This window comes from Pelophylax lessonae (genome assembly GCF_965119305.1).
Source record: "Pelophylax lessonae genome assembly, chromosome: 4".
NCBI classification, from domain to species: domain Eukaryota; kingdom Metazoa; phylum Chordata; class Amphibia; order Anura; family Ranidae; genus Pelophylax; species Pelophylax lessonae.
In genome coordinates, this window is record NC_138771.1 from 350,773,023 (window position 1) to 350,845,111 (window position 72,089).

Here is a 72,089-nt window from a genome sequence, read left to right on the forward strand (position 1 = left end):
TACACCATGTTTTCACATTACCATCTGGTAAATGTCGTTCACATATACACTCATTGATTTTAATTGATAATACATATGTTTACGATAGTACACTTTATTTTTATTTTTCCAATAAAAAGATTGGCATACAGAAAACTTAAAGGACAAAACAAAACAAAAATCACACTGTAAAAATATATAGGACCAAAAAGCTACAGTGTATTTAGTAGGGTTGGACTTTAATGGGTATGGTCTGGCTAGTCAGGGAGCACACATAGAATGTAAAACATTCAAAATTTTATTGTTATAATAGATAAAAACATCTCAGAAATTGTCATAAAAGATACATTACAACTTGAAGAATCAATCAAGAGGAACAAACAAGGACATTCATTATCACTCATATGGTTTGACGCGTTTCCCAAAGTAGTTGAGAAGTAGCTTCTTCAGGAACCATTATGATTGGTTAGTGTCCTTTGTAATTTATAGAAAAACATACATAAAAAAAAAGAAGAAAAAAGATATAGAATATGAAATATGAGAACATATCACATATTAAGTTGAAAATGCATGTGTGTACACATTATATTAAGTGTAAATTATATAAGAACTTTCGTGCTCACCTATTGACAAAAATAATCTACCATGACAGTTGTAGCTCCAAACAGCCTATACAAACTGGACAACAGACCTCCAAGATTACCCTCAAGTGGGTCAAAAGAACTATGAGGGTGCTGTGGATCGGACCAGACCCAGAAAAGCCAAAAGGTCTTAGCAGGTAGGTTGATGTATCCAAAACAAGGTGGAAATAACAAGCATTGCACTTGGGAATGGTAGGGATCAACCACATGTATACCTAAAATGGAACAAGGTACAATAAAGGACATGAAGTCAGGCATGTTCCAAAAGGGAAAAGAGGGGGGGGGGGAGATTAAGTCCTGATCATAAAATTACCCACATCATGTGTAGCAAAAAATGCCTTCAAAACAAGATTTATGTTACTAACGAAAAAGGGGAAATATATATATATATAAATATATATGTGGATATAGCAAATTTTAAAGAGCAGTATTTATTTATTAAGCAAATGATAGTGCCTGGTAAGGGGCTATCAATATTAAAATTGCTCCAAAAGTAATAATATGGGGGGAAAAACTATAATATGATGGTTTAAACTTTGGCAAACAAATAAATAGCGGCTAACAAATACTTTTGAATCCCCAAAAATGAAGGAATTGTAGAGTTTGTACCCCAATATATAGAAACAGCAGTATAGTGATCCATAATGACAGTCAGTTACCTTTGCTGATTAAAGAGGCTTGGACGCCACCTGTAGCGGCAAGAAGATTGTCGTGGGGCTTCATATAGGGCTGGTCCCACCGGAAGTGAAACACCGGAACAACGACCAGCGTCACTTCCAGTGTGGGCGCGGCAATAGTGCACATGTCAAGACCGTGACGGGAGTAAACAAAAACCCGCCGCGTCTAGCCAACGCAGACATCCCTGAGAGGGATGGGAGGAGGATAGGGACAAAAAAGGTATCCCACTCCTGCTGGGCCCCCGGATCCACAATAGGTGAAGGGCTAGAAAGAACAGGTGCACGGGCAAGAATTGGAGAATACAAGTGTCATTCACATGAAGGTCCTAAAGTAAAATTTTCAACATAATTACAGTTGGAAAAAGGTTATACATTTTTATTATAAGTTTAACAAATAAATAAACAAACAGGCAGGAATACATTGAGAAAAAAAAGGGGGTGGGGAAACAAAAGGGAGGGGGGGAGAAAAAAGACTCATATTCATAATATAGTAAATAACATAACTATACAATGAAGTGATTATAAAAATGGTTTGTATGACACTGCAGTATTCAGTCCAGGCCACATAGTGGCTGGTTGATCAAAAATCCACTTTGCCTCTTTTTGTAAGATGTATTTATCTGTGTCCCCGCCACGTGGATTTTTTTAGATCACTTCTAATACAGAGAAGGATATCATGTTTGGATTGAAGCTATGGTTAAGTCCAATATGTTTGCATATCGGTGTATAAATCAATCCTACCTCTAAATAGTATAGGTGATCGTTTATTTTTTTACAAAATTTTCTTTTGGTCTTATCAATATAGAAGGCACCACACTTGCATGTTGCCAAGTAAACGACGCCGTCTGTTTGGCAATCTGCTGAGAATTTTGGTCTCAGCAATCCTCCTCTGGGTAAGGGAAGGGTGGAGCCCTCCCTGACCCAGGGACATTGGTCACAAGTCCCACACCTGTGGGTGCCCCATCTACCAGCGGCTCCCAAAGGGGGGGCCGGTGGTAGATAATGGCTGTGGACCGAAGAATCCCCAATAGATTTGGATTTTCTGAAAACCAATTCAGGTCTTGGTAATATGTATTTAGAAATGATTGGATCTTCCGTAAGGAAATGCCAATTTTTGGAGACAATAGATCGTAATTCCTGGTGATGGGCATTGAATTTAGTTACTATTTTTGTAGTTTGGAAGGGTTTACGTTTTTTAGGGATAAAGATCAAATCTTCCCTTTTCTGCGATTTAGCTTTCTGATAAGCTTTCTTCAAGACTTTGCTGCTGTAACCTCGGATTTTGAGTCTTTCTCTGAGAGCTGTAGCCTCCCTCTCAAAATCCTCATCCCTTGTGCAATTACGACGTATAATTAGATACTGACTATAAGGTATATTTTGTACTAGCGGTCGTGGGTGGCCACTTTGATAATGCAGAATCTTGTTCCCCGCCGTATCCTTACGATAGAGAGATGTATAAATGGTTCCGTCATTAGAGAGGTGGACCCTTGTATCGAGGAATGGGATGTTGCTTTCACTACATTGCATAGTGAATTTTAAATTGAACTCATTAACTGAAAGAAACTCCATAAATTTGACAAGTTCCTGGTGAGAGCCTGTCCATACAACCAGGACATCATCAATGTAGCGTTTCCAGATTAATATATGATGGAAAAGGGGTGACGCCTTTTCGTCCGAGAACAAGAAGCGCTCCCATCTCCCCAGGTACAGGTTGGCATACGATGGGGCATAAGCTGTCCCCATTGCTACCCCCTGTACCTGGAAGAATGTACTACCATTGAAGGTAAAGATGTTAGAATGGAGTATATGGTGAAGAAGTTGTAAAAACAAAATCTGCCACTATCCAGTTGGAGCACTCGTTCTCAGAGGAACAAGGACGCTACCCTTAGGCCCAAGGAATGTGGTATTGAGGAATAAAGAGCCTCAATATCGATGGCCACTAATATAGATCCAGGAGGCACTGTGAGTCCTTCTAGAGTTTTTAATAGATTCAAGGTGTCTTTCAGGTAGGAAGGTAATGTTGCCACGAGGGCAAAGTTGGTTATCGATGTAATGGCTGGCCATTTCAGTAATACTACCAATTCCTGAAATGATAGGGCGTCCAGCTGGTGGGTTCAATTTTTTATGTATTTTTGGTATCGAATAAAAAGTGGGTATGATGGGCCACTTAACATTCAAGTAATAATAGAGTTCCTTGTTAATGATGTTATTAGAGACTGCACTGGAAATAAGAGTCTTAAATGCCAGTAATTTTTCATCAATAAGAGTAGCAGGTACTTGTTGATACCATTCCTCATTGGAAAGAATAGCTAAGCACATTTCCTCATATTGACAGCGATCCATGATGACCACATTGCCGCCCTTGTCAGAGGGTTTTATGACAATGTGGTCATCATGGATCAAGCCGTCAAGGGCCAACTTATGTGCCCGCGTAAGGTTGGATTTGAAAGTAGGGGAAGAGGGCAATTTTTCGATGTCTTTTGTGGTCTGTTTAAGAAATGACCATATTGCTGGGCAGGTCTGCAGTCTCGGGAAGTTAGTGGATCTAGCCCTAAATTGTGACTCCAAGGAGGGCTCCGATCTATCATAATCGGAGGATGAAGGGTCGGAGTCCTCATGCAATGGATCATTTTTATCCAGGAGCTGGATAAGAGTTTTTAATACTTTAAAGTCTTGCACCTTGAACCCTTTATATGGATCTTCGGTTGCTCCTTCTCCAATATTTTTATTTTTATCAAAAAGAAATCTGTAGGTTAAGTTTCTAGCGAAAAGGTGGAGATCTTTAGTGATCTCAAACTTATTATATATTTCTAAAGGACAAAAACCAAGTTCCAAAATTTCAATCTCTTTATCCGTCAATTGACGCAAAGACAAATTTATGACATCTAATCCTGAGGAGGCAGGTTTGGTTTCACCATGAACGGGTCCAAGGTGCCCGTTCTTTTCTCCCCCAACACCTGCTGTATTATGTGTACAGCAGGTGTTGGGTTTGACCCCAAAGGGGGATCATTAGAGATGTTAATATTCTGTTCTTTTTTATTTTTGGGTTTTGCTCCGGAATTTAGATGTGTTTGGGGAAAGTCAGTGTTCATGTTAAAAATGGACAACTGATTGGATTCAGCTTTTTGTCTCTTTATGCTTCCATGTCCCTTATCTGTATAATTTTGATATTTGGGTTTTGGTGTGGTCTCATGAGGCGAGACCGATCTTTTTTGAGGTTTACCTGTGAATTAGGGGTCTGTTCTACTTAACCCTCCTCGTTTAGATGGTCTTCCTCGTGTCGGTTTTCCTCTTTGAGATTGATTAATACTTCTTTGAGATGAATCAGAGGGTGATATTGATATCTCAGATTCTGATCTAGTGATATCTGGAATAAATGTGTTTCTAAAAGGTTGTGATCTACTTTTCTTAGACCAGGTTCCCCTATGCCATTTATAGGCGGATCCCCCAGCAAATGCTAGTTTGTCCATCATAAATTTGAAGTCCTTTTTTATGATTATATCCTTATTAAACCTTTCTAGATACTGGATCAGTTCTTGCTCCTTCCTTACAAATTCTGGATTTGGGGGGGGGGGGGGGTTCTCTTGTAAGAGGTTGATATCTTTATCAACCTCCTCAAGATCCTTAATATATTTCTCCCTTAACAGTTGCATCATTTTTGCTGAACAGGAAGTGAAGTAATTCTCCCATTGTTCGCGAAATGAGGGATCTGATATCTCAAAAGAGGGAAAAATTTGGATACGCAACCCAATCGGGTTGACCTCATCTTTAAGATACTTGTCAAAGTATCTGATGTGCCAACCCAGATTGGATTTACACTCCAATAATTTCTTAAGCTTGTGAAAGTAGACCTCAATTCCTATATCAGTGGAAGCACGGGGGGTGCAATTAAGTTGGATAGAATCCAGGAATTTCTCCCAGCCTGGACCAACTATTTGTGCCATTCCAAAAAAAAAAAAGAGAGAGAGAAAGAGAAAGGGGGCGGGGAATGGGATCAATTTTATTCACACATATCATTTGCATATCATTTAAATTTTTGACAGAAAGGCTATTCTTGCTTTCATCAAGAGTATCTCTATAGGGTTGTGGTGTGAAGGCACCTCCGACACCCAAAGACATATTTTTCCACACCTGTTATTTCTATCCAAAGTCTGTGGAAGAGACACCAGAATTTATCCAAAAAATCTCAAATCTTGTTCCCAGTCCACTACAATGTGGCCACATCATACAGACTGACTCCCCAAGGCGTTGTTTACAAAATAAAGAAAGCTTGCAGGGAAATTTTCATTTTTTTTTGCTTTATAAATGCAATTATTGCTGCAGCAGCTTTTATACACAGTACTGATGTGCCACTTTACAGGAAGACTAAAGGGACCCCGCAGGCACTATATTGAAAGGAATTTTTCATTTTTATTGTTATTTCTCATTTTTGCTTTCACTCTCATCAGTAAAGTAAGCATCAGTAAATCACTGCTCATTTAAAATTACTTTTTTACAAACCACTTTTTTTATTGATACATGTCCCCCAGGGCAGTACTCGTACTGGTGCAAACTGAACAGAGGGTCGTTCGGCCCAACCCTAGTGGTAAGACACAAATGCAGAAATATAGATTTCTCTGTCGCTCATTGACAGACGCAGACTTCTTGATTAATATCAGTAGGGATATACTGCCCCCTACAGGAGTAGGACACTAGGCAGGAAAAAAGTTCTGGCCACACCTTATGGGCAGTCCCAGGGGGTATATCCTCTCTCTCCCTGCTACAGGATGTCAGTTTTTTTTTTGCCTAGTCAGGAGTAAGGACCTAAGTTCCTTGCTGGGATCTCTGGTCCTGGCAAGCTTTTTTTTTAGATAAATCTTTTTTAGTTAGCTTTTTTTCTCCAGTTTGTTCCTGTGAGATCTTCAAGCAATTATGCTGGATCTGGGCGACGGGCTGGATGTTGAGATCTGGTGGTCACCCCAGCCGGCCTACGAGCGCGTGCAGGCCCTAGCTCCGCACTGGGTCGGGCGCGACATAGTCCCACTGGACGGGGACTGGCCCCGCGAGTTAAACGTCTTGCCAGGTCGCCTACGACCAGTCGGAATCTGAGTCGCGGCGTCCGTATTGGCCGACAGCCCCCCCACCTCGGTGGAGAGGGGTTCTGTCAGGAGTTGGTGCCCGCCTGTTCCGGTATGGTGAGTAGAATGTTCCCCCTCTCCCCCTGACGGGTTTTGGGGTGGACGCGGGCCCCTCCCCTTGATGGTCGGACCTCGTGATTCCGGGTTCCCCTCTGTCCTATTACGCACCCCCACCTATCTGCCCCCCTCACTAGTGGGTACAGGCCACATATGGAGACGGTGGGGGGGGCACCACCGGTGTTACCCTAAAAACGATCAGGGGGGGGTTAATACCTGTGCTTTCAGGCCCATCTATGATCAAACCGTAAGGTAGGCTCACGGTGGTCCCCTGTTGACACTGCGGACCGCACGAGGCCGCCATTTTCCCGCGGGCCGCCATTTTGTTGTAGCCTGCATGTCCTCGGCATGGTGGCGGCCATCTTGGTACACCTAGCTCGTCCTGCTTGAGAGCCGACCAGCTGTAGTAATCACCAAGGGCGTGGCCCCTCCCTAGACCCGGGAAAATCACTCCACAAAAGACTTCCTGTCAGATAGACAGCGCTGAGAGCAGTCCTGGTTTGAACTCCGGTGCATCAAGCGGTGAGCCTTTTGGGGGTCTCTCTTCTCTCTCTCTGCGGGGGTCTCGAGCACGTGACCACTGGGGGCGCTTTATCGCTGGGGGATTCTTTTAAAAAAAAAAGTTTTTTTTTTTTCATTTTGTCATTTTTTGCTGACAGGTTTCCCTGGCATTGCCATGAACCCTGCTGCACATAAGTCCCCATCTGATCCCCTCGAGGTGGCCACAGGGCCCTCCGATTCTCCACTCACCATTGATTTGCTTTCAGCAGTCCTGGAGTCATTTGTGTCCCGGGTGGAGGTGGCCTGTCAGGGACGGGGGGCTAAAAAACTACCCCCGCCCACCCCTGTCTCGTCCGATACCTCAGACTCTGATCCTGAGCCAGTTGCTGCTGCCGCGGGTTCCTCCTTTAGGGTTGATGTCCCGCGTCCCTCTGACAGTGAGGATGTTCTTCCTGCCTCTGCCATAGCGCAGGACAAAGCACTGGTGGACGCACTGATTATGTCAGCCCGGGAGACCCTAAAACTCGAGGTTGCACCAGTGGAGGCAGTTCAGACGGAAGTTGCCTTTGGCACTCGCAAGCCCTCTAAGGTGGAAAAGGTGTTTCCCTTTCCCAAATGCTTTGATGATATTATTAAAGACGAGTGGGCTCATCCAAAACGACCCCCTGGGATGCCTAAATGGATTGCTAGGCGCTACCCGTTTGAAGAGTCCCTCCTTAAAAAATAGACGCTGCCACCTGTGGTGGATCCACCGGTTTCCAGACTAAATAAAGCCACAGTTATCCCGGTGGAGGATTCCCCGTCCTTTCGGGATCCAGTTGACCGTAGGCCGGAATCTGTGTCCCGTTCCATATTCTCCCTGGCAGGATCGGCCCTAAGGCCAGTGTTTACCATTGCTCTGGTTTCACAGACATTGACGGAATGGGTCAAGCTATTACGCCATGACCTGGGGGGAGAAGTCTCCCTCCTGCCGTGCCGGAGTTGCTGGAGCAAATAGTGCAGGGGCTACAGTTTGTTTGTGACGCCGCACTGGACGCTGCCCCATTGCTGGGGCGTGTGTCGATCTCGGCGGTGGTCCTCCGGCACATGCTATGGTTAAAGTGCTGGTCGGCGGATCAGGCTTCCAAAAAAGCATTGACTGATCTCCCCTTTCAGGGGGATCGCCTGTTTGGTGCTACCTTGGATGAGATTATTAAGGATCTCACTGGGGGCAAGAGCACCTTTCTACCACAGGCTAATAAAGGTAAGGAACCTCGTCGCAGACAGGGACCTTCCTTTACAGCTCACAAGAAATTTTTTCGCTCCTCCGGGGCGGGCGATAAGGCAAAGTCCTCCAAAGCCCTCCCGGGGGGTTTCAAGAGACCCTGGTCTGGTAAGCAAAAATCCGGTCCTTCCAGACCTGAGGATAAGACCGCTTCAGCCTGAAGGTGCGCCCCCACCCAGATCAAGGGTGGGGGGATGTCTTTGCCGGTTCCCGGACCAGTGGCTCTACAGTATTCAAGACAAATGGGTTCACGAGGTCATACGGTCGGAACACAAGATCGAGTTGCGATCGCTTCTACCGGTGCGGTTCTTCCCTTCCAATATGCGACTGTCCCTGAATCGCCTAATGGCTCTGTTGGGGGCAGTGCAGCACTGGATGCAAAGGGCGCCCATAGAGGGTGCCTATCTTCACGTTCCCATTTACGCAGGACACCAGCGGTATCTGCGCTTTGCGGTGGGAGCGGACCATTATCAGTTTGTGGCATTACCCTTTGGTCTCGCCTCTGCTTTCCGGGTCTTCACAAAAGTTTGGGCCCCAGTCCTGGCGTTGTTGTGGCAGCGGGGCATATCGTTCCTGGGCTACCTGGCCGACCTCCTCTTCTGTGCGGAGTATCCGCAGGCTCAGTGTCATACGCGGACTCTCAAAAAGGAGATTCTTCTCAAATGGAACTGGAATTCCGATTCCCTGGACAATCGGATCCGGCTGAGCGAGCGGACCAGGTAGTTTCTGGTTTGGGGGCCTCGGTCTCCGATACTCAGTCAGGGGAAGCCCTTTTTTCCGAAAGTATCCAGGTTATCGATAAATGTGTTGGAACTGAAAGCGATCAGGTTTTGCCTGGTTCACCGGACCGAGCATCTTCAGAGCTGCTTGGTTCGGATTCAGTCGGACAATGCCACGGCTGTGGCCTATGTCAATCATCAAGGGGACACCAAGAGTGTTCTGGCGGCCGTGGAAGTGGCAGGCAGGTTTTGGGCGGAACATTTTGTTCCGGCTCTTTCTGCAGTTTACGTTCTGGGTGTGGAAAATTGACAGGCGGACTTTCTCAGCCGTCAGACCCTGGATCAAGGGGAATGGCCTCTTCAGACAGAGGTGTTTCACCAGTTGTGCCTTCATTGGGGCACCCCGGACGTGGATTTGTTGGCATCTCAGCGCAACAGAAAGGTGCAGAGGGTTGTAGCCCGCGCCTGCGATCGTCTGGCGGACGCCGCAGACGCACTGAATACTCTGTGGGGGCAGTACCAGCTGCTGTATGCCTTTCCTCCTCTCAAGTTGTCACCGAAACTTCTTCACAGGATAGAGGCGGAGGGAATTCCAGTCATCCTTGTGACTCCGGATTGGCCTCATCGGGCCTGATATGCCGTCGTGGTCAGGCTGGTCGCAGACGCTCCTTGGCGACTTCCTCTCAGGGAGGATCTGCCGTCTCAGGGACCGATCGTCCATCCTGCTTTACAATCACTGGCTTTGACGGCTTGGCTGTTGAGAGCCAGGTGCTGAAGTACAGGGGTTTGTCTGTTTCAGTTATCCCTACTCTGATTAAAGCGAGGAAAGCGACTTCCAGAAAGGTCTATCATCGCACATGGAAGTCTTATATCGCATGGTGTGAATCCCTTGGGTTTCCTCCACGTTCTTACTCGGTGGCTCGGATATTGGCTTTTCTGCAACGGGGGGTTGAGCAGAAACTGGCCTTGAGCACTATCAAGGGTCAGGTCTCAGCATTGGCAATCTTCTTCCAGAGGCCACTGGCTACTCATTCCTTGGTGCGGAGTTTCATCCAGGGGTTGCGGCACCTGGCTCCTCCGGTGCGCGCGCCCTTGCCACCCTAGGATCTTAATTTGGTGTTGTCGGTTCTCCAGAAACCTCCCTTTGAAAATATTAGGGAGATTCCCTTGCTTACCTTATCCCAGAAGGTGGCCTTTTTGGTGGCTATCACTTCTGCACGCAGGGTGTCGGAATTGGCCGCATTGTCCTGTCGTTCCCCATATCTGGTGGTTCATAGGGATAAGGTGGTTCTTCGTCCGAATCCATCCTTCCTTCCTAAGGTGGTTTCAGAGTTTCATTTGAATGAGGATATTGTGCTACCTTCCCTGTGTCCTAAGCCCAGTCATCCTCGGGAGTTTGCGTTACACTCCTTGGATGTGGTTTGGGCGATCAGGGTGTACTTGGCTGCTACTGACTCTTTTCGTGAGGCCGATTCACTTTTTGTGATCACGGATGGCCCTAGAAAGGGGTTGCCTGCATCTGCCGCGACTATCTCCAGATGGATCAGACAGACGATGGTGCAGGCTTATTCTATTAAGGGTCGGGTTCCTCCGTTCCCTGTTAAGGCACACTCTACTCGGGCTCTTAGTGCTTCCTGGGCCTTCCGCCGTCAGGTGTCGGTGCTTCAGGTTTGCAAGGCGGCTGCTACCTGGTCTATACCTTTACAAAATTTTATAAAGTTGATGTGCTGGTATCGGCGGATGCCTCTTTTGGCCGCAAGGTTCTGCAGGCCGCTGTTTGAGGGGACCGTTGGTCTACCTCGGGGGTTTTTTGTTTTTTTCAGTTGTGTCTCATCCTTTTGTTCGATGAGTCCTTGATGCTTCTGGTTGGCTCCGGTTGGGCCTTCTGGATTGGATTTTTATTTCTGTTATCCCACCCCTCATTTTTGGCACTGCTTTAGGACGTCCCTACTGATATTAATCAAGAAGTCTGCGTCTGTCAATGAGCGACAGAGAAAATTGTATTTTTGACTTACCGTAAAATCCTTTTCTCTTAAGCTCATTGACAGACGCAGGACCCGCCCCTCTATTTTTGAGTTGGTTTGGGTTGAATTCTCTGACACTGCTTTGTTACATAACTGACATCCTGTAGCAGGGAGAGAGAGGATATACCCCCTGGGACTGCCCATAAGGTGTGGCCAGAACTTTTTTCCTGCCTAGTGTCCTACTCCTGTAGGGGGCAGTATATCCCTACTGATATTAATCAAGAAGTCTGCGTCTGTCAATGAGCTTAAGAGAAAAGGATTTTACGGTAAGTCAAAAATCCAATTTTGATCATTGTGTTTACTTTGTACCTTTGTATACTTTATTCTCACACTGAAATGCTAAACCAAATGTACTAAACTTTCTATATTTCTGCTTTATCCCATCAAGAGTCCACATGCCTCTGGAAGCCCACAGAAACAGCAAGATTTGGGTGTGGCTCACACAATGCTAAGAAGGAACAAGGCCCCCTCCTGGTAAGCTAAACATTACAATGTCTTTACAAAAGTTGATAGGGCAATAACAACCATCATCTCACATGTCAATGTCTAAATCACAGCACAATATCAGCAGGAGGAGGAAGCTAGCCATGGCCCCCTGCAGCAAAGCCTGGAGGAAGATATAGGTATGTTGAGCAATTTGTTATTTGTTGTCAAATCTGATTTATTCAAGATGAATCAATGATCCACATTTTTGAATGTAGTCATGACGCAGGAAAATATTACATTATAGTCTTGGTTTGTTCAAATCATGTTGCCAGACTAGAACATTAGGTTAGGATAATTATAATTGGCCCCCTGTTACGGCCCACATACCTTTTTACTTTGGGTGTATCCTTTACACCAAACCCCTTGCCAAACAACCTATTTGCATGTTTAGACCAAACACCTCCAGCAAACTTAACAAAAGCATATCAGGTCCTCCATATAGGCTGAATTATGTATTTAAACACATAATAACTCAAATAGTGCAGCACAAACAGATAATAAATGATTAAAGATAAAATCTATTCATCAAAAGATTCATGAAATTCATAAGTCCATATCATTTTCCAAAGCTTTTAAAGTCCACACATTAATGACCACCGTGAGAAAGTGCTTCTAATTCAGGCATGAGGGTGTCAATGTGAATCATTTCCCTCTAACACAGACAAACAGCCACTCCAAATACCAAAAACAAGTGTAGTGCCATAATATGAAAATAAATCTTCCAAATAAATCCATATAATATAAATAGAAAAAAATCCACTTTGAAGTCCAGTCAAGTGAATAAGATATAAATAGAAAAAAGTAGAAAAAAATCCACTGCGAAGTCCACTCTAGTGAATGAATAGATGCAAAAGTGCTCCGTGCTTCTCCTTCACCACTAATGTTAAGCCTCTCACATTCCAACCCCTGTTCCAGCACGTCAGAATTAGGGATGATCGAACGGTTCGGGTCCACCATCGGTTCGGCCCGAACATTGGGTGTTCGAGGTTCGGCCGAATTTAGAACTTTTTGCCCAAAAAGTTCGGAATTCGGCAACCAGAACCGCCCAAAATGCAATGCTTCAGGAAATGGGCTTTAAAGCCCGTGATTGGACCAGAACCATTTGCAAAAGCCAATTGAGGGGGCAGGAGAATGCTAGGAATGTGATTGGAGTGACTAGGGGGTCCCTAGACCAATCATTAGTGAATACGCCCCCCAGTATATAAGATCGCCCCCACCATATTCCCAGCATTGTTATACTGGACATGGAAGAGAGTGGAAGCAGTTCTGTTAATTTTACTTTAAAAGTGTCATTTAGCTATTTTTAGTGTGAGGAAAGGGATATCTAGTGTAGTTAGAGTGCTCCTTTACACTTAAGTTAGCTTCAAAAATTTAGTTTCTGTAGGGAAAGTGTTAAGTGTCAGGGGACCGTAGTGTAGTGTAGGGTTAACTGACAGTGACTGCTATGGCAGGGTGACAAAACCCTTCCATAGCAGGGTGACCGCTATAGAGAAATGATCATTTCTCTGAGTTGCTTCGGGACAGGTATGTGGCTTCTCACCAGCAAGCATTTTTTATGCTGCAGGGGCTGCCACTGCCAGTGCTTTTTTGAGGACATGTTTGATGTCAGACATGACATCTGAACATGTGTATAGGGGGTATATATAGACATATATGTCTGAATATATACCCCTAGACATATATAGGTGTGATAGTAGCAGAAATAAATGCTTGCGCTAATGAAATCATTTACAGTAATATATTTCTGCTACTATCACACCTATATATGTCTAGGGGTATATATTCAGACATATATGCCTATATATACCCCCTATACACATGTTCAGATGTTTTGCCTGCCTCAAAAGAACCCCAAAAAATGCCAAAAAAACGCTAGCGTCAAAAAAAAAATGCCCAGGTGTGTTTTTGCTGGCATTTTTTGGGGGGTTTTGGAGGCAGGCAAAACATCAGAACTTGTGCACAGTACCACTATACACAAGTTCAGATGTTTTGCCTGCCTCAAAAGAACCCCAAAAAATGCCAAAAAAACGCTAGCGTCAAAAAAAAAAAATGCCCAGGTGTGTTTTTGCTGGCATTTTTTGGGGGGTTTTGGAGGCAGGCAAAACATCAGAACTTGTGCACAGTACCACTATACACAAGTTCAGATGTTTTGCCTGCCTCAAAAGAACCCCAAAAAATGCCAAAAAAACGCTAGCGTCAAAAAAAAAAAATGCCCAGGTGTGTTTTTGCTGGCATTTTTTGGGGGGTTTTGGAGGCAGGCAAAACATCAGAACTTGTGCACAGTACCACTATACACAAGTTCAGATGTTTTGCCTGCCTCAAAAGAACCCCAAAAAATGCCAAAAAAAACGCTAGCGTCAAAAAAAAAAATGCCCAGGTGTGTTTTTGCTGGCATTTTTTGGGGGGTTTTGGAGGCAGGCAAAACATCAGAACTTGTGCACAGTACCACTATACACAAGTTCAGATGTTTTTCCTGACTGCAAAGAACCCAAAAAAAATGCCTGCTATTAAACCGGAAAGGTGTTACAGCAGAGAAGCCATATTCCTGTGCTTAAAGTTTTCTAATACAAACAATCTTTTTTTTATGGTTCTGGACATGCTACAGAGCTGAAACTTCACATGTACACTTTTTAGACCCCCCAGATCTGAAATCCAAAGTAAAAATAAAAAAATCTCTTTTTTTTTTTTTTTTTTTATAATTTTTCAATCATTGGCTTTTTTTATCAAAAATGACAATTTTTAAGAACTTTTTTTTGTGTGATTTTGTGTCTGGGGGGTCTAAAAGGTGTACCTGTGAAGTTTCAGCTCTGTAGCATGTCCAGAACCCCAAAAAAAGATCATATAAGTGTAAAAGAGGGGTCCCACCATCCCTGCTCTACTGAAAAATGATCTTTTTTCTGGTTCTGGGCATGCTACAGAGCTGAAACTTCACAGGTACACTTTTTAGACCCCCCAGACACTAAATCCAAAAAAAGTCATGCCTGCCTCCAAAAATTGCCCGATAAATGCAAGAAAAAGCGCCGTAGAGAAGCCGTATACCTGTTCTAATAAAAATTATAAGAAAATGCTAATTTTGGGGGGGTTCTGGACATGCTACAGAGCTGAAACTTCACATGTACACTTTTTAGACCCCCCAGATACTAAATCCAAAGTCAAAATAAAAAAATCTCTTTTTTTTTTTTTTTTATAATTTTTCAATCATTGGCTTTTTTATCAAAAATGACAATTTTTAAGAACTTTTTTTTGTGTGATTTTGTGTCTGGGGGGTCTAAAAGGTGTACCTGTGAAGTTTCAGCTCTGTAGCATGTCCAGAACCAGAAAAAAAGATCATATAGGTGTTAAAGTTAAAGGAGGGTCCCGACCCACATCCCTGTTCTACTGAAAAATTATCTTTTTTTTTTCATGGTTCTGGACATGCTACAGAGCTGAAACTTCACATGCACACCTTTTAGACCCCCCAGATACTAAATCCAAAGTAAAAATCAAAAAATCTCTTTTTTTTTTTTTTAATTTTTCAATAATTGGCTTTTTTATCAAAAATGACAATTTTTAAGAACTTTTTTTTGTGTGATTAATAGTTAATGGGGCATGACCCAGAACCCTAGGCACATTTAGGGGCATTTATTGGGTTTTAGGGCTTAAAAATTGTGTTTTTTTATTACAGAAGTTCGGGTCCCATTGATTTCAATGGGGTTCTGAAATCCGAACCGAACTTTCGTGAAGTTCGGGTGTTCTGGTCGAACCGAACTTTTCAAAAGTTCGATCATCCCTAGTCAGAATCAGCTGTTCCCCCCTGGGGATAAGAGCAGTGTGGCAGGTGTAGTTGTAAGACTAGGATGACTCCTCAAGTGCTCGGTCAATCTCCACAGAAATGCCCTAAATATAGAAAATAAAATCCAGTGCTCTCTGCATAGTGATAAATGATATTTATTGCAGAAACAAAACTCATAAAGCAGGCACATTAGCTGTGCGGGCTGTACAGGTGTTGCGAGATCACTCGTAGCTCCGATGCGGCATCAGCAGACAGACTCCGCCCCTATACGCGTTACATCAGAAATTACTTTATTGGTAGGGGTGGAGCCAAACGGCCGCATCTCCGATTAAGTAAGGAGGCTGCGTATTCAACTATCTCCCTATTGGTCGCCTCAACTAATCCAGAACAACAGCTGAGCAGGAGTCTGCAAAGCGCCGGAGTGAGTGGAAAATCAACCAGCCTAAGCAGATAGGTGACACCATACGAGCCATACAAAAGCAGAAATAATTTTGCAGAGCCTGTCTGTTCAAAGACATCGCACCATAGCCACTAGTACACATATATAAAAATTAATCATACCATATTTCGCAAACATAATCAAACAATAAAAATAGATAAAATACCCATACTAACTACAATAGTAGATTCAAATATAAATAGTATGCTCCCATAAAATAAATTGTACTTCTACACAATATATACAGTAATATATATATATATATATATATATACTGTTGTGTGTGTATATATATATATATATATATATATATATATATATATATATATATACACATATAAAATAACAGATAATCAGAACCCTCAAGAATTAACAATATATAAAACCCATAAAATCATTTGTCACTGATAAAACAGTTCAAAATCAACATTAAGACCCCTAGGAACAATAACCTTAGCCTAAAATATCCAAAAGGATTCTCTCTTGCTCAGTTGTCTAATGCAATTGCCCCCTCTCCAGTGTTTATTAACTTTCTCCATCCCCCACAATGTTAAAGAATCTGTTTTTTATTATGAAATTCCTTAAAATGTGATACTTTATGTGTAACAACTCCCTTTTTAATATTTTTTATTATGCTCTGCCACACTAACATTAAGACATCTGCTGACAGTCCAGGCTAACATGTTTAAAACCTATTTATTCTCTAGGCATCTCTAGAGTTAATCCGCATTTTTGGTAACATTTCGATTTTGTACCATCTTTGGTTTCACTCTTTCTTTTATTTCAGGTACAGCTCATGCTACAGCTTATTTGTTCTTCCCCAAGAAGACCTGTACAGGCTTACCCCCCTCCTTTATCTTTTCCTCTTAACTCCCCCCCACCCCCCCACAGTCCAATATATGCTCATCTATTTTCCTTCCTTCTGTTTGCATTGACTTGGTTAAACTCTTTATGTTCATTATATTTTCTGTTTTGTATTTAAAAAATCCAATAAACATTAAAAAAAAAAAAAAGACATCTGGAGGTCCGACCTATATACTGGAGCCCACAACCACACTCCAGCATATAGATGACCCCGATAGTGGAACAGGTGATCAAATTCCTATTGGTATATTGCTTCCCTGTGCTTTTAGATGTAAATACTTTCCACTTCTTAACACTGGTCTTCGCTTGAGGGCACACTCCACATCCACCACATGCGTAAAAGCCTGAAAAAGGAAATAAAGTACTCTGTTTCTGTAAAGGGGGGGTCTACCACCCCTGGTGCTAATATATCTTTCAACGTAGGGGCTCTTCTATAAATAAATCCAGTTTTAGCTGGTAAGTGGGGTCCAAGTACCTTATCATGTTTTAAAATATCCCAATGTTTAGTTACTATTCTTTCTATCTGTCTAAATTGGACTTTGTAATCAAGAATCAGTTTGAACTCAAAATTAGAGGTGGATCTACTTGAGTCCAATAAGAGGTGATTTCTATCCAATTTTAACCACTTAAGCCCCGGAGGATTTTCCTGCTAAACGACCAGGGGGTATTTTGCAATTCGGCACTGCATGACTTTAACAGACAATTGCGCGGTCGTGCGACGCTGTATCTAAACAAATTTGGCGTCCTTTTTTTCCCACAAACAGAGCTTTCTTTTGGTGGTATTTGATCACCCGTGCGATTTTTACTTTTTGCGCTATAAACAAAAAAATAGTGTACATTTTGCAAAAATAACAATATTTTTCACATTTTTTTATATGAAATTCCCCAAAAAAAAATGTAAAAATCAAAATTTTTTAAAATTTTCGGCCAATTTGTTTTATGCTACCTATGTTTGGTAAAAAAAATTGCAAAAAGCGTATTTTGATTGGTTTGCGCAAAAGTTATCGCGTTTACTAACAAAGGGAAAGATTTCTGTCATTTTTGGTGTTTTTTTTTTTAACGTGTAATGGCGGCGATCTGCGATTTTTTTTGCGGTACTGCGACATTGGGGCGGACAGATCGGACCCTTGACTGACATTTTTGACACTTTTGGGGTTACCAGTGACATTTCTACAGTAATCAGTGCTATATATATGCACTGTTACTGTAAAAATACACTGGTAGTGAAGGGGTTAACTTTATTTGGGAGGGAGGGGCTGTGTGTGTCCCTAGGGGCGTGATTCTTACTGTGATTGGCTGTGGCTCTAGCTGTAAGGACACTGATCAACGGATCTACAAACTAGATCCGAGTGATCAGTGTTTTTACAGCGAGGAGAATGACAGGTGGCTTGTTTACACAAGCTGCCTGACATTCTCCTTCTCCCCCGCCGATCGCCGAGTGACCGGCGGACATCGGGTCCGCTGGTCACACGCGCGGGGGGTCCATGACCGCGCGGGCGCGCGCTCGCTCCCCAGAGCCTCACAGGCGAGCGACGTAGACCTACGTCACTCTGCCTGTGAGGGGCCGACTGCCGCAGTAAATATACTGTGAGCAGTCGGCAAGCGGTTAATACTGCTTTCTGGTCCCTGAGAATATTATCCATCTCATATCCCTTCTCTTTAAACTGCCTGATCAGAATGTCTGATTGTTGGAGATAGTCGGACTACTTAGAACAATTTCTCCGTATCCAAATTAGCTGTCCTCTAGGAATGTTACAGAGCCATGTCCTATGGTGACAGCTACAGTATCTCACAAAAGTGAGCATACCCCTCACATTTTTGTAAATATTTTATTATATCTTTTTTATGTCACAACACTGAAGAAATTACACTTTGCTACAATGTAAAGTAGTGAGTGTACAGCTTGTATAACAGTGTAAATTTGCTGTCCCCTCAAAATAACTCAACACACAGCCATTAATGTCTAAACTGCTTTCAACAAAAGTGAGTACACCCCTAAGTGAAAATGTCCATATCAGGCCCAAAGTGTCAATATTTTGTGTGACCACCATTATTTTCCAGCACTGCCTTTACCCTCTTGGGCATGGAGTTCACCAGAGCTTCACAAGTTGCCACTGGAGTCCTCTTCCACTCCTCCATGACGACATCATAGAGCTGATGGATGTTAGAGACCTTGCGCTCCTCCAATTTCCATTTGAGGATGCCCCACAGATGCTCAATAGGGTTTAGGTCTGGAGACATGCTTGGCCAGTCCATCACCTTTACCCCCAGGTTCTTTAGCAAGGCAGTGGTCATCTTGGAGGTGTGTTTGGGGTCATTATCGTGGTGGAATACTGCCCTGCGGCCCAGTCTCTGAAGGGAGGGGATCATGCTCTGCTTCAGTATGTCACAGTACATGTTGGCATTCACGGTTCCCTCAATGAACTGTAGCTCCCCAGTGCCAGCAGCATTTGCGCAGCCCCAGACCATGACACTCCCACCACCATGCTTGACTGTAGGCAAGATGCACTTGTCTTTGTACTCTTCACCTGGTTGCCACCACACATGCTTGACACCATCTGAACCAAATAGGTTTATCTTGGTCTCATCAGACCACAGTACATGGTTCCAGTAATCCATGTCCTTAGTCTGCTTGTCTTCCTCAAACTGTTTGAAAGCTTTCTTGTACATCATCTTTAGAAGAGGCTTCCTTCTGGAACAACAGCCATGTAGACCAATTTGATGCAGTGTGTGGTGTATGGTCTGAGCACTGACAGGCTGACCCCCCACCTCTTCAACCTCTGCAACCTCTGCAGCAATGCTGGCAGCACTCATACATCTATTTCCCAAAGACAACCTCTGGATATGACGCTGAGCATGTGCACTCAGCTTCTTTGGTTAACCATGGCAAGGCCTGTTCTGAGTGGAACCTGTCCTGTTGGCCACCGTGCTGCAGCTCAGTTACAGGGTCTTGGCAATCTTCTTATAGCCTAGGCCATCTTTATGTAGAGCATCAATTTTTTTTTTCAGATCCTCAGAGAGTTCTTTGCCATGAGGTGCCATGTTGAACTTCCAGTGACCAGTATCTATCTAAGACACCTGCTCCCCAATCACACCTGAGACCTTGTAACACTAACGAGTCACATGACACCGGGGAAGGGAAATGGCTAATTGGGCCCAATATGGACATTTTCATTTATAGGTGTACTCACTTTTGTTGCCAGCAGTTTAGACATTAATGGCTGTGTTGGGATTTTTTGAGGGGACAGCAAATTTACACTTTTATACAAGCTGTACACTCACTACTTTACATTGTAGCAAAGTGTAATTTCTTTAGTGTTGTCACATGAAAAGATATAATAAAATATTTACAAAAATATGAGGGGTGTGCTCACTTTTGTGAGATACTGTAGATATGATAGATAGGAGTTTCAGTCAGTGGGTTAAAAAAAAATATTTTAAATTTTTTTAATTAATTACTGAAATAAATTAACTTTTTGATGATATTCTAATTTTAAGAGAAGCATGCGTGTGTGTGTGTGTGTGTGTGCATATATATATATATATATATATATATTATTTTTTTTTCCTCACCAATAATTAGGTACACCTGCTAGTACCAGGTTGGACCCCCTTCACAACTGTGTTAATTCTTTGTGGCTATAGATTCAACAAGGTATTGGAATCATTCCTCAGAAATTTTGGTCCATATTCACATGATAGAATCACATAGTTGCTGAAGATTTCTCAGCTGCAGATCCATGATGCAAATCTGCTGTTCCACCACATCCCAAAGGTGCTCTATTGGATTGAGATCTAGTGACTGTGGAGGCCACTGGAGTACAGTGAGCACATTGTCATGTTCAAGAAACCAGTTTGAAATTATTTGAGCTTTGTGACATGGTGCATTATCCTGCTGGAAGTAGCCATCAGAAGATGGGTACACTGTAGTAATAAAGGGATGGACAAGGTCAGCAACAATAGTCAGGTAGGCCGTGGCATTTAAATGATGCTCAATTGGTACTAAGGAATCCAAAATGTGCCAAGAAAATATCCCTAACACCATTACACCACCACTACCAGCCTGAACTGTTAAAACAAAGCAGGATAAATCTATGCTTTCATGTTGTTTACACCAAATTTGTAACCTACCATCTGAATGTCGCAGCTGAAATTGAGATTCTTCAGACCAGGCAACATTTTCCAATCTTCTACTGTCCAATTTTGGCGAGCCTATGCAAATTGTAGCCTCAGTTTCCTGTTCTTAGCTGACAAGAGTGGCACTTGGTGTGCTCTTCTGCTGCTGTAGCCCATCTGCTTCAAGGTTCGATGTTTTGTGCATTCAAACATGGCCTTCTGCATACCTTGGTTGTAATGAGTGGTTGTTTGAGCTACTATTGCCTTTCTATCATCTCGAACCAGTATGATCATTCTCAATTGACATCAACAAGGCATTTTCATCCACACAACTGCCGCTCACTGGATATTTTCTCTTTTTTGGACGATTCTCTGTAAACCCTAGAGATGGTTGTGCTTGAAAATCCCAGTAGATCAGCAGTTTTTAAAATACTTAGACCAGCCCATCTGTCACCAACAACCATGCCAAGTTCAAAGTCACTTAAATCCTGTTACTTTCCCAATCTGATGCTTGGTTTGAACTTTAGCAAAGTACACTTCACAATGGCCTAAATGCATCGAGTTGCTGCCATGGTATTGGCTGATTAGCAATTCGTGTTACCAGGCAATTTAACAAATGTACCTAATAAAGTGGCCGGTGAGTGTATATTCATTCAAAAAAAATATATATACAGTATATAAGTGTGTTTGTGTGTGCACAAACACATACATTTATGGTTCAATATGTAAACAGGTGCACATGAGCATAGTAACGTACCCATGCGTGTTTATGCACATCTGCATGTGCATGAATACATGAACGCGCACACAACAGGTAATGCATCACTGCACACATATTTATAACACAATGAACAGCTGTTATAACTCCAACATCTTCCTGGGGCAATTCTATTCTTGTAACCTGCACTTACCTTGCAGGCAATCAAAAGCTCCTGATTGGAAAGGATGGACCAAGGCATCTTTTTCTTGGCAGTGAGGAACTCGATAGTGGAAACACTTGGGTTGTGGACATGTCCTTCAGCAAATGCGATGACGTATTTTCAGTCATCCGGGTAGCTAGTAGGCTCACATCTGAACAGCTTGAAAGCACATCTGCAGGGTTTTGTGCATAAGGGCCCTATGAAGAATTATTTTTTTTTTTTTCGTTTGTTTATTGACTATTTTTTACTGTAGGATGTATGTTTATTCAACTTGAGTGGTAAAAGGAATACAAAGCTAATAAATACTAACTATTAACTAAGACCTAGCTTCACCTCTTTATGAATATGTTAAGACCACAGCTGAATTCTTGTGTTCCTGTCATTAAGCTTTCCAGCTTTTAGCCCCCGTTCACTTTGGCGCAATTTGACATGTCAAACAGCCTATTGCCAGCAACGTCACTGTCACAATCAGTGCGATGCCAACTTTGCAGTGATGCATCGATTTCCAAAAGTAGTTTCTGCACTACTTTTGGTGACTTCAGCTGCGATTTTAATAGACATCTGTGCATGAACCTGCACCAATGTCTTCCCAATTGCCCCCAAACTCTCACAATTACAAACCCGCATTCAATGTAAACGAGGACTTAAAGGCGTGTGTGTGTGTGTGTGTTTATCTATTCTGTGTTTAATCTGACTTGCAATTTGCATAATGAAAGACAATTTGATAATATTATATGGTATACAGACGTGACTGGGTTGTATGACTGCTACCATTGTTAAAAAAAAAATATATATATATATATATAACACTGATTCTTTTCAATTTTTATTCATCTAACAAACACAGATATTTATCTTAATTGGATGCACCACAACAATTGACAAAACATCACATGACATTTTATGTAGGTACAGTTAGCAACACAATTTATACTAGAATATGGTTAGAAGGGCACTGCTAACAGCTTACAATCTACAGTAATAAAGGATGAAACCTTATGTTTTACACAAAACTTTTAGCCCCCGTTCACATAGGGGCGACGCTACTTCGCACCGCGACCTCGGAGCGGCCGCCACGAACTTCATAACATTGAAGTCTATGGCGGTCGCCTCCTGGTAGCCCCAAAGAAGCTCCGGACCCTTTTTCTAAGTCGTAGCGACTTGTGTCGCTCCTATTAGAACGGGTCCGCAGCTTCCCTATGGGAGGCGACCTACGGCGACCTGTGAGGCGACCAGGTCGCCTCACAGGTCGCCTTAGTGTGAACGGGGGCTTAGAGCATCAAGCTGGGTACAAAATAGAGATAATGTGAATCAGGCAACACATTTAAAAATACACAAACTACACACACCAATTTCTGGGAGGTGAAGGATTATATAAAACAACGTGCTTTCAGGGTGATAACCTGAGCAGCATAATAAAAATAAGACAAAACATACACCCACAAATAGAAATTTATGAGTGTGGTTAGCAGCAAATTGCAGTTGCTTCAGAGTAAGGAATTTGTAAGGTTTAAAAAAGAAAAGCCAGGATCAGGAAATGCTTCCAAACACTAAAAACCTACTTAGATAGGCAAATGTCCACATCACACACAGCATTTTGCATACACTTTCACCCAAAAAGCCACTTTTAATATACAATTGCAGGAAACTCGCAACCACATAAAACAAACAGAAACCCACTAACATAGGAGGTGGTTGATAATTATGCACTTAATATCACACAATAGATGAGAACCTGTGACAGCAATCAACCTAGATTATTTTCTAGCCAAAGGCAACCCTACTACTGCAGTCATTTATATAACATAGGTTGCATTGTTAAAACATGCCAAACAACTACACATGCCCAGTGAAGGAGACGCCCAGTAACATAATTAATTCCTGTGTCTTCAGATTGGCCTAAAGTGTTTGCACCTGGCAATTAATCACAAACAAGCTTCAAATAAGTTGTTGCTCTTAAAGTGTAACTTATGCCCTGTACACACGTTCAGATAATCGTACAAAAAAAATCACTTTCGACTTGATCGCACGATAGTCTGATCGTTAGTACACAGCTTTTGACAGCTGATCACCACAGTTCATCCAACAAAATCCGAAGGGACAAACACGAAAACTTCTGTCATACGATAGCCTAGCGAACGACAATCGTTTAATCAGTACCGTATGCGTCCGCTAAAAATCGATAGACAAAGACCACGCACGATCAGAAACACAAAAATAACCCGAAAAAAGCCTGGCTGCCATTGTTTTTGTTTTGCACTATCTGATACGTAGCTATGCAACCAGGAAGCTTTTCCAGAATCATACGAAAAAAATCATACGCTAAGTACGCATTGTTGAATTCGATATTAGTATCATGCAACAAAATGCGAACGATAAGTCGTACGATTATCTGAACGTGTGTACGAGGCATAAGTCTACGTTCAAACTGAGGACGGGTTTGAAATAGTGCAAGTTTAGCTGAACTCTCATGATTTCAAAATGGCATTTCAGTCCGACATCGGGGGCGATTTGAGAGACATCTATGCAGGTTCATGCACAAATGTCTATTAAATTTGCCTCCAAAGTCACCAAAAGTAGTGCAGGAACTACTCTGGAGAATTGATGCGGCGTCACCCTGATTCAGACGGTGCCATTGCCAGCAATAGGCTCCTATTTGTCATGAGATTTGACATGTCAAATCGGCTCGATGTGAACGGGGGCTTAAGGCAAAACTTTTTTTTTAGTTTTGGATAGAGTGGAGAAGGGTTAAAACACCTGTCAGTTTTTATTGCTGTCTGTACCCCCGTTAAGGAAATTCACCCTCTCTCCTCTCTATTTGTCCTGTTTATCATTATCATTGAAAGTGAAATTAAAAGAAAATATTGGGTTGTCTCAAGAAAAATAATAATTGGGAAATGTTCCAATGGGGACACTAGTTCTGGTGACTTAGGGGTCCTAAAGAAATTTCCCTTCATGGTTAGGGATTTCCTCTCACTTCCTATATGGCCATGGGACAGGAAGTAAAGGGAAATCTCTGCAACGGGACACAGATGGTGAAAACCATTCTGACAGGGTTTATAACCCTCCTTTACTCTATCCATTATAAAAACAAAAAAGTTTTGACCATAGTTCTTCTTTAAGCATACATAATAATCCACATGCTGAATGACAAAAAAAAGCTTACATACAATACATTTTTGTATATATATATATATATATATATATATACCTATATGAATTGGCTGATACTGTAGAAATTAATAAACATGAAATGTTTAGGAGTTTGGATATGCTCAGTGGACTGAACAAAGCAAGACAAACAGCAAAGTCCCTTAGCATGCTTGGGGAACCTAGCAAAGTGACAAAAAGGCAGTATATATATATATATATATATATATATATATATATATATATATATATATATATATATATATATATGTATATAATAAAATATATAATTGACTTCCCTGTGTCTCGGAGCCAGCCCTTGCAGCAGTATTGAATCTACATTTCTCCTCTACATAGTGACTCTTCTTGGGACATTTCTTACTATGGACTTGAATACCCTTTACCCACTCGCGGCCATGTAAGTTCCAATTACATGAACTATAACAGAGCCCTTTGATCTTAACTCATCATTAGCATTTTACTCCACCCTTGTAAGCCCATTCTCAGAGCGCTTGTTTTCTTTCCTTTTTTCTGCTGATGGGTTAATGACCTTCTTTGTCCATGTCCAGCTCTCCTAGAGTAACCGCCTGTCTCCTGGAATCTCCTCCATGCTCCTGGGACTGTGGTGGGAGACACAGCAAACCTTCTGACAATGGCACGTATTGATGTGCCATACTGGAGGAGTTGGACTGCCTGTACAACCTATATAGGGTCCAGGTATCGCCTCATGATACCAGTGGTGACACTGACCTTAGCCAAATGCAAAACTAGTGAAAAACAGTCAGAAAAGCTGAGTAGGAAAAAAAAAAAATTCACTGGTCTCCACCTGTAAAACCATTCTGTTTTGGAGGTTGTCTCATTGTTGCCCATCTAGTGCCCCTGTTGTTAATTTCATTAACACCAAAGCAGCTGAAACCGATTAACAACCCCCTCTCCTACTTAACTGACCAGATCAATATCCCAGGAGTTTATTTGACTTGATGCTATTCTCTGAGCATGCTCCTATAAAAATGATGTTCTTTAAAAAGCATTTTTTGATACATTTCCCCCAGGGCAGAAACCAGGCCCCCTTTTTATGGGCAATAACATGCATATAAGCCTTCAAAATAGGGGACTTTTGATTTTTCAAGTTCGGGTCCCATAGACTTTAATAGAGTTCGGGGCTCGGGTCCAAACTTTTTACATGCTCGGGAGTTCTGGTGCAAACTGAATAGGGAGTTGTTTAGCCCAACTCTACCCACTAACAGTAAAGCATTAATCAATGCTACATTATAAATCTTTCACAGATCTCTATTACTCACAAACGCTCCTCTCCTCCACTCCCGGACTATTATCGCCAATTGCAAACAATCCTGACTTCCTCCCTGGCATGCAAAATAAAAATGAACCCCATATAGACCAATAAATGCCTCAACTCGCCTTCCACTTCTTCCACAAAGGAAAAATGAAATCCTTTGAAACTTTAAGAGCAGAACATAGCCATACACATTTCAACTATTGGTTATATATACAAATACATGATTTCTTAAAAAATAGCATGCACAGAAAGTCCACTCACTTTGAAAATGTATGCTATAAAAGAAACCCTGTTTGTAAAGCTACCGCTATGGCTTACTCATGGCTCAAGATACATACAAACAGGCATGGGAGGAGGAATTTACAAATCCAAATTCCAGACGCTCAGTGGCAGAAAGCCTGCGTCTTCACCCACAAATGCTCCTTAAGTACACGCATGCAAGAAATTTCTTATAAAATTGACACACAGTGGTATATAATGCTGATTAAAATTAAGAGCTGGTTACCCTCTGCCTCAGACATCTGCTGGCACTGGTACAAAGAAAAAAAATCACACATACCACCAGTATGTGGTGGACTTGTCCCCCGATCTTACTATTTTGGAAACTTATTAAGAGATGGATAATCCATATCACTAACACTGAATTTGATCTATGCCCTGCTTGCTGCCTCCTTCTTGTAAATTCCTTTGCTTACAAAAAATATAAAAATTCCCTTGCGAGCATCTGCTAAATGCAGCAAAATCACTGATTCCATATCACTGGAAATCAACATATGTTGCAACCAGTGGCGGAACTACCAGGGGTGCAGCAGTCGCACTTGCGACTGGGCCCTGGAGTTCCGCCACTGAAGGGGGGCCCGTTCTCCCACCTTGAGGAGCCCGTCCGTTCCGCCATGCAGGGGAGGGGACCGAGCGGCCGGCCGCTGCGGGGGGCGGAGCTAAGCAGCATCCTTTTCATTGGAACCTGGACCGCCCTGTCTATCCTCTCCAAAGAGAGAGAGAGAAGACAAACTATGTGCGGAGGTGGACACTGACAGATTCAGCTGACACCAATCAGCTGAAAGGGGGAGGAGCTCTCCCCTCTGTAAGGAGACCCGTGACACTTAGGCATCTCTGGAGCCGGTAGCTGAGCACTGAGGGGGAATCAATGACCAAGTAAGTAACTTCCAAATGTTAATGCATCGGATCCCATCCTCCATTACCTCTGCCCCTTACTAATCCTCCTCACCACAGATCTGATCCCTGTTTCCCCCATCACCTCTACAATAGAGGTGATGGGGGATAGAGATTATATCTGTGGTGGTGCTGTGGGGGGATGGCACCACCACTGCTACTAATCCATCCCCCCTCACTGCCACTGGTGCCACCCCCTCACCACCACCGCTGCCACTAATCCCACCCCCCCTCACCACCACCACTACTGCCACTAATCACCCCCCCTCACCACCACCGCTGCCACTAATCCCACCCCCCACTGCCACTGCTGCAAACCCCCTCACCCCACTACCACTGTCACTAATCCCACCCCCTCCCCACAACCGCTGCCACTGATCCCACCCCCCCTCACCACCACCACTATTGCCACTTATCACCCCCTCACCACCACCGCTGCCACTAATCCCATCCCTCCTCCCTGCCACTGCTGCCACCCACCTCACCATCATCGCTGCCACTAACCCCACTCCCTTCACCACCACCGCTGCTACTAATCACCCCCTTCACCACCACCGCTGCGACTGATCCCACACCCTTCACTACAACAACTGCCGCTAATCCCACCCCTCACCACCACCGCTGCTACTAATCACCCCCTTCACCACCGATGTGACTGATCCCACTCCCTTCACCACCACCGCTGCTACTAATCACCCCCTTCACCACCACTACTGCGACTGATCCCACACCCTTCACCACCACCGCTGCCACTAATCCCACCTCTCACCACCAGCACTGCCACTAATCCCACTCCCTTTACAACCACCACCGCTGCCACTAATCCCACTCCCTTCATCACCACCACCGCTGCCACTATTCACCCTCTTCACCGCTGCCACTAATCCCACTCCCTTCACTACCACCACCGCTGCCACTAATCCCACTCCCTTCACTACCACCACCGCTGCCACTAATCCCACTCCCTTCACCACCACCACCGCTGCCACTAATCCCACTCCCTTCACCACCACCACCGCTGCCACTAATTCCACTCCCTTCACCACCACTACTGCCACTGATCCCACCCTCTTCACCACCACTGCTGCCACTGATCCCACCCTCTTCACCACCACCGCTGCCCCTCATCCCACCTCCTTCACCACTGCTACTCATCCTATCCCACCTTATCTGCCACTGATCCCACCCCCCTTACCACCACTACCGCTGCCACTGGTCACCACTCTCACCACCACTGCCACTGATCCCACCCCATTCACCACCACCACTGCCACTCATCCCATCCCCTTCACAACCTCCACTGCTACTCATCCCATCCCACCAACACCACTGCTGCCACCCATCGCATCCCACTACCAATGCTGCCACTCATCCTATCCCATACCACCCCACTACGCTGCCACTCATCCCACCCCATCACTGCTGCCACTCATTCTATCCCATCCCATCACCGCTGCTACTCATCCCATCCCATCACCGCTGCCACTCATCCCATCCCACCACCGCTGCCACTCATCCTACCACTGCTGCCACTTATCCAAACCCACCACCGCTGCCACTGATCTCATCCTCCCCACCACCACTGCCACTGATCCCATTCCATCCCCCCATCACTACCACCACCGCTGTGACTCATTCCAACCCCATGCTCCAGGGGGTCCATGCCTCACCCCTGTACACCTGAATAGGAGGGGCAGCATATAAAGGATCCAATCCCCTCTCCACTGCAGTAGTTCCTCTATATGCCACCCCTCCTATCCAGGTATACAGGGGTGACGCATGAGGCTGGGTTGCCCGGGGGGTCAGGGGGGCCCTTCATGGTTTCTTGCACCTGGGCCCCGAAGGTTCTAGTTACGCCTCTGGTTGCAACCTTTAAAGATTAGATATTAAAGGTAATCACTATTTATAATATGAAAGAAACTTTGGCAATGCAAAAGGGAACTACTTCTCACTTCCATAAAATATGGAAAGCCTGGAACATTTTCTCTCTTTCTGAAGAACTTAAAGCGGAGTTCCACCCATGTTTTAAACTTTTTAGAAATTGCTGGCATTCCGCAATTAAAAACAGCATTGCTGACTTTTTTTTTTCCTTGATTGGCTTACCTTGTTTCTAGGGGGTAAGCAATTTCCTTTTTCCTTCATCGCCGCGGCGAGCTACGTCACTTCCTGCGGCGCACAGGCTCCTGGGAGATGTGCGTCATCATTCCCAGGAGTCTGTGGGGAGGAAAATTTTAATACAGAGTGGACAGCTGACTGAGAGGAGGCAGGGCGGAGGCAGGATGGAGTTGCCGCCACGTCATCGGGTCCTTACAGGGGGCGGGGTGGGCAGATGGGTGAGCTGAGAGGAGTTGGGACGGAGGTGGAGGAAAATTTTAAAACAGATCAGACAGCTGACTGAGAGGAGGCGGGGCTGAGGCGGGACGTAGTTTTAGACAGTCTAAACAATAAAGATATACAGACAACTACAATCTTAGCCCTTCTTCTCTTAAACTAATCTGAGAATATACAGTGCCTTGAAATAGTATTTATCATACCCCTTACAAATTGTCCACATTTTCTCATGTTACAACCAAAAACGTAAATTTATTTTTTGGGGGTTTTATCTGATAGACCAACATAAAGAGGCACATAATTGTAAAGTGAAAGAAAAATTATATATGGTTTTCAAATTTTTTTACAAATACATACCTGAAAAGGTGTGGCGTGCATTTGTATTCAGCCCCTTTTACTCTGATATCCCTAACTAAATTCTAGCAGTGGAACCAATTGCCTTTAGAAGTCACCTAATTAGTAAACAGAATCCACCTGTGTTTAATATAATGTCAGTATAAATACAGCTGTTTTGTTCGTGGGTCGCCTGCCATAGATTAGCACAGGACCCGTTCTATCTAATAGGAGCAACACAAGTCGCTCCGACTTAGAAAAAGGGTCCTGAGCTACTTTGGGGCGACCTGGAGCTACCTGCATTGACTTCAATGATATGAAGTCCGTGCATGCCGCTCCGAGGTCGCGGTGCGAGCTGCGCACCGCGACTTCACAGGTCGCCCCGGCAAGTCGGGTCGCTCCTATGTGAACCGGCTCTTAATTCAACCATTCATCCATCATTGTTTGGTAAAAGCAAAATATTATACTACTGGGTTTGTGGTAAAATGCAGGGTCATAACTGAATGGTTATTATGCTATTTATATTAGGATCACTTTATGTGACTCACATGATTTCATGTATTCGTTTGGAATATGTAATAGAGCCGTTGACAGTAGGGACATTAAGAATTCATTTACCACAACTGCCAGGGTCAAACTATCACTTCAAATTAATATAAAACATGTGGAAAAGAGGAAGAAAAAATATAAAAGACACAGGCCTTTCCCAGAGCCACATATTTTACTTTTGTTACTTTAGCCATAAAAGTTTATAAAGTCAAAAGGGAATTAATTCTTTCATGTCAGAATTTTTTGGAGTAAAATAAAAAGGAAGGTACTCCTAAATTTGCTATCAATTATAGAATTATGAAAAGATTGATGTACAATAATAATAAATATATAGCAGGCTGGTTAAAATACTCTTTTTGATTTGTTCTTTTTAAAATATATATTTTTGAAAGTATTAAATTACAAATAATATATTATATTTAAAATTTAGCATGGTCTATGTAATGTGGACTAGCTAAAACTACCTGTACAAATTAAATAGATATTTAAAAATGATTTGTCCTTTAAATACCTTACTGCTAACCAACATGCATGTTAATATTCTCAGAGCTAATCTACTAGTGGAGTAAAGAATTTTCACCTAGCAAGCTGTCACTAATTTGGGCAATTCAAAATGACCATATGTTGAAAGATTGATGAAAGGTTAAAGTGTTACTAAACCCACAACAGTAAAATCAGCCTGTATATGCAGTAACCCTATGTTCACACTTTTTTTAGTGCATTTTGTAGTTTGCAGAAATGCACTACAGTCCATTTAACATTGTTTCCTATGGTACATGTTCACATCTATGCATTTTTCAGCCAGTGTGTTTCCTGCAGCAGATTGCGTTTTGCGTGTAAAAGATTTCAATGGATCTGCACCAGAAATGCAAGTGTTGCATTTTTGATACATTTTCTGATGCATTTTGTGGGGTTTTTTCACATTAACACACTGTGTATTGCTGGTTGCTAAGGAGCGGGCCGGGAAGTCGGCTGCCGCATGCTTTACAACTGATGAGTCAGTTTTGGTGGCCCCGCCCCATAGCTATTTAAGAAATGTCACATGGCGGAGCAGGCAGACCACAGCAGAGTTTCTTCTTTCTTTTTTTTGGGGTCAGGCAGAGGCGATGAGCGTTGTGATTGATAATGGATCTACATCGTGGGAAATAGTTATTTTTTTTATTTTTTTATTAACCACTTCTGGACCAGAAGGATTTGCCCCCTTAACCACTTAAGCCCCAGAAGATTTTACCCCCTTCCTGACCAGGGGGTATTTTGCGATTCGGCACTGCGTGACTTTAACGGACAATTGCGCGGTCGTGCGATGCTGTATCTAAACGAATTTGGCGTCCTTTTTTTCCCACAAACAGAGCTTTCTTTTGGTGGTATTTGATCACCTGTGCGATTTTTGATCATGCGCTATAAACAAAAAAAGAGCGTAAATTTTGCAAAAATAGCAATATTTTTCACATTTTTTTATATGAAATTCCCCCCCCCCCCAAAAAATGTAAAAATCAAAATTTTTTAACATTTTCGGCCAATTTGTTTTATGCTACCTATGTTTGATAAAAAAAATCACAAAAAGCGTATTTTGATTGGTTTGCGCAAAAGTTATCGCGTTTACTAACAAAGGGAAAGATTTTTGTCATTTTTGTTGTTTTTTTTTTTTAACGCGTAATGGCGGCGATCTGCAATTTTTTTGCGGTACTGCGACATTGCGGCGGGCAGATCGGACCCTTGACTGACATTTTTGACACTTTTGGGGTTACCAGTGACATTTCTACAGTAATCAGTGCTATACATATGCACTGTTACTGTAAAAATACACTGGCAGTGAAGGGGTTAACTTTTTTTGAAAGGGAGGGGCTATGTGTGTCCCTAGGGGCATGCTTTCTACTGTGATTGGCTGTGGCTTCAGATGTATGAACAGTGATCAACGGTTCTACATAGTAGAACCGTATGATCATCCTTCATACACAGGGGCGAATGACAGGCAGCTTGTTTACACAAGCCGCCTGACTTTCTCCCCCGACGATCGCAGAGTGACCGGCGGACATCGGGTCCGCCGGTCACATGCGCGGGGGGGTGCGTGGCCGCGCGGGAGCGCGAGCGCGCCACCGGCGGCGCGTGCTCGCTCCCTAGACCCTCACAAGCTAGCTACGTAGACCTACGTCGCTTTGCCTGTGAGGGGCTGACTGCCGACGTAGATCGGCGTTATGGCAGTCGGCAAGTGGTTAATGACCAGGCCATTATTTGCGATTTGGCACTGCGTTACTTTAACGAACAATTGCACGGTTATGCAACACTGTATCTTAATCAAATTGATATCCCTTTTTTCCCCACAAATAGAACTTTCTTTTGGTGGAATTTGATCTCCTCTGCAATTTTTATTTTTTGCGCTATAAACAAAAAAAGAGCGACAGTTCTGAAAAAAAAACTATATTTTTCTGCTATATAACATACCCCAAAAAAAAAATTTAAAAATCAAAATTTTTTTAACATTGTAGGCCAATTTGTTTTCTGCTACATATTTTTGTTAAAAAAAATCGCAATAAGCGTATTTTAATTGGTTTGCGCAAAAGTTATCGCGTCTACAAACTACGGGAAAGATTTATGTCATTTTTATTGTTTTTTTTTTTACTAGTAATGGCGGCGATCTGCCATTTTTAGCAGGACTGCGACATTGTGGTGGACAGACACTTTTGGGGGGACCAATGACATTGCTACAGTAATCAGTGCTAAAAATATGCACTGTTACTGTAATAATGACACTGGCAGGGAAGGGGTTAAATGTGAGCCTAGGGGAGTGATTCAGTGATTCTAACGGGGGGGGGGGGCTTGTGAAATGATCACAGAGACCTGTGATCCTATATAGTAGGATCACATGTGTTCTGTGATCATTCCAGAGAGAAGAACGGTCAGCTATGTTTACAACAGCTGCCTGTCCTTCTCTTTCAGTGGGGAACGATCACGGGTGTCAGGCGGCAATCGGAGCCACCAGCCCCATGCATTGGAGTCCCCTGCTGCCGAGTGGGGGTGGGAGTGCGCCGCCGGCGGCGCACGCTCACTCCCTAGCTGCAGGCGCATGACCAACATATACCTATGTCGGTTTGCTCAGCAGGGGCTACCTGCCACAGTATAACTGCAGCAGGTGGTCCTTAAGTGGTTAATAAAGGAACTGTCAAAAATTTTTGTACTGCCTTTATTCACTTTTACACTTTTTTTGAATGGGTAGGGGTGCTATGTACCACATACCCATTCACATAGGGGGGACAAGATCTGGGGGGCTCCTTGCTAAAAGGGGTTTCCTGATTCTGATAAGACCCCCCATCCACAGACCCCACAACCACAGCCCAAGGTTGTGGGGAAGAGGAAGAGGACCTTGTCCCCATCAACATGGGGACAAGGTGCTCTTGGATGGGGGGGTGGGGGGCAGAGCCCCAACGCACCTTGAGGGCAAGTGGCCTGGTAGGGTTCAGGAGGGGGAGGTGATCGCTTATCCCCTCCCTTTCCTCACCTGCCAAGCTGCATGCTTGGATAAGGGTCTGATATGGATTTTAGGGGGGACCTCACGCCCTTTTTTTTTTCTTTTTACGTTCAGCTGTCAGCGGGGTTACCCGGCTGAAATTAATGACTTATTGGTTGTTAAGGATGTAGATGCCGGCTTCCCGGCCTGCTCTTTAGCAATCAGCTATATAAAGTGTTTTTAAAGAGAAAAAAAAAAAAAACGCGAAATGCATGAAAACTGCATGCAAAAAGGCATCAACAGTGCGAGTTTAAAAACTCAAAATGCATCAAGAGCAGCCCGCACAGATGTGAACCTAGTCTAAAGCATGCTTGTTAAACTCACTGTGGAACTTAAGGGGTTAATCCTCTGCATTGTGTAAAAAGGCTGTTTGATCAGTTTGGTGTGTATTGCTAGAGAACTTTTTTTTTTTGGGGAGAGTGTATGTTATCTGCACAGGGCCAATCAGCATTGCCAAGACAGAGGGTTAGGGGTCCTGCAGCCTCATAGGCAGGTTAGGGGTCCTGCAGCCTCATTTTTTACACCCTGCAAGAGAAACACATAATGAGCTAGTATGCATCGCATACTAGCTCATTATGAAATACTTACCTTACAACGAGCCCCCACTGTGCCGCCGGCTTACCTCTATGACGGCGACATGTCCAGTCGCCCGTCTTCCGGGATCGCGTCATCCGGCCATCTGATTGGCCGGAGCCGCAGTGACGTCACTCCCGTGCACGCGCTCGGGAACCGACGGTCACGGCACGGGGCTCTGAAGGAATGACACGAGCGGCCGTACCTTCAGAGCGCATGCGCCAGTGATGTCACTGGCTGCATGTAAGGTAAATATCTCCTAAACTGTGCATGTTTATGAGATATTTACAGTACCTATAGGTAAGCCTTATCATAGGCTTACCTATAGGTACAACTTGCAGAGGAGGGTTTACTTCCTCTTTAACCAGACACTGATAGAAGCACAAGACTGCTACATCCTGCTGATGAGAAAAGGTATTTTGCAAAAATGATTTAATTTCCATGTCCTGTGTACTGTAGGAGAGCAGATATAGTGAATGCCATTGGCTGAGAGCACTGACCGGAAGCTGGTCGACAGACCTTTTTCGGTCATGCCCCTTGGACAGATGCCAGCCGAAAGGCTGGCTTCTGACAGACTGGCTGCACTACACATGAGCCAAGCGTCTTTAACAGAATACTGTATATTCACTAGAAACCAGCCAATGCCATCGGACATCTGGCCCGTGTATACAGGGCTTTAGTCTGAGCACTGTCATAGGACTGAAGGGGTGATGTAACTCTCCTAGCATCTGACTATGACCAACACTGGGGATTTTTGTGCTGGATGCAAAGGACAAAATAGCCAAGCCTAGTACTGGCATAGTGAGTTGAGGGCTTGGCAAGGGGACAGTGTTGCTTTAATGGCCTTAGTCTTGGTCATGTAAATTAGGATAGAAGATTCTCCATTTACCCATGGATCGTGATTGTAATGGAACCTCAACCCACACTGTACTTGTGGACTTCTGTCAGTATACGGCTTCCTTCCAGTCGTGAAAATAGATATTAAATCCTAGCCGCCCCCATACAAAGCTAGCTGTTGTGGGTGCTGGGCAGAGGTTGGTAGCACTGTGCCCTGTTGCCAGCACTTCTGCTGGGGGCTCCACATAATCCACTCCGGCTAACTGTTGGGGAGGGAGACTGGCTTCCTCCTCTCCCAGACTGTGGATCTCTCACTGGGGAGGAAGGATGACCACCTTCTTCTCCGAACTGTGCAGCTGCTGTTGGGGAGTGATCACCACCTTCTCACCCTGGGCCTCTTCTCTCATACCTTTATCCAGTGGCTGGACAGATGCATTCCTCCATCCAAGCTTGTCCTGTGCAGAAACAGGTTTGTCAAGGTGAGTCAGCACTTGCTGCATCTGCCATAAGACCTCTGCATCCAAAACTGTGGGTGCAGTTGGGCAAAGCACACTATTACTGTGCCACATTGTCGATTATTCAGTCAGGATTTCTGGACTGTCAGCTGGTACTTCTCGATATTCCCAGGCAAGGAGAGCCCAGGCCTGGTGCTGAGCAGAGTCTAGTAGCCGTCTGTAGGCGATCTCCAGCTCCCATTCCTGATTGGCTAGAAATTACAAATCCTCCAGTGCCCAGTGCACTTCCAAGACATTCAGCATCTGTTCTCTGTATTCCAAGATTTCCTCCAAACGCCACTCCAAATCGCTCCCAAAGTTGCGGTCCTCAGACAGCCTCTCTAATAACAGCCCCAGGCCGTCGCAGCAAAAGCCTTCCGTTGGGCTGTCGCCCGCTGTCCATGGGCACACTTGGGTTACATACCAGTGGAGGGCTCTATAGCTCTCGTCCAACCACATCTCTGCCTGGACCAGCCTGCTGAACTCAGATTTCCATTCCTTGTGCGGTTGTCTCCCAAAAAACACCATTCACACTTTGTACTGCGACCAGTACCTTTCCTGGAGGGAGGGGAGGATTTTTCCCTTGTGTCGCTGCTCACGTGCTAGCACTTCCACCCAGAGTTCCAAGCGGATTGAATCATGCCATCCTAGCAAGACCTTCTCTAATACTGGTCCCCTGTGCTGTATCCGCATCTCTTGCAACCTACTTCCGAATTCCTCTTCCATGGCGGTTGATATCTGTACCTCTCCTCTTCTGCTCTCTGAACCTCGGATCCCGGGGGAGGTTTGGATGTCCCAGACTGCAGGAAGCATCCCACCGCTTGCCACCAATGTAAAGGAACCTTAACCCACACTGTACTTGTGGACTTCCGTCATTATACGGCTTCCTCCCAGTCGTAACTATAGATATCATATCCTAGCCGCCCCTATACAAAGCTAGCTGACAACTTCGCTTGTACAAGTTAAGGAACCGTCTCCTTTATTGAACAGTTTCACACTCAATCATTACACACATGAGCACATCCCCCTCCTGATCAAATTACCACACACAGGTCAGGGGTTACCTGATTACATTATCATATGCAGATGAAATTGAATACAGAAATAGAATTAACCTGAACTAATTATCTAACTGTCTGGACAGAATACACATCCCACCTCATTACACAAACAATAGGGAGAGCCTGTCTGACATTGAAGTAAAATAGACATTAGCATAAGTGTAAATACAGACCCCATTTGAAGCAATCCAAACCATTAAGTACAGTATCTGTCTTTCACTCCCAGTGACAGTGAGTATTGTCACCATGATAAAGCTATTTTTTTCACTTATCATCCTGAAATATGAACACATAAATACATACATGAAAAAACAGGATTTTCCTATGCTTGGAAGCAAATAGTTTGCTAACAAACCTTAAAGTGGTTATAAACCTCTGATGTGAAATATATACAAAGCATATCCCTCTATAGCATGTACCATTTCTGTCTGTTGCCTCATTCTGCTATGTGCGTGAGTCACTTCTGATGAGTTTTTCTGACACCCAGAGAAAAAAAGGTGACGGGGAGGGAGCTCCAGCACAAAGCCTGTGATTGACAGCCACAGCTTTGTTTCAGTGTGCTGTGTAAAGGGGGTGTGTCCCTTCCCTCCAATCAGCTCAAACTGAGCTCGGCAGAGTGTAACTTCAACTACACATTTAATAGCTGTAGAGGAGGGAGGGCTGCAAACAAACAGGTACAATTTATGTAGGAGGATTTGTTTCATCTCTGTGTATCACCCGAGGCTAGCCACGTCACTGGGTATATGTAAGTGTTTACAACCACTTTAAAGCCTAACTCCAGGTTTTATTTAATTTTTAAATATTTTGCTTGGGCCAAGCTGGCTCAAACTAATTGTTTTTATTACTAATACATGCAGTCACTGTCCATTATCTACATACAGTATACAGCACTGTGTTTTGGCAGTAACAAGGACTCACTGTCTCATTCCCAGAATAAATTTGAGACAAGCCGAGTGCAGCAATGAACACAGCTTCCTCTGATTGGCTAAGGTAGAGATTGTGACTCCATTCACCCCCCTCTCCTTATCAGCCAATCAGAGGAAGCCTTATTTTCGTTCATAAAAACAAGGCTTTCTGTGAAAGGCTAAACAGTGACTTGATTTTGTTCTGGGAACAGAATGGGAAGTCCCTGTGCTTCTGCTGGAACACAGTGCTATATAATGTACAGTATGTAGCTAGTGCTTGTACAGTATGTAGCTAATGCTGCATACAGCACTGACAGCGGTTGCTTGTATTAGTGACCAGCTTGGCCCAAACAAGCTATTTAAAGTGAGATGGAACCTGAAGTAAGTAAGTGCAGTATACACACACTCACACATATAATCCATTACATAAAACAACCCTATTTAACATTTTCCTCCCTTATATACTATACTGTATATACCTAAAGAATATTTATTTGTTTCACACCTACCAAGGAAAATGTAGTTTTCTGAGTCATAACGGACCATAAATAAGGCACAGTTATAGCATTTAAAAAAGCATGTATTTTCAATGTTTGATGCACATAGAACATACACAAAATGAGTCACTCTGTGTGGAACGAGGAAAAGTTATAGCACTCCTACCAGCATGATTCATATCAGTTACACAATGATTCACATTAATTATGTAGGAGTTACATTCAACATATAGACCAGCTTTTAGAAAAAAATAACTGCAAAATAACCATAATAACACACTTACTGTACGTTTTGCACAAAGGGAATTTAAATGTCTTACATGAAATGCTGAATGAATTGCAAATGCAAATGTTTTTCTTCAAATAAAAAAAAGACAAATTATACCATGATAAAGTCACGCTTATTTGAATTGTATTCATTGCAAACAATTTATATTGCTATTACCATCACAAACTACTATTTTACATGTCTGTTTTATTGATATCATCATTGATTTCAACATTTTTATTGATGTTAGAATAACTAAGCTTAAAGTGAGGCTGTTTCATATTTTAAATTTTTACACTCAAACATCCTGCCTAAGAGAAATAATAATAATAAAATAATAAGAAGCCTGCAATTAGAAAAGCCCCTATGTGGCTGCCTACTTAGTTTCGCTACATGGCTAAGACCTGCCAACTGCCATTCTAATGTTGAATGGGGAGTCAGTTTCCAATAGTTTGTTATCCCTTTGCTCTTTCCCACCTATAATCATGTTTAGTGTTAAGCTGGCAAACACTGTGCAAAACAATAAAGCTTTTACTGGCCATCAATAAAAGGGAGGCACTAACCACTGCACAGTAATGAAATGGGGACTCTAACCGCTGCACAACAATGAAATGGGGACTCTAACCACTGCACAGCAATGAAATGGGGACTCTAACCACTGCACAACAATGAAAGGTGGACTCTGATCATTTAACACTAATGAAAGGCAGACATTGACCACACACGGTAATAATTAATAATAATAAATAATTGTCAAAGCTGAACATGAGTAAAATGGGACAATTGTCAATGGTTAAAATCATGACTGGCACTCATATGTTGACCACATGAGGATTGATAGCTGCACTGGTCTGGCTGAAGGCTGGGCTGTGAGAGAAGCCTGTGGTGTACGTGCCCCTGGTATGGCTCGGCCAGGGGTGCCTTAATTCTCACAGGTGGGGTAACTCATCTGGAGTTTTAAAGCATTTTGGTCACTGCACCACTACACACTTTTTTTCACACCTGCCTTTTGGCTGGGACCAGAGAAATTTTTGATTCCTGACTGAAGGGCCTGCCACCGTATTTCACCGTGGCAATTAAAGCACTTCTTCACTTCCCTTTCCTCACTTTTATTTGTAGGTTTGTATTTCTTTGTGTTTTTGTCACGTGTGTACTTTACTCACAGTGTTTAGTAGGGTGTAGGTCCTCCCTGAAAATTTTAAGAGGGGGTGGATATGGCCTTCTGGCTTAGTTGGCCCTCTCCTATGGGTTCCCCTTTGGGGAAGCCCCACCTAGTACTTGGGGTGGGCTGTTTTAGCAGTCCTCCCAGAGAACAGGGTCTGCCTGGAGTACCTCAGTCCCTGTCAGGAGCCTTGCGCCCCCGGGGATCAGGGTCAGGGTCCTTCATCTTCGGAGGAGGACCATTTGCACACCCTGTGCACTTTTTTGTGTTCTCACGTTTTGTGTGTGCACTTTTTTTTTTTTTTGCACCCAGTGTTAGTCTGAGTGTGTTTCACACACCACGGTTTTAAAAAAAAAAATAAGTTTTCTTGGCCAAACACTGCCTCTATGGTCATCAATGCTGCCCGATTAATGGTGTCCTCAATGCTGAGAAATACAGGCATACCTGATGCCATACCATCAGGAAGGCATTGATTCGGCCTAAATTTATTCTGCAGTAGGACAACGACCCCAAACAGGACAATGACAGGGGTAAAGTAAAGGCATTAGCTAACCCAGGAAGATAAAGGACCTTGTGTGTACATTACACATAAAGCACTCATACCAGGTAAGTGTATGTGTTTCTGCCAACGGGGTACCCCTGTAGGTAGTTGCAAACTACCTGCCACCTAATTGTCCATGTTGGATGGTTTTTTTGGGGTCATTCTTTGGGTGGTGCACGTGTGCTTGTGCCTTTACAAATGTTTTTTATGGAAAAAAGGGGGGGGGACCCAAAGTGTGAGACTGCTGTGTCCTGTATAGTTGGAACACAGAACCGTCGAGAGACCAATTGAAAATCTAATTGGTCTCAGGCTATAAGTAGTGAGCCACCGCAGCTAAAACAATACTGCAAAATTAAACACATGGAGGGGGCCATAGGGGACCCCTTAGAACAGCTGCAAAAAGGGATGCTCAAACAAACTTAGTGAAATTAGAAAAAACTTTATTAAGGATCAGAGATGACACATGGTCTAAAAAATACCCCGTCTTAGGGGAACACATTACAAATATCAGCAGGTATGATGCAAACAACAAGACACATACTAGACATTAAAACCAACGACACACATTCACAGGGCCGGCCACACACATACTCCGGAAACTTAAAGACAGCAGAGATCTGGGCAGACTGCGTATATTCCGATTCGGAATTTGTGAACGCAGTGTGCTCAAAGATCTACTGGCTGGCATGCCACAGTATAAACGTTAAACAATAATTGTTGTGGACCAAAATAGCTACACCAAATAACAAGGGATCATAACCATCATTAATGTTGTCATTATAGCAACTTGATTCTACACGGCTGATGCATTGATGTCAAAGAGGTCCTTTCATGGACAAGGCAATACATTATGGAGTTCCAAAATTATATATATTCAGTGGCAGGCTAAACCGTGACACAATATTTATAAATACCAATAGACTCGGAATTCCAAGATAATTTCACCATTGGGAAGAAGGTGTCTGAAGGAGTGTCTGCATACCGAGTATTTTAAAAGAGTGTAGAGGACCAGTCCCGGGAGGATCAAGGGTAGATTTGCTATAGGGGGGGGGGGGGTTGATGCAGTTCCTCTTGGATATGGGGCAACAATGTCAGGCCAACAGACGTTTCTCTGGGGCAGAAAGTCACTTGCAGTATTTTAAATTGAAGGTGCGGGAGCAGGGGAGAGACGCAGTGCAATATGTGTACTGCGCAGGCTCACACCAAAATAAGGCTGGGTCTCATAAAAGTGGAATTAACCATAGGCCAGATTAAGGCTTTCCACTGGTAGGCATTAATATGCTGTATGTCCACAGGCAGCCTGGTGGTCACAGCCTTTTCTCTATCCCCTATTGTTTAATGATTTTATGCTCACCAAGCAGTTGGGATCTTCGATCAGTGGACTTCTGCTCGTATTCTTCAGAGGACGTTTAAATGGAGGCCTGGCAGGCAGGTACAGTTTCGGCAAGCCACGGGAAAACAGCGTGTTCCAGTATGAAACCGGATTTCCGCGCCATGGATGGAAGCCGGAGCGCATATGTGGCTCTTCCGGGTTGTGCGGGGCCGGCGTGTGACGTCAACGCGTTTCGCGTGCGTGACGCACGCTTCGTCAGGACGTCATTGGAGGGTTTGGGAGGTGAATAAATAGGAAGATCGCGTGATTGGTTAATGCCAACAGGTGACAGCATTGCGGACACTCCTCCATCATTACCTCCTACCTCAATTAAAAACCAGATGGAGAGTCTCCATCTTGTGGTAAAACAAAGGTAATGCTCTACAATCTTTATCTAAAGGCAATTAGGGCATGGATCCAGGACTACTGCCGGCAAACACCGGAACTTCAATGTCCCGATTTGGGACATAGAGCCGGTTCCTAGTCAATCGACATGGGACTCTCAATCTCCAAATTAATCATTGGGCAGTATCACCGCTGTAACGTACAGAAGCTCCCTAAATCCCACGCGCTGTCACTAGTTTCATTATGAAAGTGATATTGGGCAAAAAATACATATGTAAATATGCCATCAAACTATCACAGAGTGAGACAGATACAGCGGGCAATGGTGGAGCTATTCAGATTCAAGTTAGTCTCCGCTGTCAGCCTAGAGTCCGCTGGGCAACCATAGATGAACATAATTTAAGAAGTTTTTCACATTTTTTTATTACTAAAAGGTCTAGGGCCATGTTTTTATACAGTGACCTAGATCATATAGAAAGAGATATTTAAATGTTCAGGGCGGCCCATAATTTAACAATCAGAAGTTTAGATGCCCAGCTAGATCATCTCGGCACGGGGGAGGCGAAGAAAGCCTGGATCGAGCAGCTGATCATACTGAGGGATTTTTCAGGACTTATATCTCTTTCTATATGATCTAGGTCACTGTATAAAAACATGGCCCTAGACCTTTTAGTAATAAAAAAATGTGAAAAACTTCTTAAATTATGTTCATCAATGGTTGCCCAGCGGACTCTAGGCTGACAGCGGAGACTAACTTGAATCTGAATAGCTCCACCATTGCCCGCTGTATCTGTCTCACTCTGTGATAGTTTGATGGCATATTTACATATGTATTTTTTGCCCAATATCACTTTCATAATGAAACTAGTGACAGCGCGTGGGATTTAGGGAGCTTCTGTACGTTACAGCGGTGATACTGCCCAATGATTAATTTGGAGATTGAGAGTCCCATGTCGATTGACTAGGAACCGGCTCTATGTCCCAAATCGGGACATTGAAGTTCCGGTGTTTGCCGGCAGTAGTCCTGGATCCATGCCCTAATTGCCTTTAGATAAAGATTGTAGAGCATTACCTTTGTTTTACCACAAGATGGAGACTCTCCATCTGGTTTTTAATTGAGGTAGGAGGTAATGATGGAGGAGTGTCCGCAATGCTGTCACCTGTTGGCATTAACCAATCACGCGATCTTCCTATTTATTCACCTCCCAAACCCTCCAATGACGTCCTGACGAAGCGTGCGTCACGCACGCGAAACGCGTTGACGTCACACGCCGGCCCCGCACAACCCGGAAGAGCCACATATGCGCTCCGGCTTCCATCCATGGCGCGGAAATCCGGTTTCATACTGGAACACGCTGTTTTCCCGTGGCTTGCCGAAGCTGTACCTGCCTGCCGGGCCTCCATTTAAACGTCCTCTGAAGAATACGAGCAGAAGTCCACTGATCGAAGATCCCAACTGCTTGGTGAGCATAAAATCATTAAACAATAGGGGATAGAGAAAAGGCTGTGACCACCAGGCTGCCTGTGGACATACAGCATATTAATGCCTACCAGTGGAAAGCCTTAATCTGGCCTATGGTTAATTCCACTTTTATGAGACCCAGCCTTATTTTGGTGTGAGCCTGCGCAGTACACATATTGCACTGCGTCTCTCCCCTGCTCCCGCACCTTCAATTTAAAATACTGCAAGTGACTTTCTGCCCCAGAGAAACGTCTGTTGGCCTGACATTGTTGCCCCATATACAAGAGGAACTGCATCAACCCCCCCCCCCCTATAGCAAATCTACCCTTGATCCTCCCGGGACTGGTCCTCTACACTCTTTTAAAATACTCGGTATGCAGACACTCCTTCAGACACCTTCTTCCCAATGGTGAAATTATCTTGGAATTCCGAGTCTATTGGTATTTATAAATATTGTGTCACGGTTTAGCCTGCCACTGAATATATATAATTTTGGAACTCCATAATGTATTGCCTTGTCCATGAAAGGACCTCTTTGACATCAATGCATCAGCCGTGTAGAATCAAGTTGCTATAATGACAACATTAATGATGGTTATGATCCCTTGTTATTTGGTGTAGCTATTTTGGTCCACAACAATTATTGTTTAACGTTTATACTGTGGCATGCCAGCCAGTAGATCTTTGAGCACACTGCGTTCACAAATTCCAAATCGGAATATACGCAGTCTGCCCAGATCTCTGCTGTCTTTAAGTTTCCGGAGTATGTGTGTGGCCGGCCCTGTGAATGTGTGTCGTTGGTTTTAATGTCTAGTATGTGTCTTGTTGTTTGCATCATACCTGCTGATATTTGTAATGTGTTCCCCTAAGACGGGGTATTTTTTAGACCATGTGTCATCTCTGATCCTTAATAAATTTTTTTCTAATTTCACTAAGTTTGTTTGAGCATCCCTTTTTGCAGCTGTTCTAAGGGGTCCCCTATGGCCCCCTCCATGTGTTTAATTTTGCCTTTACAAATGTGCCATAGATGGCTAGTGAGCTGCTAAACATAGGAACAGTCTCTAGTGCATAAGCTGTGTCAGTGTTGTGATAAGCATGGCAAGTTCAGATTACCCCTTCTAGTACACAGGAATCCAGTCCAAATCACTTGGCAGTCTGCTTGCTTGTGAAGTCAGGTCCCAGCGGCTCAGTCTCTCAATTTGGATCTCCACACGAATCAGTCTCTCAGCAGATCCGATTCTCAGCGGCTTGCCTCTGGTTACACAGTAAACAGATCTTCAGCCCCACTGGTCCTTGTGTGACTGAGTCTTGGTTGCTTAGTCCTCAGGCTCTGTCAAGCTCTGGCTCGTTCTCTTGATTTGCCTGGAAAAGTCCAGTTCTCTTGTCAATATAAATAACAAAAAATGTGTGGTAACAACCTCTACGTTTTTATCCTCTCACTTCACCAATATGTGCAAAATTGGACACTATTGCAGGCCATACATGATCCCCTTTTCTTTCAACCAATGGATTGAAAGTAAAAAATTAAGCGATTCCCCCATCCACACATTCAAGCCTTCCCTGCCAGCAGCATACAATTATCAATGTTGCTGACTATAGCTGGCAGCACTAAACATTTGGGAAAATCCCCACAGGCTGGTTGTACACAAGTCAATCGATAGATCAACTTGTGTTTAACCAGCTAGCCTATACCTGGACCAAATTCCAAATGGCTAGCTAATTCCTCCTTAGCTATAGGAGGTCATAAATAGTCTGATAAGGATAGATTTACTCTCCAGCAATGGCACTACTGTGATACAGAATGCAAACAACCATCTACACCAATCTACGCCTTGCTTTATGTTTCATGTCCCGGAGGACTTCCTCAGAAGCTAGGGGCCAATGACTTCACAGTACACTTTCAAAGACACTCCCACTTGAATGGGATGTAATTCATAAAGCAAGGTGCCAATAGTGACATCATCCCCTGAGTGAGTGGAGTTATCTGAACCTGTAGGGGGCAAGAGAATGTTGATATGTGAATGATGCCAGCTGTTTGTTATTTATACCCAGAGATGTATAGTAACTAAGTAGAACTACTTCACTACTGTACTTAAGTCCTGAAAGGCGGTATCTGTACTTTCCTAGAGTAGGATTTGTTTCTCCTACTTCCACTTTTACTTCACTACATTTTTTCAATGATTTCAATACTTCTACTCCGATATTTTTTTTTGTGCTGCATAGTTACTCGTTACTAATATAAAAATTACCACTGCCAGAACAGTAGATGGCAGGTTTCATGAAGCTCAAAACATGTGTATTATCAGCGCATACGAAAATAAATGCTACTGTATGTATAAATAAAATCTGCATTTGAAATAATAAAAGACAATATGATGTTCAAACGTTTGACTTCTTTCTTTAATAATTACATAACACAGTACTTGTACTTTTACTTTCAGTACTTGAGTAGCAAAATTTTTTAAAAAACTACTTGCAATACTTAAGTACAAAAAATGTTGAATACTTTAGTACTTCTACTCCGTTCACTTTTTGATTGAGCACTTCCACTTCTACTCAAGTCACTTTTTGATCGAGCACTTGTACTTTTACTCAAGTATGGGTTTCGAGTACTTTATACAACTCTGTTTATACCTCTTTTACACTGTAAGTGCAATAGGATTTGATTAATAAATAGCATTTAGGCAGAGAGCATTAGATCTTCCTTTTTTTAACTGTTTATATGCAATGTTGAACACAGAGGAGATGGTGAGACATGCAAAAATCCAGAATATTGCTGCACTCCTTGGTAACTTTATCAAAGTATTATAATCACATCTTAGGTATGACAGGAACATAAAGGGTAACGCGTTTCACGCTAAAGTCAGCGCTTACTCAAACCTCATATACTCATACATTGCATGAAATATATATATATATATATATACATATATACAGTATCTCACAAAAGTGAGTACACCCCTCACATTTTTGTCAATATTTTATTCTATCTTTTTATGTGACAACACTGAAGAAATGACACTTTGCTACAATGTACTTTTGTTGCCAGTGGTTTAGACATCAATGGCTGTGTGTTGAGTTATTTTGAGGGGACAGCAAATTGACACTGGTGTACAATAACTACTTTACATTGTAGCAAAGTGTCATTTCTTCAGTGTTTTCACATAAAAAGATAGACTAAAATATTTAAAAAAATGTGAGGGGTGTACTCACTTTTGTGAGATACTGTATGCTGATACAAGTGAGCAAGGTATGGCAAGTCTGAGGTTTGAGTAAGCACTGACTTTAGCATGAAAGGCATTATTTTTTATGTTCCTGTCATACCTGTGATGTGATTTTAGTACTTCAATAAAATTACCACGGAGTGCAGCAATATTCCGGATTTTTGCATGTCTCTGAATCTCACAGATGAGCTGTGCAGCACCCTGGGTTCCTGTTCACAACGTGTGAGAGTCGATCACTCACCTACAGCAGCATTTCTTTGCATTTACTGAAGAGATGGTGATTTAGTTAAAGAGGAGAGCTGACCAGATGGTTGTTTGCATTATCTATCACAGTGGTGTAATTGCTAGAGAGTGATTCTGTCCTTATCATGCTATTATTTTTTTTTTTTTTTTTACAAACATTTTATAGATTTTTCCCAAAAATATTTTTTTACCCTAATGCATTAAAATATGAAACCTTCTACCTTCTGCCTTTAGAACCACTGATGTTCTTTTTTTTTTTTTTTTTTACATACTGTCACCAGTGCAGTACAGCGTCATTATATGACTGTATGGAAAAAAAATAATAATAATAATAATTCTTCTTTTTTTTAAACATTTTTAACTTTTTTTTTTAACATATTATTTTCTTTTATTATATTTACATAGTTCAGTGTCATCATAGAGACACTGGAGGGGAAGGGGGTGGGGAATGAAGCCAAAGCTTTACTGTAAGGGGCAAATGCTTGTTTAACCACTTCTGGACCGGAAGGTTTTCCCACCTAATGACCAGGCCATTTTTTGCAATTCGGCACTGCTTTAATTTAACTGACAATTGCGCGGTCATGCGACGCTGTACCCAAATAAAGTTGATGTCCTTTTTCCCCCAAAAATAGAGCTTTCTTTTGGTGGTATTTGATCACCTCTGCGATTTTTATTTTTTGCGCTACAAAACAAAAAAATAGGACAATTCTGAATAAAAAACAATATTTTTTACATTCTGCTATATAACATTCCCAATAAAAAATATTTACAAATCAAATTTTTTTCATCATTTTAGGCCAATTTGTATTCTGCTATATATTTTTGGTAAAAAAAATCCCAATAAGTGTATATTGATTGGTTTGCGCAAAAGTTATCGCGTCTACAAACTAGGGGAAAGATTTATGTCATTTTTATTGATTTTATTTTTTTTACTAGTAATGGCGGTGATCAGCGATTTTCATTGCGGCGGACAGATCGGACACCTAACTGACATTTTTGACACTTTTGGGGGGACCAGCGACATTACTACAGTAATAAGTGCTAAGAATATGCACTGTTACTGTACTAATGACACTGGCAGGGAAGGGGTTAACACCAGGGGCGATCAAAAGGTTAAATGTGTCCCTAGGGGATGCTTTCAAACTGTGTGGGGGATGGGCTTATGGAATGAACACAGGGACCACCTGTATTCCTAATTAAGGGGAACACAGGAGTCCTGTGTTCATTGCTGACAAAACAGCGGTCTGCCGTGTTTAAAATGGCAGAATGCCATTCTGTCTCCACGAGTGATCGACAAGTACGTTGTTTGGTGGGGACGAGCCGACCTGCCGCAGTATATGTGTGCGGCGGCTGGTCGGCAAGTGGTTAAAGAGACAATCATTTCCACGTGCACTGGATGAAGTGCACTCACTTTGGGAGAAAGATTTTAACCCTTTGTTTTAGTAAATTGATCTGGTAAGTTGATATATTGCGCAATGAGGTTCTTTTTGTTCCTTTGAGCTACTTTTGGAGGAAAGGTGTTCAAATGTGGAGTAATGCCTCGTACACACGCAAAGATTATTGGCCGGGAATTTTCGGCCATTGTCCGATCGGCCGATTTTCGGCTTGTTAGTATGATGCTTCCGACAACCAACTCCGACTTTTCGGCCGAAAAAAATCTGGTGTGCAGGCTATAAAATTTTTGTTGGCCGTCAACACAACGGCCGATTTTCCGTCAGTCAGTACAGATTTCGGCAGACAAAAATCTGATGAGTAAGACTGGGCATGCTCAGAGAAGAAAAAACACACGGAAAGTAAACCAGCACATGACATCACTTCTGAAGTAGATTTTTGTTGGCCGAGAAAATTTGTGTGCAGTCTAGGCACATTCCAACCAATAAAACACCACTCTGGACAAAAGTTGGACGATCGGTCGGCCGATAATCGTTGCGTGTGTACGAGGCTTTAGACACAGATGAATGTTTGCTTGGAGACAAACCCCTTTTAAAAGGCAAGGTGCATATTGACCTAATATTAATAGGTCCAAATCTTAGATAAGCAGCCTGTTTGAAAGACGGAAGAAGCATTCTGTGGTGGTGATTGATTTAGAATATTCCCTGATGCACGTTTCATTTTTTTATGGACTCAAATTAAAATGGAAGAAAAAGGACTATTAATACTATATATTTGGACACCATAGTGTGTATTGAATCCAAAAATGTAAAATAAAGCATTATTATAAATAATATTGGACTATTATCTCCTAGTGGGGGTTTCTAGGATTTCATTTTTGTGGGGAGAATTCTAATGTATCCAAAACATGGTCTTCCTAGTTATTAAAAAATTGGAAAATAATACTGGACATATATTATTATAAAATGATTCATACTATAAAAATATTATAAATAATAGTGAACTAATTTTCTCCTAGTGGGGATCTCTATGACTTCATTACCATAGTGAATGTTCCTATTATATCCCAAACATGGTCTTCCTAATTATAAAAAATTATATAAATGGAAATTAATACCGGACTAATATTCTGTAAATGTATTCATAATAAGCTTGTACCGAAAAGGAACTGGACTAGATTTATATTACCCCAGTTGCTCCAGTTAAATAAGACCAGATTTTTAACGGCTCATTATGAGCTGTTAAAATCTCATATAGATTTTAGAAACCAAATCCTTCACATATATATAAGCATTTTTAGGAATTATCCTCAGGTTTTTTGAGTATTATATCCTCCCCCTTAGGGAGTTATGTTAGGTACCTCGGAACGGAAGAGTATTTCCTTAATGGTTTTAATATTATGTATGTAATATATTTATTTATGTATGAAGCCCGGTATTGACAGGGTTAAGCCTTGTAGCATCATGGAAACAGTAGAATTATATACAATTTTTTTTAGCCGTATTACTATTTTTTCAATTGACCATATCACCATCTGCCGAGAGATAAATCTACTTTATAACCTTTGGGCAATAATATCAAGATCGGCATGCAATATTTATTAACCACTTGCCGACTGCGCACAGTATATTTACTGCGGCAGTCGGCCCCGGCCAGGCAGAGTGACATAGATCTACGTCGCTCGCCTGTCACTCCTTCTAGAGCCAATAGCGGGGGAGTGTGACTGGTGGACCCGATGTCCGCCGCTCACACTACGATCGCCGGTTCAGCGGGAAAAAGACAGAGCGGCTTATGTAAACAAGCCGCCTGTCTGTTCTCCCTGTGTAAAAATTAAGATCAGACGGTTCTACTATGTAGAACCGTTGATCTTTGTTTTTACACCAATAGCAATGTCCCACTACAGTTAGAAGCACGCCCCTAGGACACACTTAACCCCTCCCTGTCCAATACTGTTAACCCCTTCCCTGCCAGTGTCATTTTTGCAGTAACAGTGCATATATATATAGCACTGATTACTGCAGTAATGTCACTGGTACCCCCAAAAGTGTCAAAAATGTCAGTCAAGGGTCCGATCTGTCCGCCGCAATGTCGCAGTACCGCAAAAAAAATCGCAGATCGCCGCCATTACTCGTTAAAAAAAACCACCAAAAATGACAAAAATCTTTCCCTTTGTTAGTAAACGCGATAACTTTTGCGCAAACCAATCAAAATACGCTTTTTGCGATTTTTTTTTTTTTTTTTTTTTTTTTATTTTTTTTTACCAAACATAGGTAGCGTAAAACAAATTGGCCGAAAATGTTAAAAAATTTTGATTTTTACATTTTTTTTGGGGGGAATTTCATATATAAAAAAGTGAAAAATATTGTTATTTTTGCAAAAATTACGCTCTTTTTTTGTTTATAGCGCGTGATCAAAAAATCGCACAGGTGATCAAATACCACCAAAAGAAAGCTCTGTTTGTGGGAAAAAAAGGACGTGAAATTCGTTTAGGTACAGCGTCGCACGACCGCGCAATTGTCCGTTAAAGTCATGCAGTAAAAAAAATCGCAAAAAACCCCCTAGTCTTTTAGCAGGAAAATCCTCCGGTGGTAAAGTGGTTAAGATCGGCAAGTGTTCTATATGCTTTAATTCTAAAATATATATAAGTGCTCCTTTCTACCTGGCAACAGTGTATGACAAGGTGCAATGCGATTGGGTATTAGGTCAGATTTTTTCATTGGACCAGCGGAGGTTGCCTGTTTACCATGTTGCTATAAAAAGGCGGGGATGACGTGATGACGCCACTCCTGATGACGTCGGACAGACGAAACGCGTAGAGCGTCATCACATCACATCCGCCTGGTTGGAACGCATATCCGGTCTGTGGAACGCACGGCGTCCCGGAAGTGCGCGACCGCTACTGTTTTTTTCCTGCTGTTTGATACCGATAATATTGTGAGTATTATTTTGGATGTAATAAACATTTTACCAGAGAATACTACTCTATGTGAGGCCCTTTCTTCCCCATACATACCCGTGGAATATATATGTGAGGTGCAGTGAGACCGGACTCGGGCAGGCTATAGCTAGGAGATCCAGAGGACAGCACCCAAAGCTTGCAGGACCGTCCAGGGAGACCAAAGGGGATCCGAAAAGCATAAGAGGCAATATTATACCCAAGGCCTGTTACCCCTGTAGGGGTAATTACTTCTGGTGAGTGCGGTCCTGGGGGTGCGGGGAGCACAGAGTGATCACCATATTTGGCACCCTTAAGAGATGTATTAAGGCACCTGCACTAAAGTCACTTTTGGAAATTACCTCATTTTGCACGGAAGTCACTTTTGGATATTATATCATTCTAGCACTTTAAGATATACTGTGAAAAAACATTTTTTTGTGATATACCTGAAAGAAATTGATTGGACTGCTCATTTTGGACTACACTTTTTTTATAATATTTATTGGGATATTTTGGATATCAATTTCTGCTACTTTTTAATATCTAGGTTTTTATATGTGGTTCCCTGCTGTTTTATACTGCGTATCTCTCAGATTGTTTTTTATAGATTGTTTTTCATATGTGGTTCTCTGCTGTTTTTATACCGTGTATCTCTTAGATTGTCTTCACCCAGCTACACCTAGGAATAGGATTTTCACTTATTTATATATTTTACATATTTTATTTTAGTGATATCATTCATATTTATATACCTCATAGCACCACTCACATTTGCTTTTCATTTTTACACTATTACACAAAGGCATAGTTTGTTCACTTGTGAATATTTAATTTATATATTCCCACTTCTCTAGGGATTCAGATGAGTATTGAAGATACCAGGTTTCAAACTGGACTGTAATTAGAGCACTTTAACACATTATTTACATTACCCATCACCATTTATTTTCATCATTTATTTTTAACCACTTGCCGACCGCCGCACGACTATCTACGGCGGCGGTCAGCCCCTCACAGGCAAAGTGACGTAGGTCTACGTCGCTCGCCTGTGAGGGTTTAGGGAGCGAGCGCGCGCCGCCGGAGGCGCGCTCCCGCTCCCGCGTGGTCACGGACCCCCCCGCGCGTGTGACCGGCGGACCCGATCGCCGCCGGCCACTCTGCGATCGGCGGGGGAGAGGGAGAAAGTCAGGCAGCTTGTGTAAACAAGCTGCCTGTCATTCTCCTCTCTGTATGAGAGCTGATCACATGGATCTACTATGTAGATCCATTGATCACTCTGCATACAGTTGAAGCCACAGCCAATCACAGTTAGAATCACGCCCCTAGGGACACACACAGCCCCTCCCTCTCAAATAAAGTTAACCCCTTCACTACCAGTGTATTTTTACAGTAACAGTGCATATATATAGCACTGATTACTGTAGAAATGTCACTGGTAACCCCAAAAGTGTCAAAAATGTCAGTCAAGGGTCCGATCTTTCCGCCGCAATGTCGCAGTACCGCAAAAAAAATCGCAGATCGCCGCCATTACGCGTTAAAAAAAAAACAACAAAAATGACAAAAATCTTTCCCTTTGTTAGTAAACGCAATAACTTTTGCGCAAACCAATCAAAATACGCTTTTTGCGATTTTTTTTACCAAACATAGGTAGCATAAAACAAATTGGCCGAAAATATTAAAAAATTTTGATTTTTACATTTTTTTTTGGGGGAATTTCATATAAAAAAAAGGGAAAAATATTGCTATTTTTGCAAAATTTACGCTCTTTTTTTGTTTATAGCGCGTGATCAAAAAATCGCACAGGTGATCAAATACCGCCAAAAGAAAGCTCTGTTTGTGGGAAAAAAAGGACGCCAAATTCGTTTAGGTACAGCGTCGCACGACCGCGCAATTGTCCGTTAAAGTCACGCAGTGCCGAATCGCAAAATACCCTCTGGTCGTTTAGCAGCCAAATCCTCCGGGGCTTAAGTGGTTAAATCACTATCACCAATTTATTCCCATTATTTATTTCTACATCACTATCACTATTAATATTAATTCTCCAAGGAGATATATATCTTACATATTCATTGCACTTTTGCACCTTATTTAGGTTTTTGTCAACTATTAGTAAGTGATTCACAGGCAGCGCCATACACCTCCCCCTTTTCTTTCACTCTTTACTATATATCCTAGGATTATAGTTACAGAGGTAGGCTGCAGCCAGTTATATTTGGATTCTATTATATCCTAAGCGCGGATTTTTTTTACACAGTAAGTATTTTGTGGCTGCAAATATGACCTAAAGGTTTTTTAAGTTCGCCTCCCATTTAAGTCGATGGGGCCCGCTGCGAACTTGTGGTTCGCGAACATTCGAGAAAGTTTGCTGCTAACGTTCGCGAACCACCCTGGCCGATGCTCGTCCATCACTACTGCTGAGGTGTTATGGAAGACCAGTTTGCTTTTATAGCAGCCTTCAGCTTGTCTGCATTGCTGGGTCTGGTGCCTCTCATCTTCCTCTTGACAATACCCCACAGATTCTCTATGAGGTTTAGATCAGGGGAGTTTGCAGGCCAATTAAGCAAAGTGATACCATGGTCATGAAACCAGGTATTGGTACTTTTGCCAGTGTGGGCAGGTGCCAAGTCCTGCTGGAAAATGAAATCATCATCTCCATAAAGCTGGTCAGCAGAGGGAAGCATGAAGTGCTCTAGAATTTCCTGGTAGAGCACTCTGCTGACTTTGGACTTGATAAAACATAGTGGACAAACACCAGCAGATGGCATGGTTCCGTTTTATCAAGTCCAAAGTCAGCGCAGCCCTCTACTAGGAAATTCTAGCGCACCTCATGCTTCCCTCTGCTGACCAGCTTTATGGAGATGATGATTTCAGAAACACCTCAGCAGTGCCACAGGCTGATTGCCTCCATGCCACGCCACATTCATGCAGTAATTCATGCAAAAGGAGCCCCTACCAAGTATTGAGTGCATACTATACTGTACATAGACATACTTTTCAGTAAGCCAACATTTCTGTATTAAAAATCTTTTTTTCTTTTATTGGTCTTATGTAATATTCTAATTTTCTGAGATACTGAATTTTAGGTTTTCACTAGAGCTGCACGATTCTGGCCAAAATGAGAATCACGATTTTTTAGCTTGGAATAAAGATCACGATTCTCTCCCGATTCTCTGTGTAACAAAAAAAATTGGGATAACTTTACTGTTACGTTTTTTTTTTTATTCATTAAAGTTTATTAATTGCGTTTGAAAGACTGCTATGCAAATACAGTGTGACATAAAATATTACAACAATCGCCATTTTATTCTGTAGGGTCTCTGCTAAAAAATATATAAAATGTTTGGGGGTTCTAAGTACTTTTCTAGCAAAAAAAAAAAAATGATTTTAAACTTGCAAGCAACAAGTGTCATAAAAAGGTCTAGTCTTTAAGAGGTTAAACTTCCTTTCTCCCTGGCAGAGGGAAGGAAAAGATACAATGTAATAATTTTTGTTTATAGTTACTGGGAGACTAATGCTGATAGGCGTTTGTGGGAGGAAAGATACAATGTAATCATTTTGTTTATAGTTACTGGGAGTTTTCCACAGCTGTTTTCTCTGCTCCCTCAGCTATGCAAAGAATCGAGAATATGTCAGGTTTAGATCGTCAGGGGGGGTGAATCGAGATCGCGATTTTCATACGATTAATCGTGCAGCTCTAGTTTTCACTAGTTGCAAGCCATAATCATCAAAATTAAAAAAAAGAAATGCTTGAAATATATCACTCTGTTTATAATGCATCTATATTAAATATACGAGTTTTACTTTACTGAAATAAATTAATGTTTTGATGATATTCTAATTTTATGAGATGCACCTGTATATATACACACTATATTGTCAAAAGTATTGGAATGCCTGCCTTTAAAATGCACATGAACTTTGATGGCAACCCAGTCTTAGTCTGTAGGGTTCAATATTCAGTTGGCCCACCCTTTGTACACTCTTCTGGGAAGGCTGTCCACAAGGCGTATAAGTGTGTCTATGGGAATGCTTGACAATTCTTCCAGAAGCGCATTCGTGAGGTCTGGCATTAATGTTGGACTTATCGTTAGGCCTGGCTCGCAGTCTCCACTTTAGTTCAACAAAGGTGTTCTATAGGGTTAAGGTCAGAACTCTACTCATCCATGTCTTTATGGACCTTGCTTAGTGCACTAGTCCAAATCATTTGGTGGAGGGGGGATTATGGTGTAAGACATTTGGGGATGGCCCCTTCCTGTTCCAACATGACTGCACAACAGTGCACAAAGCAAGGTCCATAAAGACATGGATGAGTGAGTTTGGGGTGGAGAAACTTGACTGGCCTGCACAGAGTCCTGACCTCAACCCGATGAATTAGAGCGCAGACTGCCAGCCAGGCCTTCTCGTCCAACATCAGTGCCTGACCTCACAAATGCGCTTCTGGAAAAATGGTCAAACATTCCTATAGACACACTCCTAAACCTTGTGGACAACCTTTCTAGAAGAGTTGAAGCTGTTATAGCTGCAAAGGGTGGGCTAACTCAATATTGAACCCTACAGACTAAGACTGGGATGCCATTAAAATGTATGTGCGTGTAAAGGCAGATGTCCCAATACTTTTGACAGTATAGTGTATATATGCTTTTCACTATTCATTATCATTTTCTTATAAGTAGATGTTACACTGCATTTTGAACTTGGCACTTTATATTTTGGCATAGAAGATATTCAGATAATATTTTTTTAGTCACACAGATCTATTATTCATGCATTTGAAAGAGATTTGAATGCTGTAGCTATCATTTATATTATTTATTGAATTTGGTTCACAATTTGCATGGTAGAGACTACAAAGAGCCTTCAGGAAATCATCAGCACAGAGATACAATAAAGGTTAAAGGCTAAAACTATATATATATATATATATTTTTTTTTTTTTAAATGATGATTGTTCATGGGTAACAATGCTTTAGCTAACAAGGTCCCAAAGCCAATGGAGCACTAAGCACATTCGAAACACTAATATGCTTCACAGGGCCGCTGATAGGGGGGACCACCAGCCCTCTTGTAGGGGGCGCGAGCTCATAGGGGGGGCCCACACAGAGAGGGGGATTAGTGATGGACAACAAATACAGAAATCTTCCTCCAGCACCTGAATCTGATCTGTCCCTCTCCCTGCTATCAGCTTTTATCTGTTGAGAAAGAGACAGTCTTCCCTCACTAATCCCCCTCCCTTGTGTGGGCCCCCCTCCCAGCACTTATCTCTGCTCAGGAGTTTATTTGTAAATTGTAACTATGGGCCGGATTTAAAGAAACTGCAGCTTCAAACATCGATGACGTGTTTCAGTTTCGCCGCTTTAAAATCAATTAACTAGCGCTGTGGCGAATTGGCTAGTGGAACAGCAACAATGAATTCCGCCGTCAGCGGTATTCACTTACGATCGCGGCTTCGCAAATTCGCAAACTTATGTCTTTGTGCTTACAGCAGTTTCACATAGCGATGTGGTCTAGTGGATTAGTGCACACATCTCGTCTGTAATTCATCTCCCTCTGCTGTAGGTTCAAGGCTTACCATCTCCACCTAACTTTTTTTTTTTTTTGTTAATATTTCAAAAATGTTACGGATTACATCATATATTGGTAAATAATGTTACACCCAGAAGCGCTTGCAAACTTACAACATTTTAAGTGATTTTATGATCTTGTCTGTCTGTCAAATCGATCTTATGAGTCTTATGAGTCAAAATAGCAAAGGCAGGTCACCAAACCCCTACACTACTTCAGGTCAAGATGAAACCTCACAATTTTACCATGGTCTTCTTCCCAGATTCCATATCATGTTTAGTACTTTAGCTATATGTGCTTTTTAGCCTTAACACACTCCTTTATTTTCACCAAACAGCTCTATTCTGCACAATAGCTAAGTGCTTTGCAACTTCACTGCAGTTAACAACGTCATGGTTTCAAATCCCAACAATCACTACACTTGGGATCTCTTTTCACTCTCATTTCTTTTAGAGTTTTTTAAACTATCTCGAATTTTGGGGGGGGGGGGGGTGTTCAATCCCAAATTTCAAGCACATTAATGGAACCAACACAATTTTGATTTTATGACTGTGGTCCTAGTTTTCTCGAGATGCAATTCTTTACATATTTACCATGGTTCTTACAATTTTTGGACCAATAAACATAGGTGTCTGATATTGGACTCTCTCCATATTTGAACAACACAGACCCTCATAGTCCAACACTACATTTGGCTCACACCTCAACACAACACTGCCACATCCCTACCCTACATTACAACCCCTCACATCACCAGTACAAGCAGCATGCAAAGTGCAAAGCTCCGGCCTTGGCAGCTTAATGGCCCATACACTAAGAAGTTTTCAACACTTTTTCCTGTAGACTTAACCAAACCATATAATATGAGGTCAAACCTCAACACTTTCAATTTGTATGCAATCAGGCAGGCCCTTGCACTACATATTATTGTAAAAGATTCAGCGCTGAATAAATTATCAAGGACCAGCAGCTAACACTAAAAGGGTAATCCAACACCTTCACAGTAATATAGAATAAAATAGTGTAGCGCAGTCCATGTATAAATAAACTCAATTGGTAATAAATAAATTAAAACCAAACAATTAATAAAATTGGCATAAAGATGAATAAAGGAGAAAGTTCATATGGTGGTGTAAAAGATGATAAGATGATAAAAAAGAGACACAGTCCACTGGTGATCCGGTGAAAAAATAGCAGCAAGTGTGACTTCTGTGCTCATAAAATTCCCATCACCTGGCACTATCTGCCTCTCACCTCCACAACTCGACCCCAGAGGGTCAAACAGCATGAACAATCAACACGATATTCAGCCAATGATAATCAAATGGAAAACAGGACCACAGCCTCCAGCATAAAACCGCCTAGAAATCGATTATGGCAGAGGATACAGCTTCCCAGATCGTGCTGATGAAGGTGGTCTTCCCGGTGGAGTACTGTCCCACCAGCAGCAACATGGGCTTGTTATCGAAGTCAGCGTCCTCTAGTGCCGGCGATTGGAACTCATGGAACTTGTAGTACTCCTCCAGGGGGAGAAGCTTGGTCTTGTAGAGCTTCTTCAGCCCATCGCTGACCGTCTGGAAGACCTCAGGGTCCTTCTTCCTCCGATCATCGGTCCCCAGCCAGCTGATGGTGTGAAGATTTATAACGCTCTCTTTATTCTTCCTATCGCAGATGTTGATCAAGGCAATGACAATGACTAGGTAGGAGAATCATGTACAAGGGAAGAATGATGTTCCTTTAGCTGTGTGCTGCTGCTGCTGATGATGGGAGGTCAGGGCAGAGGATCCAAAGATCTTTGGATCCTCTGCCCTGACCTCCCATCATCAGCAGCAGCAGCACACAGCTAAAGGAACATCATTCTTCCCTTGTACATGATTCTCCTACCTAGTCATTGTCATTGCCTTGATCAACATCTGCGATAGGAAGAATAAAGAGAGCGTTATAAATCTTCACACCATCAGCTGGCTGGGGACCGATGATCGGAGGAAGAAGGACCCTGAGGTCTTCCAGACGGTCAGCGATGGGCTGAAGAAGCTCTACAAGACCAAGCTTCTCCCCCTGGAGGAGTACTACAAGTTCCATGAGTTCCATTCGCCGGCACTAGAGGACGCTGACTTCGATAACAAGCCCATGTTGCTGCTGGTGGGACAGTACTCCACCGGGAAGACCACCTTCATCAGCACGATCTGGGAAGCTGTATCCTCTGCCATAATCGATTTCTAGGCGGTTTTATGCTGGAGGCTGTGGTCCTGTTTTCCATTTGATTATCATTGGCTGAATATCGTGGTGATTGTTCATGCTGTTTGACCCTCTGGGGTCGAGTTGTGGAGGTGAGAGGCAGATAGTGCCAGGTGATGGGAATTTCATGAGCACAGAAGTCACACTTGCTGCTATTTTTTCACCGGATCACCAGTGGACTGTGTCTCTTTTTTATCATCTTATCATCTTTTACACCACCATATGAACTTTCTCCTTTATTCATCTTTATGCCAATTTTATTAATTGTTTGGTTTTAATTTATTTATTACCAATTGAGTTTATTTATACATGGACTGCGCTACACTATTTTATTCTACCTTGCACTACATAGAAAAGGTCAATCTGAAGGATAAAGTCTTCTCTAAATCTTAGAGTGTGTATGGCCCTTTTGTCTGTAGGCACCCACCCAAAACAATAAACACATGTTCCATTCAAAAGTCTTTATTGATTATAGAATGACAGCATAAGGAGGGATGCAGCAAGCTAATATTGTCAGTCTCCAGTCCGTGTGCCTTTACAGCGACTTCATGCAGAGTGCAAAATCCATTCTGCACCTCTACCAGCTCATAGGGGACAGGCATGGCCAGGTTGCTGTTCAGCTTCCAAGCCACTTTGGAAGTTCCAAGGTGTTCGTGTTGGTCATCGATGCTGCTTCTGGCCATGTGCCTCACCAAATATCCACTGACCACAAAAGAAGATGAGTGGAGTCCATGAAGGTGGGTTTTTAACAGATACAACCGCAAGCAGTACCACTCCTGGAAAAATAAAACAAAGGATAAGACATTTCATTATGAAAATCACATCTTAATGCCCGTTTCCTTCATTCTGAACTTCATTTAATTTCGACATCACAAGTGAAATAACACATTTTCAGACAACTTACACAAACCAGAAAACATTAATGCAAACATTTGAATACACACCTGTGACGCCAGACAGCCCATCACCACAGGCTTCTCAGGGTACATGCCATGATTCCAAGATGTCCAGGTTCTGAAAAATTAGAACACCATAAGATACCAACCAGCCGTTCATGTTATCAATAACTACACAGGTGGCATAGACACAAATAAACACCTGCCAGCTCTTATCAGCCCTTTCCACTATTCGCAATACCAACATGTTTATGGTTAGAGGTGCATGTTCTTGCTCAAGTAACACAATTTTACCAATGTTGACTACACTTTATCTACAATGGCAAGTGTCATTGGCAGATGAGAATTACCCTCTGTCTCTCTGTGAGTGGCACCTCTGCTAACTAGCAAATTAATACACATGCCATATCTCGACCGGTTACAGTACTTACATGTAAAGTGGCTAGCAACCAGGGTATTCCGGGTGGCCATACCTGCAGTGGTGCTCCGCCGCCTGGGGGCCGCCGGCTGACGGACCTCTGGCTCCCTCTCCTCCGTCAGCTCCCAAGATTCATCCCGGGCAACGCACATGTTGTGCAACACGCAGCATGCCAGGATGATCTTGGAAGCCTTTGTAGGAGAGTACAGGAGTTCACCCCCAGGCCGGGCCAAGCAGAGAAACCGGTATTTGAGAAGACCTATGATCAACTCGAAGATACTCCGGCTTCTCCGCAAGGCCCTGTTGTAATTCATTTCTGCTCGGCCCTGGGGGTACCTGATTGGAGCCATCAGCCACGTCAGCTGCGGGTAACCAGCATCCCCTGAAAAAAAAGAAAAATATACATTAGTTCTTCATATCATGTGACTTTAGATGACTCCTCAAAATGGGAGACAATTAGGCATTTTACAAAACAACCTGCTCGTCTGTGTGCAAAAACACATATGAAACATCTCAACTCTGTCTAACTGCCTAAATCACTAATACAAATGGGAAAAAGGACACACAAAGTGGTGGGTTTCTCTTGCAAGTTCCAACTTGGCCCCTATTTTGTTCCTATTACATTAGCATAGGCCTTACTTCTGGAATATATCTGCAACTAGAGTGAGGAAACCAATATTGACTGACTTATGCAAAGTACTTTGGGGATATGGCAATACCATTGGAATCATTTGTAGGTTTTGTTTGGGTGGCTAGAGGACACCATTTACACATTGGTTAACCACCTTCATTTGACTCAAAGACAACTTTGGAAATATTTCTGTTGTGAGCTGCTAAGCTGCTGATCTGGTTGTGTGTGAACAGCCTGCCAACTCCTAACACATCCATTTTAGGTAGGCTTTGTTTAAATCAGGGTGTACACCGATGTAGCTTATTCTTATGTCTATGTAATCTTACAGTTTATGTTGTTAAGACAAAATATTTTACCAATAAGCCACCCTTCGGGCATTTGGCCACTTTCAAACGCCTGGTACAGAGTACTGGTTCGTAACATCCTGGAATCATGGCACGACCCTGGGTGACCAGTGTTGACACTCATTATGCGCTGTTTGGCGTCACAAACCAATTGGACGTTCAGGGAGTGGTACTGCTTGCGGTTCCGGTAGTCAATTTCGTGGCTCCTTGGTGGCCTAATGGCTATGTGGGTGCCATCTATTGCCCCTAGGATTTGCGGCATGTGGGCCCACAGGTAGAAGCCCAACTTCACTTCATTCCACTCATTTTCATTCTGTGGCCAGTGGATAAAATTGGGCACTAGATCCACTATGGCATTAATGACCAACATGAACACCCTTGAAACTGTGGGCTGGCTAATGCCCATTATACTTCCAGAAGTGGCTTGGAAGCTGCCACGCCCTAAAATATACAAAGTGGCCAGCAATCTGGCCATGCCGGGCACCGCATGGCCGCGCTGTGTGTCCGGTTCAATTTTGTCTGCTATGAGCTGGTAGAGGTGGAGAATAGTTCCTCGCTCGAGCCGGAACTTCCTCCTGACATCAGAATCCCGCAGCTTGTCCAAATAGATCCTTGAAGCAAAAATGCGTGGCTGGCGAGGTAAGGGCACACGGACTGGAGGTGCTGCTGGAGGTGCTGCTGCAGCTGCTTCCCCACCTTCTGCTGCCTCCTGTGCTCGGGCCTCCTCAAACAGGGCACCGATAAATGCCAACATTGCACCATCTAAAGCGTCTGGGATTTCGTTCTCCATTTTGAACGTGCAAATGCGCAGATATATATAGAAACGGCCGCTAATTATCACACCTGTGAGCCAGCTATAAAAGGAGCACATGGCCAATATGGCTGCTGGATGTTATAGATCGATGTTTCTTATGTACTAGCAAGACCCTGTGACCCACAACCTACATTATCTTGAGGTAAGACAATTGTATCTCTCTCTCCCAAAAAAATATAACAAATTCTCTCTCTCTCTCTCTCTCTCTATATATATATATATATATATATATATAATCAAGATATGTCTGTTTGTGTGTTCTTGCTCACCGTTATTGTTTACTGAAGGAGATAATTTGTACTTATCTCTGGTGTGCTTAAGTTGTCTATGGTGAATCCCCTCCAACCCACAATAGCTTGTGAACCCCTCAAGTGTCTTTTAATCATTGGTAGTTGGCCCCATGTGCATGTGGTTTTGACATGTGTTTTCTCATGTTTGTTAAAGGTGTGCAGTCTAGATTTGGCATCTAAACCTGCCCCCTTACCTTCCCAGCTTCCAAAGACACCATTTTTGCTTTCCTGATAACTGTAATTTATTATGTGCACGTATGTAGGTCATGCGATTTCTCATGTATGTTTAATGTTTGCAGCCTCCTTTTGCCTATAAAAGATTACACCACCAGCCCCACCAAGTCTGTTTGTGCCATTAGGTAAGTGTTTGGAGGGCCTTGTGTGATGTTTGACCATATGCGTTTTCTTATGTGTTTTTTTTTTTATTTCTTTGCAGCCTCTTGGGCTCTTTCACCACCACCAGCCCCACCACCGTGTTTGTGCCATTAGGTAAGTGTTTGGAGGGCCTCGTGTGATGTTTGACCATATGCGTTTTCTTATGTTTTTTTTCTCAATTTCTTGGCAGCCTCTTCTGCTCTTTTCCCACCACCACCACCACCACCACCACTACTGTGTTTGTGCCATTAGGTAAGTGTGTTCTGTAACTGTTCACTAATTATACTGTATATGAAGAGCAATCTGCAAATCATGTTTTTTTATGTTTTCTCTTTTGTCATTTCAGATTTAGGCATTTGGGGCTATTTGCTGCTGCTGGACAGCCAGATTCTCTGCCCACCTCGTGCTCCCATGGCCCCACCCACTGGAAGGCTGAGGAGAGGGGGCAGGGTGGCCAGGGGGGGCAGGGTGGCTAGGGGGGGCAGGGTGGGCAGATCGTCTGGCTCTGGTGTGAGGGAGGCTCCAGCTGTATCCAGGAGGGAGTCCACCGTCCCCATCCCGGAGGAGGAAGCCGGGGGAGGTGTTAACACACCAAGTGGACAAGCTGGGTCTTCTGACAGTAGTCCTGGAGAGGGTCCGTCCACCAGAGTCAGCTTGTCCACATTATCCCGGCTTCCCCGTTTCACCCACAATCAGTGCTGTGCCCTGATTATACGCCTATATGGCCAGATATGAGGCAATACATGGGACCAGGGCTGCGGCTAGCTCTGTAACAGAGAAGCGCAGATTGTGGGATGAAATCCGGGATGCTGTAAATGCACTGGGTGAACCACCTCGCCACAGTAACAGCGTGCGGAAGAAGGTCACTGACATCTGTGCGTCCGTTCGGAGGAAGCTAATTGCATGGGCTGCAGAGGGTCTTTATGACCGACAAGGTCGGCTGGATGAACGTGCACAAAGTTCTCTCTGGACTTATCAATTACCTTTTTTGCAGATCATAGGAGCCGATACCATCTTTTCCAGAGAGGACGTAGATTCGGATGCTTTGCATCAAGGTAGGATATTATCTTGGATGTCAATTGTGTGTTTTTTTGAAAAGATTAACTACTATCCTATGTGTGACATGAATAGAATTTGATACTTGGCCTTCCAATTGTCCTTTTTTTCTTTTCCCCAACCTGCAATTTGTTCATCTGTAGCATGGATCTCAGCCCCTCCACAGCCCATGCAGCTTGGCGACCCCGACGGACTCACGGGTGTTGACATCAGTGCTGATCCTCCTCCTGGTAAGTCCCATATCGTACTGTGCCAAACAATGTAGATGTATATTTTATTATTTTGAAGATAGCTCATATTGCTATGTCCTCTTTACAGAAGATCCGCAGCAGGGAACACACCCAGTGCAGCAAGGTCTGGAGGAAGGTGTTGGTATGTATAGCAATTTTATATTTTTTTACGAATCTTATTAACCCAGTTAACACACATGTTTTTTCTTTAGAAAGAGTGTTGCCTTTTAGATGTTTACCCTACAAAACACCGTTGACAGCATTAATGGGTGCCGTCATTAGTATTCAGACCAAGCCTTCTTAACCTTTGTGAGGTTTTAGCAAGTGTCCTATGAGCCCAGGAAATCAATTTAGAATCTTTGGCCTCAATGCTTAATTCCTGAAGCTAGGAGGGCAATCTGGCCATACTCATTACTGCCTAAGGTTATGTACTAAACATGTTTTTTTTTTTTTTTTTTTTTCAAAGAACATAAGGCCCGTAGCAGCTGGAGTTGGATCAGGAGCTGGCGACGATTCTGCATCCAGTGCTGTGGTATGTGATATAAGGGAACAAGGTGCACATGTAACATTTCAATGGTAGTAATGATTTTGGGCTAGATGTGGCTTACATTGTGTGTGTTAAATTAGTGCTATGACATTCTGACGATGCACCAGCACAACAAGAGTTAGATCCTGAACATCAGGGAATTATGTTATAATTTGGGTTGCCACTAATGTGCCAAAAACATCCATGACCTTTAAAGTCCGGCCAGTCTTTGATTTTTCAGGTCCAAATTCATGTGTATCGTTTTGTTGGGTTGTCCTGTAGCCGATTGATGGCAAGATTTTAGACAACATACGTAGATGTCGAAAGTCATTGGTGTAGTAACAGATTTACCAAAAGCAAAAACAACCTACCACACCAGGGTTAATTGGGAACAGCTTCATGTCTAAACTTTGTTGCCTTTGTCATATTAGTCCTACCAACATAATATGTACCCATTATCAGAAGTGTTGCTAGCTTGGATAATATTACAATGAACAAGTACTTATTAGAAGCACATCAAACTTTTCTACGTTCAGCTTGGGGTGTTAAGTTGTCAAACTAATCCGAACTATTTAGTCATGATGTTTTATAATGATTTGGTCTATTTCTTCTGCTTTCAGGCAGCCTTCAATGCAGCGGGATTGTCACCTACCCAACCTCGTGCATCTCTGCTGGATGTGGCCGAGAGGCTGCTTACCGAGTATCAGATCCAAAATGAGTTAAGGAGGTCTACTCATCAATCTAGTGAGGTAGTACGGCTGCTAGGGCTCATACATGAATCTGTAGCAACGATGGCACGGGTTCAACAGGATATGCGTGAAAGCTTGGTAAGTTTAGCAGACCAGCATCAACGGGATCGGCAAAGTGTTGACACTCAGGTGCTGGCCCCACGCCAACGCCTGTTTGGATCTGAAGATGCCCCATTGGCAGAGCCCTCTCACTCACCTGCCACTGCAGGTTGTGCTAGTGGGAGGGTAATGCCAGTGTTGGCCACTTGGCAAGCAGCTGGGGATGGGACAATTCCTCCTGTAGCCACTCCTAGCACTTCACACTCCATTCGGACTCCCACACCCCTCAATGAGCAATCCTCCTGCACAACCTCATTGCGCACTGGTTCCACAATATCCCTTACATTTGACTACACTCCCTCCACACCTTTAGAACTTAAATCCTACCCAGGCCGTCACCCTTTGTCACCAGCCCCACACGCCGTTTCCCCCCGCACCGTGGACCCCAACAACCAATCAACCACAACTCCCCACACATCTTCACAACCCTTGCACCACCAGCAGCATCAAATAGCCTCGGGGCAGCAGCAGCAGCTACAAAATCTAATGGTAATGGCACACTATCCCCAAATTCCGAGGCTGAGCCCAGAGCAGATTGGACTATTGGCCCAAGATATTATGTCTGGTACATTTCCAGGGTTCACCACATTGCATCAGCAGCAGCCTCCTGGACAAAATCTGGTAATAATGGCCCACTATACCAAAACTCTAAGGCTAAGCACAGAGCAGATTGGACTATTGGCCGAACATTTGATGTCTGGAACCTTTCCAGTGTTCACCACACTGCATCAGTCACCACCACCAGCACCTTAATTTGATATTTCTTTTATTTATTTGTGTTATTTTTGTTAATGATTGATACATTGGCCAATTTGTGGGGCCATTTTTTGGTTCAATTTGAGGGTGGCACAATATGATTTATTATAGTGTTTTTTTTGGGTTAAGCAATAAAAATTTCTGCCAAATTAATAGTTTGTGTTTGATCTTTGGTTTTTTGGGAGTGTTGGTGGCCAAGTAAGGGCCCTGGTTAATGTAGGCATTTCTACACACGTGCTTCTCTATCTCCAAACATATGGTTTCATTTACATTTTCCAAACGCAATGTTCACATAATGACCCAAGAAAAGGTCTCCCTTCAAATGTAGCTTCAAAACAAGTCTCATGGAAAACATAAACCAAAGCCAACATGCTAACAATTACAGACCACACCACTCGACTAAACAAATACAACACAAAAGACATTCGATGTGTACACCAAAAAGAAAACTTTGGTAAGAAAAGATAAAATCTTTTTAATAACACATGTAGGTGTCTAACAACTGTAGCGTCAAAAAAATATATTATTAAAATATATAATGTAAAAAAATTACAAATGTAACATTTGTGTTGCAACGTGCAACATAAGTAAAAAAAAAAAAATTAAAACAAAAATCACATTATGATCTTTTCAAAGGTGTCACATTACGAACGAATGGCTCCTTAGGGTCCGGATCCACACCACACAGCTGCTCCAATAAAATGATGCGTTCTCCGCACCACCTCAAATAAGCCAGCATGACCTCGCTGGTGAGGTGGGTGTGCCCTGGGTCGAAAAAGACATGACAATTAGTTTTATGCAAAATGATCCAAACAAGGATTGTAATTAATGTGCCTCAACAAATATGCTTAGGAGTCTATTGGTTGGCTTTTATCAACACTATGAAACAAATATGCTAAATTGCTGTTGTAAACCTACATAAGATGGCTTGAAATGTTAGTAGCAGTTCCACCAAAGCTAAGTAAAAGGCTTTTCTTCATGTCAACACAAGCAATCATTTTGAAGAATGTAAGGTGTTTTGTGTTCAATTGGTCAACACGATACATGTGCACACATTTATCTCTATCACCATTGGAATTTGTGTAGCGTTCTCTCTCCCTCTTACTGTCTATAGATTGAACCTGACACATAGTAGAGACTCACCCTTTGGAATTTTGAGGGACAGTTCTGGCCAGAGCAGATGTGTCTCCTCCTCTGATGTCCTTTGCTCCATCTCAGCTGTGTTAAGAGAGAATAAAAAGTTTCTCAACAAATGGACTCACGCTAACTGTATGTTACGCAGTCATGAAAACGCTCTAACACCCACTCCTTACCCCTCCACACTTCCCTGAAAGTTTTATTTAGACATTGATATGTGGTGATGCAGATTTGTACAGTGCAAGCGTCATTCTTCTGGGTGAAGCTTGTAGCGTTAAGGATACGTACTCCCTGCTTTTGTGCTGATTGTGTTTCTCTGATGTTTTTTGTGCCTCAGCCCTGCCTGTTCTAAGTGTTGGGAACATATCATTTTTGGAGGGCTGCGGAAAACTAATCAGGTTAGACTTACCCTCTCTAGCCTCTAGCTTTTTGGGGACGAGAGAAATCACGATCCTCCTTTTTACATGGCCCCTGTACACACCTCTAGGCACTTCCCTCCTGTTGGTTGACCCCACAGCAGGCAGCTTGCTATGGAGGCACATGAGATGAAGCCAAGCACCCTGTGCCTGTTCAGGCACTAGGCTGTGAGCCAGCCTTGCCCCCCTCCCTTCCGATGGTCTCAATGATTAGGAGTGACAGCATCAGGAGGCAATATTGGCATGCTGTCACCTCAGTTAAGGAGGAGGGGGAGTCTGTTCCAGACAAGTATTTGTGCAAAATTTTGGACAGTAAGAAAATGGTCCCAGTAAGTCTTAGGGGGAATATGCACACCTATCACTTGGAATACTAATGCATAGAATGCATTCACATAAAGAACCTGCTGCCTTTAGAACAACTTGAAGCCTGATCGGGGACATACACAGTTAGCATTTCTCCACTTACTAAGTAGACACATTACTGCAAAAGCACACAACTTACCATCAACAAGGTTTTGTTGGCCCCCAGAACATGATGGGATTGCCGGCTCAGGAGAAACTGCACAAAAAGAACACAAATTGTGAACTGGAATGTGGTACATTACCGAGGAAGAGTATTTATGAAAGATTGATAAACACGCATTTTCAGTGTTGACTAAATCAGGACAAAGTAAATTAACATGGCCCCCAAAAATTTAGAAGTACAAAGCACACCATTTCCAATGTAGAGAAACTAACACCAATTTAGAATAGGGTGGCTTGAGAAAGCTTAAAAATAATAACATGTCCTGTAATGCTCCCCAAAACCACCTTTCAAACATGAAGGTTAAGCAAGAGTGTTTCATGACCAACCTTCCTGTCACATATAGCAAAACTGCACTTGCTTTGACTCCAACTTAGATTATCCTAGATACACATCATCCTAGCACACACAATACATGTGATAATCTAATTTTATGTACTTACAGACTAGTTCAGGGGAGCAAAAAACATCATCCGCCTCCACCCCTGGAGTGGGGGAGGATGGGGGAGACCCTTCATGGGGGGATGGTGTCCCTTCATGGGGGGATGGTGTCCCTTCATGGGGGGATGGTGTCATATCTCCTAGAAACACAAAGACACGAATACAATCCTTGAACAAAAGCTATTTGATAAAGGCACACAGAAAGTAGTTGGGAAACATTGAAGGTAGTAGTTACAGTGGACTGGGTAAGCAGCGGCCCCTCTTCCCCAGTCCTCCACAACAAACATCCTCAATGTCAGCTGCTACATAACCCCAATGGCAAAATATATATATTACAGCCCTTATATTTCCCAGGACACATTGAACACACAAACACATGTAGAATACTTACTTCCCATTTGAGGAGAGCCCAGGTCCTCCTCATTCCCGGAAAAATTGGCCTCTTCATCCTCCTGGCCCAGGTCAAGGTAACTTGGCCCTGCCTGAGGCTCCTCCTGTTGCTGAAGCGACATCAACCACAAAATAAAAAAAAAAAAACAATCATTCCTCCACGTTAGACCTAATACACAACACACCAGCACATCCACATTACTTACAGTGGGCCTGAGAAGGCTGAGGCTCCCAATCCTCATCACTGGTTTCTAAAAAAAAAAAAAAAATAACATAAAAAAAAATACATTATATATTATTTATGGACACAAATAGGCAGTAACCTCTCATCATGCTAGCACCATACTCAATGCCCCTACAATTCAGAACATAGAAGTGCACTTACACCAATGAGATGCATTGACCATGTTTTAAAACAGGAGGGCACCATGCAAATTAAGCGGTCGCCTAAGGCCTCGCACCTACAGGGGCCTTGCGGCCAGTGGCGGAGCACCAACATTTCGAAGGGTGCAGTCAGGGAAATCGCCCAAGTAAAAGATTGCTTTCAATCCTCGGATCTAAAATTTGCAGCAGTGTGCTGCGGTCCCTTCACTGCGTCTGCCAGGTGTCTGTTGTCCGCTGACACTTACTCCTCCTTCTCTGACTGGGGATTGGCCGTCTGATCATGTTATCCTAAGATGTTGAGGAATCGGTAGGTGTGTACCTGCACCAGTAGGAAGTTACTGCCTGGTCAACTCACTCTGCTATCATCGGTTGTTGCTCTGGGAGGAGAGCTCCGCCCTGGATCCAGAACATACAGGTAACCAGGCCCAGACTTGATATTTTGCAGGCTGCTCATAGATTTGTGGTGTCTACTATGCAAAGGGGGTGAGTAGCCCCAGGGAAGTTGGAAGAGTCCGAAAATGGTTGGTGGAGGAGGAGGAGAAGAAGGCCCTGGGTGGCTGGGGGATAAGGAGAGGGCCCCTGGGTGTTTTCTAGAGGAGGAAAGACCCCCAATGACGCCAGAGTCAGTTGCCAGGGAAGAGAGTGGAGCTGAGCAAGTCCTGCATATCTGACATGAAAGCCAAACATGGTGGAGATGGAGCCCTCTGCCCTACACAATGACAGCACCCGAGGTGGAAGGTGAGGGGTAGCGGGTCTTTGACATTATATAGCATATGGACTCTGTCCATTATTGTTAGTTTGGTTTTGAGTTGTCCTTTAGATGTTTAACTCTATTGTTTTTGCCCTGAGCTGTGAGGGACTGAGGTATGACAGCCCACTATGCTGGGACTTATAGTGCCCTAGAATGTGGAGGACTGAGGAATCCTTAGTCCCTAACAGAGGGCACTACAAGTCTTAGCATAGCAGGCAGTAGTTCCTTAGTCCCCTACAGAGAGCAGTACAAGTCCAAGCAGGTAGCCTTCTGCAGTGGGACTTGTTGTTCCCTTGACTGTGGTGGACTGAGGAAGGGAAGTGTAAGGGGGTCTCTGTAAGCTCTGATGTATGGGGGAGCTTTGGTGACCACAGAGTTCCCTTTTACACCAGAGTCCCCAGCTTCCCCCCTCAAATAATGGTTCCCAGAACTCTCCTTACATCAGAGTCTTCACACTTCCCTCTTACAGTGTAGTAAGTCTGGAGACTCCGATATAAAGGGGGCTCTGTGAAATGTGATTAGAGATTTGACATTTCTACAATGTACATTTTTCTACTTACGATCCACAATTTCTAGCAGCTCAAATGGTTCGCTGCCTCTGAAGGCATATTTCAATGTGGCCGTCCTCCTCCTCCCCTTCTTCACCAAAAGTACAAGAGGGTGTCGCCCGTCCGCTTTGGCTAGAAGCAGAAGAGAAAAATAAACATCAAAAATACTAATGTACATAGTACATTTGGAAGGATTGGGAAACAGGGATTTCGGGCACAAGAGTTTTTTTAAAAAAGATTTCTTTTATTCAACACAAAACTAAATATTTTAAAATCATAGAAAAATACAGGCAGATAATTGTGTATTAAGGACACAGTGAGACCACACAACAATGGTCTATGTTGTACAATATCTCAGTGCATAGAACTTATAAAAGTCGATTTACATACAGTTCAAAGTACAAGATCATTGGTAGTCATATAATCCTTGGAAACGTATTGCTTGATATCAGAAGAACCGCCGACGGACACCCAAGCAGTATGGTGCCGGTCAGCGGGGTCGACTGAAAGTATAAGTTAACATTCACCATGTAATATATGACCTTTGCTCGACATGTTTCGCTTTCTTAGACAAAAAAGCTTCATCTGGAGCATATCATTTCTTTTGTCTGTACATATAGTAATCAGGCACATATCTCAATTTCCATAGAGAATTCTTTAACGAGGAGGACTGTGCGTTTTGTCTTGGTGGAGGTTCCCCATCCGGTGAGGACTGTGCGGAAGCTGGGAACAGCGTGGCAAGGGCCGACATACAAGCAGAGGAGATACGCTCCCTACATTTAAGCTCTGGTCCTTCCCAAGTTTGATATGAGACATGGAGTGACTACCCTCACTACTATGTCACTATACATTGCCTTTTTTGAGCTTCCCAAAACGCACAGTCCTCCTCGTTAAAGAATTCTCTATGGAAATTGAGATATGTGCCTGATTACTATATGTACAGACAAAAGAAATGATATGCTCCAGATGAAGCTTTTTTGTCTAAGAAAGCGAAACATGTCAAGCAAAGGTCATATATTACATGGTGAATGTTAACTTATACTTTCAGTCGACCCCGCTGACCGGCACCATACTGCTTGGGTGTCCGTCGGCGGTTCTTCTGATATCAAGCAATACGTTTCCAAGGATTATATGACTACCAATGATCTTGTACTTTGAACTGTATGTAAATCGACTTTTATAAGTTCTATGCACTGAGATATTGTACAACATAGACCATTGTTGTGTGGTCTCACTGTGTCCTTAATACACAATTATCTGCCTGTATTTTTCTATGATTTTAAAATA